Source organism: Ahaetulla prasina, chromosome 4 (genome assembly GCF_028640845.1).
Source record: "Ahaetulla prasina isolate Xishuangbanna chromosome 4, ASM2864084v1, whole genome shotgun sequence".
NCBI classification, from domain to species: domain Eukaryota; kingdom Metazoa; phylum Chordata; class Lepidosauria; order Squamata; family Colubridae; genus Ahaetulla; species Ahaetulla prasina.
In genome coordinates, this window is record NC_080542.1 from 36982683 (window position 1) to 37054771 (window position 72089).

A 72089-nucleotide genomic window follows, 5' to 3' on the forward strand; every position below is an offset into this window, starting at 1 on the left:
CATCTAATTTTTAAATTAAAAACATATTTCTACTAAAGAATAATATACTTTGAGAGTCACGGTTTAAAAAAATCTCTGTACAGTTTTATCACTTGCAATTGTGTACATATACATAGAAAGGCATGCTCAGACAACTGTGAATGAAACAAACAAACCATTCCCTAGTGACGGAAGAACTGATGCATTGCCATAACAGACCACTCCGAAGTAACTTCTGATTTATTCAAGACTCTGCTGTGATTATAATCTACAGTTAAACACATCAAGTATTTAAAGTATAGTTTGCCATTTTATCGGATTGCACTGCACTGCACTGTGTGTGATTTTTATTCTGCTTAGAGACATCAAGATGACAAGTGCAACATACTCCTTCCATTATGAACAGATCTGGGAAGAGTCTAAAAATCATTCTAAGGATTGGAGCCAGAGAATCAGGTTAGTTTTGATAAATATAACAATTAAATATACTAAAGAAAGCCCCAGAAGTAAATAAAAAGTATTTTTCTCTTTTTAAAAATAAATAGAATTATACATTCTTAGGTGTTAAAAATGTTAAGGTTTTGGAAATCCAAATTAGTGTACCACTTCAGTTATTCTTTAACAATATACTTACTATATGCAATAAGATATACATGCAGACATACATACATTTTATGGTGATATTGTACGTACATATATTTATTACGTTTATTTTTCTCTGGTTTTTTCCAGCAAGTTTATTATTCAAATATTTATTAGAAAGTTAGTGTTAACTCACTTGCATCCTATTTTTTTTATTTAAAAGGGTTTAACTTTATGTAGCATGACATAATATATTTGATGGGCTTTAATAGATGTTAACCCCTTTGTGGAAATACAGACATCTCATATAAAGATTTCTTGTATCGTAACTTTCCCTTGAAGTCTGCATACTTACTTACAGCCTGAGCTTTTTAGATTCTAGTTTTAAATAATGTTTTCTTATTCTGCTTGTTCTTATTCTGCTTATATCAGCAGTGACATGATATTCAATAAAGGAGGGTGTTCTTTTGGGTATAGCATTATATTCCAAAATTTAAAGGGAAGCGGTGGATCAGTGGCTAAGACACTGAGCTTGTCGGTCGAAAGGTCAGCAGTGCAGTGGTTCAAATACCTAGTGTCATTTAATGGGGTGAGCTCTTGTTACTTGTCCCAGCTTCTGCCAACCTAGCAGTTCAAAAGCACATAAAAGATGCAAGTAGAAAAATAAGAACCACTTTTGGTGGGAAGGTAACAGCGTTTTGTGCCCCTTTGACGTTTAGTCATGCCAGCCACATGACCACGGAGACATCTTTGGACAGCACTGGCTCTTTGGCTTTGAAACAGAGATGAGCACCCCCTCTAGAGTTGGGAACGACTAGCACATATGTGCTAGGCAGGGGTCTGCAAACTTGGCTCTTTTAAGACTTGTGGACTTCAACTCCCAGAGTTCCTCAGCCAGCTGTAAGCCGCCCTGTAAGCCGCCCTGAGTCTTCGGAGAAGGGCGGGATATAAATGTAAATTAAAAAAAAAAAAAAGAGCCAAGTTTGCAGACCCCTGTGCTAGGGGAACCTTTACCTTTACCTTAAGCTGCAAAAGAAGCTGTATTGAAATAGATGCTTAAAGTTTGGGTGTACACAATGGGTTAAATTCATAATAAATAAATAAATAAATAAATAAATAAATAAATAAATAAATAAATAAATAAATAAATAAATAAATAAATAAAGCAAGCTCCCGTTACTTGTCCCAGCTTCTGCCAACCTAGCAGTTTCGAAAGCACGTAAAAATGCAAGTAGAAAAAATAGGGACCAGCTTTGGTGGGAAGGTAACAGTGTTCCATGCGCCTTTGGCATTGAGTCATGCCAGCCACATTACCACGGAGACGTCTTCGGACAGTACTGGCTCTTCGGCTTTGAAACGGAGATGAGCACCACCCCCTAGAGTCGGCAACGACTAGCACGTATGTGCAAGGGGAACCTTTACCTTTACCTAATTAATAAAGAGATTGAAAGTCAAAAAGTTTTTTCCTTTAAAAGAAGTGGCAGCCCTTCTAACAAAAATATACTTGGAGAAATTGATCCAATTAATAACTGTAGCAAAGGGAGTGCAGGTTATTTCCTTTTCTAAGTTATTTAGTAAATAAATGCTCAGGCTCACAAATTGGTGTATATTAATATTTACAAATGATAGATGAAATTTGCTTTCTTTTTCTGACAGAATGAGGATAGCAGATGAGACACAAAAATATATATTTCACAAAGAGAAACAAGAGTTTGAAGAGTTGGGTGAGAAGCATGTGTCTGAACTTGACTTCTTTCCAGGTGGACTGGAAATGGAGGAAAGTGTACTGGATGCTGCTGATCAAGAAACGGTGATGTGTGAAGAGAACAGCAAAAAAGATTCGTGTTCCAATGCTATTGTCAAGAAAAAAAGGAAGAAAAAGAGGTTAGAAATAACCACTGAAAACTTACAAAGTCTGGTTTTATTTACTAAAAGAAGATAAAAATAGTGAATAAGCATTGAGAAAGAAAATTGTTGAACTAAATAACTTATATTTCACTCTGTGAAGGTGGGTGGTTACTAAATTTTTGTTATATAAATAACAATTTCTAACTTTCCTTTCAATCTCCAATGTTCTCTTAGTGTTTCCAAATGACATATATCTCATTATATCCTAAATGCCTCTCCCCACCCTTTCATTTTTACTCTAAAATAAAAAGGATGAAAGATAGCTGATTGGTCATATGTTAACAATGTGTGGCCTGTTTGATTTTGGTTAGCATAACCAATTCTCTTTCATTGAACAAACCTCCGTTGAACATGCGTGACTGATACCATGTGTGAATTGAATCACTAAGTTTACAGGACTTTCCTCTGAGATTCTTGGCAATTGAACTTAAGAATTTAACCTAAGTAGGGCAGGTTCAGACAAACACCTTCTGCTAGGTTGCAAGCAGAATATGAATACTACAGCCGTCTGTCACTTTGTTCTAGCACCTTCTTTTGATTCTTGAGCCTTTGGTATAGCATAATAACAAATTAGCTGTTTTCATCATTTTTATAAATATAAAACAAATAGAGGCTATTCTGTATGTAAAACAGCATTTCTGTTGTCCCAGGGATTGACAGTTGACAATCCTGCTGCATACCTTTTCAGGCCAAGCAAGTTTTAAAGTCTCTCCCTGTCCATTGAAGCATACTGTTTGTAGTCTGACCCTTCATTTAAAGCTATGAGACTCTGACATTCATTTTTCCTCTTGCTGATTCACAAGCACACATATGTGAAAGTAAAACATTATAGATGGTAAGGGAACCAAGTGATGTTCTACTTGTGCAAGAATGCAGAATCATGGGACAAAAGACTGAAATCTTTTTTTAAGAGCAAAAGCAATATTTTCAGTCTTGAAAAATTTAATTAATTACTTTGGTTTTAAACATCCTGAAGATGCTACACATACTAAAATATCATAGATTTGTGAGGCCTTTCCTGGACTACCATACAACATAAAATGAAAATAAAATTTCTGTATTTGCATAAAACATGGCAAGATCCATATCCAAATGCTGATTTCGTGTTCAATTTGTGTTGGTTAGAATGGAATTTTGGTTATTTTTTCCAAATTTATTATAATGTATTGATACATTATACATTGATACATTTCTGCTAAAGAATCAGAACAAATTCTGATTACAGTTCATTGTAACTCTTACATCTCCCTGTTGGTTCCATCTTACAAATACTCTACTTCCGTGATGGTGAACCTATGGCACAGATGCACAAGTGGCATGTGGAGTCACATCAGTGGGCATGCGAGAGTTGCCCTAGCTCAGCTCCAGTGCGCATGCTTGCACCAGCCAGCTGATTTTCAGAAACGGACCATTTCCAGCCTCTGGAGGGCCTCCGGGGGTGTGGGAAAGGCGGTTTTCACCCTCCCCAGGCTCCAAGAAAGCCTCTGGAGCCTGGGGAGGGTGAAAAACAGGCCTACTGGGGCCACTGTGCCATCATGTGCCAAAAGCAGGGTGAGCACAGCGTGCGCGGGGGGGCAAGACACATTGAATTATGGGTGTGGGCACACATGCATGCAACCCCCATGCACGACCCCCGCTTTTGGCACGCGATAGCAAAAAGGTTAGCCATCACTGCTCTACCTCATCTTTATATTTCTGAGTATAGACTTGGGAAGGTATACTAGCCTTCTTCTAAGTACAATTTTAAAAAGCTTAATTTTTCATACATTAGGTGATAATTAAAACTTATTTGGTAATCATTTTGTTAAAGTTGCATTCTAAGCTGAAACCCAGTCCCTCTGGAAATCCTTAACCAAAGTGGGATTTCACTGAGCTTAGTTTTCTTAATTCACTTAGTTTTCCACAATAATACTTGATCCCAGTGTCCATGGAGACTGTCAAATCATCCAGGTCCAATCCTTACCATTCAGTCAGAACGGAAGAAGCTTCTTGGATGAGAAGCGAAATTTTTTCAAAGAAAAAACCAAGAAAGTCCAGGTGCCTTTTGAAAAGCAACTTTGGGATTGGAGATACAAGATCCAGAAGGTTCTTAAATACTTTGCAGTAAGTTGTGCATTGGTTTTGCCTGTCTGCCTCTGTCTTTTTTCTTCTTTTTATGTTTTCCAGATGACCAGTGATAAATCTGACCAACTGTAAATATGAGAGTGGTAAGTAAAATCTATAATTATGACGCTGAATATATTTCTCACTTGATTCAGTGAGGAAAAAGCCCACAATTTTGATTAAAAAAGATTTCCAAATTAATGAAATTTTGAGCTTTTGTCAAGCTTTTGTTTGAAAAATTAAAAAGGATATTTACACTTAACAATTGAAAGTATTGTTTGGAATCTAACATTCATCTTCAAATATTCACATATTCACCTCATTTTTTTCTTTCTTATAATTCCTAAATTTATATATTTTCTAAAGCTGTCTCATATTGTCCAATGAAAGACTAGCAATTTAAAGATAAGCATGTAGAGGAATTCTAACAAGTTCACCAACTGGAGTTTGGCACAAACCAACAATAATCTGGTATATTTTTCTTTGAAATTAAAATACATAGTTTAGTTATTGCAATTAAGTTATGATGTACCCTCTGAATGGAACTTGTTCTTTCATTTCTTCTCCCTAATATTTCTATATGAAATCGATGTGATTCTGTCTCTTCCTATCACACAGTACGTCGGGCTGCCAAAATGTGTGGGCTTCGGGAAGCAACCGAGACGGATGACTGGACCTTGTACTGGACAGATTATTCTGTGTCTCTGGATCGGGTAATAGAGATGAAAAGTTATCAGGTATTTATTAATATCTGAGATGGAGCTAAAGAATTTATGTTTTTATTTGTGAAAAAGGATGTGAAGGTTTGGATTATACTGAATATTTACCTTTGATCCCATTTTTAGAAAATAAATCATTTCCCTGGAATGACAGAAATCTGTAGGAAGGACCTTCTAGCCAGGAATATGAGCAAAATGTTAAAGCTTTACCCCAAGGAATTCAACTTCGTTCCCAAGACTTGGTGTCTTCCTGCTGAGTGAGTCTTTATAAAACTCATATCCCGTTTTTTTCTTGTTTAGTTTTTCTTTTTCATTATAAAAGTTTAGAAGATGAACATGGGCAAATAAATTTGTCCTAAATAGTTTTATTAAAAAGTATAGAAGTCTCTCTTAAAATTCAAACTGCTCTACTAGGGTCCCAAATTATCACTGAAAATTCTGTCTGTCCCCTCCCCATGGGTCTGACTTTGAGAAGCAGCCTTCCCAACTGAATATTATCCCATATTGGATTTCAGTTCCCATAATTTCCTATCAAGATGTCTAAAGTTTTAGGCTAGCAGTTTGGAGTGTTCTTGGGCCACTGTATATTTTTTAAATAACATGTTTTTCCTTTTCTTTTCATTGGTCTCAGCTATGGTGAATTGCAGGCCTTTGGAAGATCAAAAAAACATAAAACCTACATCTGTAAACCAGACTCTGGTTGTCAAGGCAAAGGCATCTTCATCACAAAAACTGTAAGAGATATCAAACCTGGGGAGGATATGATCTGCCAGCTCTATATCTCAAAGGTGATCCTCTTGTATTGAACCTTCCAAAGGTTCCTGGTATTGCTGCGAGTCTTTCTAGCAGGGGTGAAATGCTCCCGGTTCGGGCCGGATCTGCCAGTCCGGTAGCAATGGTGGCAGGTGGTTCAGAGAACCCATAGCAAAAATCCCTCCCATCGCCCATGCTCAGCTGAGACACACGATTGTCAGAGCCTCTTTTTTTACTTTTAAAAGCATTTTTTTAACAACCTCTTTGGCCGAAGAAGTTGCAAGAAAAAATTCTTTTAAAGGATTAAAACAAGGCTCTGATGATTCCAGCTGAGGTGCCTGATCGTCAGAGGCTTTTTTTTTTAAAGCATTTTTTAAAAGGTAGAAAAGCTGAAGCCTGCTAGGCAAAAAATGGGTGTAGGCAAAAAATGGCGGGGTGGGGGGTTCGTTTGAGAGAGAGAGAGAGAGAGAGAGGGAGGAAAGGAAGGAAGGAGAGAGAGAGAGAGAGAAAGAGAAAGAAAGAAAGTTAGAAAGAAAGAAAGAAGAGGGAGGAAAAAGGAGAGGAAGGAAGGACTACAAACCTGGCACTAGATGCAGCTTCAGAGGATAATCCAGGGCTGGAACGGACCTGGAGGTCATCTAGTCCAACTCTTCTCCAGCAGGCCATTGTTAGTTAGTTTCTGTCTTTTGATTCCCCAGTCACATAGCCATGCCTACCCAGTCACATGACCCCCACAAGCCACGTCCACCAAGCTGCGCCCACAGAACCGGTAGGAAAGAAATTTAGATTTCACCACTGCTTTCTAGCCATTTTAACTAAAACTGGCAGATATTCAAAATCACTCAATATTACTGAGAAGCAAAATCAGTGTGTCAAAAACCATTGATGATCAGTAAATCTTTTCCGTAAGAGAGAATTACATGGATTAAAGTGTGAGAACTCCTAAATAAGTATCTAGAAATGGGAAGAGCTATTTGTGGGAAAGCATCCAGAAATCATGGGAAGGTGGGTGAAGTGGTGGGGAAACTTACTGGGATTAGAGACACAAGAATGAAAATGCCATATTTTTCGGACTATAAGACAGACCTACCTTTTTTGGTGAGGAAAACAAGAAAAAGAAATCTGCTTCTGCCTCTCAGCAATTTTGCTTCATTGCAGCAAACAGCAACAGCCTGCTTTACTTTTCTTTTCATTTTCAGCATAGCTTGATTAGCACAAGAAAAAAAAATCTGCTCCCAGCAATTTACCTCCTTGCAGCAAGCAACAGAGGCTTACACAGCAATAGGCAATGGCAATCCCTGCAGCCTGAAACACCTGAAAGTTGGGGACAATCAACTTGTGCTAATTAGGCTGTGCTGAAGCTGAAATGGGCTGTTTCTTCTTGCTTGCTGCAAGGAGGTAAATTGCTGGGAGTCAGAGGCCAAAGAGTGGGGGCCAGTGGGTGGGAGGGTCTACATTCAGTGTATAAGACGCACCCAAATTTTCACCCCCTTTTAGGTGGGAAAAAGGTGCGTCTTATACTCTGAAAAATACGGTAGCTAAAGTGAACCAGTTGGGCAACAGGTTGAGAGACGTAGAATCCTGGAGCCATGACATTGATTACGAAGTTCCAATATAAATTAACTGGCAGATCATTGAAATACTCTGCATTACAAAGTAAATTTAGAGTTTGTTAGAGATTTTATGCATTTTTTAAAGTTTTTATTGATTTTATTACAACGACACAACACAACACAAACATAGTAACATAAACACATAATATGTGTTTTCTTTTTACGTGATGGTTTCATTCCTTCCTATTTTATACATTCCCTTTTTCCCTTCTTTTTTACTATCTTTGACTTTATTGTCCCTTTGCATCTAGTTTCATTTATTTACAGTAATTTACACATTTGTTATCTTCTCTTCTCCGTCCCTTATTTCTATTTAGTTTTCCTATTTTCCAATCACTCGTACCATTTGGTCCATATTTGATAATATTCTGTCTCTTCCTTTTCCTTTATTTCTTTCGTTAATTTATCCATCTCCGCACAGTCCAGAATTTTCTTGATTGTTTCTTCTTCTGTTGTTATCTTTTTATTTTTCCAGTACCGTGCATAGGCCGGACCTTACCGGACCTTTAAGCGCGAGCTCAAGACTTTCTTTTTTCACCAAGCGGGGCTGGCCTGATCGATTTTAGTATGGGGGTTTTAGTGCGTTTTAATAGGGTTTTACCAAGGTTTTAGTTTTGATAAATTTTAGCTAATATTTTAAGTTACAGCGATTGAATCAGTTTTTTAAATTTGATATTTTATTTTAAATTTGTTGGGATTCTTGTCGTTTTATTGGCTGTACACCGCCCTGAGTCTTCGGAGAAGGGCGGTATAAAAATATGAATTTAAAAAAAAAAAAAAAGGCAATCCTTGCCGCTGTAATTATGTGTAATATCAGATACTGAATGTCTTTGCTTTAAGTTCTGGTTAATATCCCAAATAAGAACGTATCTGGTTTTAAGTCCACCTTATGTCCACTTATCTCTTCTGTCCAGTTTTTGATTCTGGACCATTTCGCCTTAGGACATGTCCACCATAGGTGATAATATGTTCCAGGAGGTTTTTTTGCATCTCTAGCAGTTTGACAAATTATTAGGAAACATTTTAGCTAGCCGAACTGGTGTAAAAGGCCATCTATAAAACATTTTTAGCTGGTTTTCCTTGTAAGCCGTTGATAGTGTCAATTTAATATTTATTTCCCATAATTTTTCCCATTTCTCTAATTCTACATTGTAGCCAAAAAAAATTGCCCATCTACTCATGGTATCCTTAAATTCTTCCATTTTATATCTAAGTAGATATTTATACATATTGCTAATTAATTTTATTTCTGTTCCGTGAATGATTTTATCCAATTCTTGCGGTTCTTTTCATACCTCATACCTTTTTGTATCCTTTATGACTTCAGATTGAATTTGTGTGACTGTCCACCAATCTATCACCCTACCCATATCTTGTTCTAGTTACTGTTTCTTTTTCAACTCTCCCTGATCATTTATCAATTCCTTATAAAGGTAAAGGTTCCCCTCGCACATACGTGCTAATCGTTGCCGACTCTAGGGGGCGGTGCTCATTTCCGTTTCAAAGCCGAAGAGCCAGCGCTGTCCAAAGACATTTCCGTGGTCATGTGGCCGGCATCACTCAACGCCAAAGGCGCATGGAACGCTGTTACCTTTCCACCAACGGTGGTCCCTATATTTTCTACTTGCATTTTTATGTGCTTTCAAAACTGCTAGGTTGGCAGAAGCTGGGACAAGTAACGGGAGCTCACCCTGTTACACGGCAGCACTAGGGATTTGAACCGCCGAGCTGCCAACCTTTCGATCGACAAGCTCAACGTCCTAGCCCCTGGGCCACCGCGTCCCTTAATTCCTTATATATAATTATCTTATTTTTCTCCAGTAAATTTGGATATATCAATGCTTCTTTTAGCAATAACGCCATTGCCAACAGAAGCATTGTTTTTGTTTTATCTTTTTTCAAATTTGTAGCAGTGCATTCCTGATCCAGTGTGTTTGAAAATATTTATGTGTTTTATACTTCTTGTCCCACAGGAATGCATGCCACCCTACTTGTAGATCGTGTCCTTCTATTGTTAGCACACTATTGTTTTTCAGCTCCATCCAGTCTTTTAACCAGACTAGACTCGCCGCTTGATGATAAATTTCCCATTCTGGTAACGCCACACCCCCTCTATCCTTTGTATCTTGGAGTAATTTCATTTTAATCCTTTTTCCTTTGCCATATAAATTTGGAAATTAATTTGTTTAATTATTGAAATAATATTTTTCCTAATTTCAATGGTATCACTTGGAACAGAAATAATATTGTTGGCAATATGTTCATCTTCACTGTTGCTATTCTCCCTAAAAATGAGATTTTCAACTTTTCCCAATTTTCTAAATCTTTTTTTATTTGGTGTATCAATTTGTTGTAGTTGTTCTCCTTAATTGAGGAACGTTTCATGGTAAGCCAAATTCCAAGATAATTTATTTTCATAGTTGTCTTCATTTTTATTTTATCCTCGTTCAATTTCGTGTTCCTTTGTTAAATTTTCTCTAATCAATTTAGATTTATCCTTGTTAATTTTGAGTCCTGCTACCTCTCCAAATTCTTCTATCCTTTGTATCAATTTAGGACCCATTTCCATCGGGTCTTCCAAAATAAATACCATGTCATCCGCAAATGCTTGAGTCTTGTATTCTTCCTTTCTAATTTTTAAGCAGCTTATTTCCTGATCTTCTCTGATTTTTGTTAGAAGCGTTTCCAGTGATAAAATAAATAGAAGAGGAGAAAGAGGACACCCTTGCCTTACCCCTTTGTTATATCGATTCTTCCTGTTAACCCTTCATTTATAACTACCCTTACTGTTTGTTAAGAATATATTTTCCCCACCATTTTTTCAAATCTTTCCCCCAATTCCATATAATATAATCGTGTTGTAAGAAACTTCCAATTCAGATTATCAAACTCCTTTTGGGCATCAAGGAAACCCAGCGCTGCTTGTTTTTCTGAGTGAGACTCATAATATTCACATTCATCACTATCCTCATATTAGTTTTAATTTGCTGCCCTGTCAGAAAGCCATTTTGGTCTTGAAGATGTTTTTATGTATGTTTGTTAAAAAAAAAATTAAAAAAAATTACCACCACCACCACCCCCAAAAAAGAAACCCATTTTGGTCTGGATGTATGTAGTTGTTCAACAGTTCTTTTAGTCTTTCCGCTATTATTGTTGTGAATGTTTTATAATCAGTATTTAGGAGGGAAATTGGCCTATAATTTTGGATTTCTTGTGTCTCAGTGTCCTCCTTGGGAATAAGGGTAATAATTGCCTCAGTCCATGTTACCGAGATTATAGCTGCTTCTATTGCTTCATTGTACGTCTCTAACATTATCCACTGTACTACCTTTAGACTGAATTCATAATCAAGTATAAGTACCACAGTAGTAGATTACAAACTAGAATAACCATGGCTGAATTTGTATTATTTGATATTTTTGGTGCAAGTTAGTCATGGTTGGAATATGCTTATTTGGAATTGGCTGAAATTTTCCTGTTGTTTCCCACAACTATGATCACAGAATGAAGAAAAAGCAGGAGAAACTTCACTGTAATTGACACTTTAACCCTCATGAGCTTCCTGGTTGTTTTATCTGTCAGGGTGATAGCACGTTGTTACTCTGATGGCTCTTGGACCCTGAGGACGTTTTATGAAGTAAAGGCAGAATGGGGCAAGGAATTGTTGGGGATGATTTGAGCACAGTATAGACTGTGGTACGGCAATGAATATATGACCTGGAGGAGTAAATACTTGGAGAGGTCATAAAGGTGCAATTCAAATATCTGTTGCTGTTACCCATAGGGCAGATTTTAATTTAATGGTCTTCAGATACAGGAGATGGACTTTAATGAAACAATACTGTAAGAAATTTCATTCTAACAAAGGCAGATCAACCATGGCAACTTCACTGGAGCAAGGGTGGACAACTTTCTGTTTTAACTGAATGTTAAAACAATCTCTGGGGAATCTAGTAGTCAATTGAAATAAGTGGGTGGAACTCAAGCTAACAATAGCTGAAGACTCATTTCTGTTTCTGGCATGCTATTTTTTTTAATCTGATGCCATTTCCTTTTTCTCCAAGGCAATAGGCTATTGGGAAAGACATGATATGATATTAGGAGAAAAATCTTGCAAATGCTATATGGCTACATGTAATATTATAGCCATGAATCGTCTTCCCTAACTCAGAAGAATGTAGGGTCACTCTTCCTCAAGTTCTTAAATAACTAGTTTAGATAGCCCTCTGTTGGGTATGCAGTTAAAGCTGATTGTGTGTGGCAAGAGGTTTGACTAGATGACTCACAAGGCCTATCCGGATCGATGAATCAATGACAGCCTCCCCACTTTATTTTGCTATTCCTCTAGAAAAAAACTAAAAAGAGCTTTAACCATGATCAACAGATGAAGATTTTATAGTTTAGGAATTCATTGAGAGTGGCCTTACATTGACTTTTTGAGTACATACTTACATGAGTCCCATTACATGAATGAGATTCATATATTAATATATTCTTAGTAATATTAATATATTCTTAGTAATTTCACACAGTAAAGAGCTTTTTGGCCTCTATTTATCAAAAAGTATATCTGAATTGATTTTTATTAGAATATAAGCAGTTAGCAGAAACTCAGAAATATGTATATTGCCCAGTGTGTGATTTTTTTTTAGATGAAACTCTATTTGTAGATATTTAATTGAAAATTATTATTTTTTTCAAGCCATTTATTATTGATGGTTTCAAGTTTGATCTTCGGATTTATGTGTTGGTGACATCATGTGATCCACTACGAGTATTTGTTTATGAGGAGGGACTTGCACGTTTTGCAACATCTACGTATTCAGACCCATCACCAAGTAATTTGGTGAGTCAAAAGGCTGAATTCTGTTGACATAAGTAGTCATACTAAAACATCACCACTTTTTGGGGAGGGATATGTCTCAATATTTCCCCAAAATTAATATTTAAATGTCACTAGAACAGGGGAACCTTTACTACTGAATTATACTGATATATTTCTCACACTGGTGGATTGACAAGTGTTGGCAACGGTCCCCTTAAATATGACTGAGATATTCCTCTAATTTGAATGAAGATTAAATCTGCTGATTTCACACACAAAAACACACTGCAAACTATCATTCCCCCCCCATTCTTATGTAAAGTACTATGTACTATGTATCCAAACATGGGAGTGTCACCTTTTGTTAAATTGTCAGGTGCAATAGGATCATTGAAACTGCCCCTTTCATATGTGTGCAGTACATGTGATGCATGTTTAAAAGGGAGAGGGGCCTGTGCCCACCATTTTATATGCTATTGCTTTGCAAAGGCTTCTGATTCTGTTGTCCTCCATGTATCCTCACCTCCCCACCTGGAATAGCAAGCACTTACTTTATTGTCCAGTGGAGACTCATTGAAAACATCTACTACTTGGTGGTTCCCTCCAACTTGCTTTTACCTGGAAATATTTCTTTTTGTGGTCAAGATGATTATGATTATGTTAATTAGCCAATGTTTAAGGAACAGCAAAGCTGCCCTTCAAAACAGCAAACAAACAGTGGGAAAATTACTGTCAAGCTGTCTCATGAGGACAGGGGAAGCCATAAGAGCCAACAAAAGGAACAAGTTATAAATTCCCATTGATGGGGAGTGCATTTTTCTTGTCTTTCTTTTCAACAGCAACTGAATAGCTAGAAGTCTGCAAAGTCATGGTCACATGCCATGGTGGTGCCAGTATTGAATTAGCACACCCATTGTGTACGTAAAGGCCTATAATTTATTTTACATTTTCTGCTTTTGAGTCCAGATAACTATCTCTGCCTCAGAATTGATTTTTGTAAAGACAAATACTTGGTAGATTCAATCTGGAAAAGTGAAGCAATGCAAGAGAGAAAGCACTTAACCCTTTCTTGCCTGCACTTCTCCACTTCAAATCATTGCCTCCAAACACTTTTAACCCTGCAAGATTACAAATGTTTTTTTAAATAGATGTTTTTATGAGATACAGACTAACATCCCATAACCAAGGTAAGGCTGCAGAATGTATAAATCAGATGTTTTTGTACTACATCTCCCAAAGTCTATTATTGGCCAGGTTGCTAAAAGCTGGCCAATAAATAAAAGCTCCAATATTTGGAGTATTATGCAGAATTAATGAATTATTTTATCTTTATTCATTTTAGTGCAGTCCATGGAATAGTCATCAGCCTTTAAACCAGTATATTTATCTTTAATATATATTTCTTATTTGTTTTAGATGTGCTCTTAGTGTTTCATAAAAGAGCCTAGCTAGATATGGGTTCATTTCAGATCTATGGTTATACAGATGTTGCTTTCTTAAATAATTTATTTTTATCAAGGAATTTAGAACACAAAAGTTTCAGCTTATTGCCTTATACTACAAAAAAATTTTAAAAATATTTTTTTATGTTATTGAAATTCCATTACCAAATAAATTAAGGAAAACTAAGTAAGATAAATATTATTGAACATCTGAAAGGAGATGTAAAGGCCAGATAGTTTAAGCTTCCCACAAAATACGGGTGTTTCACATACTATTCTCTGCCCCTCCAATCCTGAGAGTAGAACATAAATGGAATTAAAATCTCTCTAGTCTAATAACCTGCTTGTTGTTTAATTATTTACAGGACAATGTCTGCATGCACCTGACTAATTATTCAATTAACAAGCACAGCGCTAATTTTGTACGAGATGAAGATTCCGGTAGTAAGAGGTACAGAATGTTTTCCAACATAATCATAGCTGGGGGATGCTGGAGGCTTGCTCTCATGAATCTTTACAGCCATTTCAGACTTGTTTAAGAAACAATTCTCCAAATTCAGCTGGCACATGGCTCATTCTCTGTCATTAGGTGATGTAAATCATTTAAAAAGCTCAGATGAGAAACAGCGGGAGTCTGGAGGAGACGAGAGGAGCATAGATTTATCCCCCCTAAAGGAAGCACAAATGAATTTATTGAAATGGAACTGCTGGGTTGTTGTCCCTTGTTTTATTATTTTTCCCTTTAAATCTTATACAGAATGGTCAGTTTGATCTCATTACTGCCACCTCCATTTTTCTCTCTCCTCCATCTAGGTCACTACCAGAATGCTTGGATTTTCAGTTGATCGCTTGCAACATTTTAGTTTGCTGGCTCCTATTTTTCTGCAGTGTTCTACCCACTGCGGCAAAAACTTGGCTTCCTTTACATAGTTTTCCATAGCATCCTCATGATTTTCCAGGAAATAGGTCAAGTATGAGCAGTGCAGTGCTTGCTTCTGCAGTGCAGTGCTGCTGTCCAAAACCAGAATCTGCAGTGTGCTAGATCAATAAACAAGGAAGAACAGCTATTCCAGTAACTCTAATGCCAAGATATTCAAGAAGTTATTTGATTCTCACTCAGATTAATAATTAGGCCAGAAAGAAGAAGAAAGATCCTGACTTATGAAAAAAGGAATGTTAACAGTGATGTATAAAAGTTTTCAGATCAAAGATATGCAATGTATTTTTAAAGCAATTTCTATTGGATTAGCCTTCATCATGCAATAGTGGAGCAGCATGTTAATGGATCAACTATGCTGGATTTTATATAGTAAGAAAATGTTTCCTGCAATTGTACAAATTGTGAAAGAGAGTAACTGTATGATCCTAGAATTCACTATATTATTCTACATTTCCAAAGAGCTGACATCAATAAGCTAAGGGAAAATTAGGAAGAATTCCATGGATAAAAATCCTAAAAGGAAAAACAAGAAGCTTGGGAAAGGCCAAGACAATAATATTAAACAAATTAAAATGAGAAATGAGACCACTATGATTATGTGAAGAACTTTCTGATAAACTAAAGAAAAATGGACACATTTCTAATATCAAAAGCAAAATATTAGAATTCAGCACAAATCTGTAAGAATGGAATGAGGAAGGTCAAAATTCAGAATGAGCTGAGATTTTTAGTGAATGCTAAAAATAACAATAGGATTATTTGAGTATATGAATAATGAAAGAAAAGACCAAAAAATGGCCTAGTTGTTGGAGAAGGTCACAAAATGAGGACAAGAGGAACTATTAATTGATATTCTGCACCTATCTAGCCATATCTCAAAAGTGGCAGAAGAGAAATGCAGGCAGTGATAAGAAAACACCTAGTTTATTTGATCAATTCAGGTTGCAGAATCAGAATGGATTACATCCCAGCATGCTAAAGGAATTGATATATGGGAATTGATAGATTATAATCTTTTTAATAATAGTTTATTAAAACTAACTACAATAGTAAAAGATAATACAAACTAAAAAGAAAAATAGAGAAAATAAAAGATGCAAGAAAGCTAAAAAAAGAAGAAAAAAGAAAGAAAAAAACCCACAAGAAAACAACTTTGTACCTTTATTGTATATTGAGATGGTTTCACTATTTCTTCACTGCCTCTTAATTAACAGATATAAAACTCTTCATCCCATAGCTCAATTATTAACTATAGACACATCCAGTAAGCAATATCTTTTGCAAACTAGGTGTCAGCAAAAGTATAAACAGAGCCCTAAATAATAACATTAGACTCACCATAGCATATTTCAGCTCTTAACTGTAAGCAAGTTCAATATACAATATCTTACCAGTCCAACAAAATTCTTGTTCATATTGTTTTCCAAAATTTCAGATATTTTGTTTGTTCCATATCCTTTTCTGTCGCAGGTTTTTCTGGGAATAGACTGTTCATAAGAACATAGCTGACATTATTGATTCAAGATGACAATGCCATTCCTCAAAAATATCTATGAACATCATTATAAGTCACTTATCTTAATATGTCTCTAATATCAAAACAGTCTTTGTTTTCCATGAAAATGCATTTATTCTTTAAGATTAATTTCAGAATCTTAATATTCCAAATAAAGTATTCCAAAATTTTCTGAGCCTTTTAATCCGCTTAAAGTTTTCTGTAACCAATACCTTTCTTTTTGCTATTTATTTTGAATTCTTAAACTTATAGAGGTACAATTTCATTTTCTTATATTAAGAATTGAAGGCATCATTGTTTCCAGTTTTGTCATTTTGAAGCTCTTTCAAAGTTCTTTAAGACAGTTAATAGATAATTTCCAAAAGCTATTAGCAAAGGAAGTGTGAACTGAGTATCCTTTAAAGGCTCTAACTGTAGCTTGAGCAAGAATAGCAAATTTCCTCATATCTCAGTTCTTCAGCTTCTGGAGATTGCTGCTTTGCAGTTTCTTCATAAGGAGTAAGAGTATGGAACTCAGTGTGGGCAATTTGGCATCCATACTCCAGAGAGGATTTTATTTATTTATTAATTAGATTTCTAGACCGCCCTTCTCCCGAAGGACTCAGGGCGGTGTACAGCCTTATTAAAACACATAGGTACACAATAAATTTAAAATACATTTAAAATGAAATATTTAACCGGCCAATTTAAAACTAAAAACGGTCAAACGACCGATATAAAACCCTAAACTATAAAATCACCATTAAAAACCCATAACTTAAAAAACTAACCCAGTCCAGCGCAGATAAATAAGTAAGTTTTGAGCTCGCGGCGAAAGGTTCGGAGGTCCGGAAGTTGACGAAGTCCTGGGGGGAGCTCGTTCCAGAGGCGGGAGCCCCACAGAGACGGCCCTCCCCCTGGGTGTCGCCAGCCGACACTGTCGCGCCGACGGCACCCTGAGGAGTCCCTCTCTGTGAGAGCGCACGGGTCGGTGAGAGGTATTCGGTAGCAGCAGGCGGTCCCGTAAGTAACCCGGCCCTATGCCATGGGCGCTTTAAAGGCGTTCACCAACACCTTGAAGCGCACCGGAAGGCCTCAGGTAGCCAGTGCAGCCTGCGCAGGATAGGTGTCACTCGGGAGCCACGAGGGGCTCCCTCTATCACCCGCGCAGCTGCATTCTGGACCAACTGCAGCCTCCGGATGCCCTTCAAGGGGAGCCCCATGTAGAGGGCATTGCAGTAGTCCAGTCGAGGCGTCACAAGGCGTGAGTGACTGTGCACAAGGCATCCCGGTCTAGAAAGGCGCAACTGGCGCACCAGGCGGACCTGGTGGAAAGCTCTCCTGGAGCGGCCGTCAAATGATCTTCAAAAGACAGCCGTGCATCCAGGAGAACGCCCAAATTACGCACCCTTCCATCGGGGCCAATGACTCGCTCCCGACAGTCAGCGCGGACTCAGCTGACTGTACCGGGATGCCGGCATCCACAGCCACTCCGTCTTGGAGGATTGAGCTTGAGCCTGTTTCTCCCCATCCAGACCCGTCGGCTTCCAGACACCGGGACAGCACTTGATAGCTTCATTGGGGTGGCCGGTGTGGAAAAGTACAGCTGGGTGTCATCAGCGTACAGCTGGTACCTCACACGAAGCCACTGATGATCTCACCCAGCGGCTTCATATAGATGTTGAACAGAAGGCGAGAGAATCGACCCTGCGGCACCCACAAGTGAGGCGCCGCGGGTCGACCTCTGCCCCCGTCAACACCGTCTGCGACGGTCGGAGAGATAGGAGGAGAACCACCGATAAGCGGTGCCTCCACTCCCAACCCTCCAACCGGCGCAGCAGGATACCATGGTCGATGGTATCAAAAGCCGCTGAGAGGTCTAATAGGACCAGGGCAGAGGAGTAACCCCTATCCCTGGCCCTCCAGAGATCATCCACCAACGCGACCAAAGCCGTCTCAGTGCTGTAACGGGGTGGGAAGCCGGACTGGACGGGGTCCAGATAGACAGTTTCCTCCAGGTGCAGGGGAAACTGATATGCCACCATACTCTCTACAACCTTCGCCGCGAAGCGAAGGTTGGAGACCGGACGATAATTACCTAAAACAGCCGGGTCCAGGGAAGGCTTCTTGAGGAGGGGCCTCACCACCGCCTCTTTCAAGGCGGCCGGGAAGACTCCCTCCAACAAGGAAGCACTCGTAATCCCCTGGAGCCAGCCTCGTGTCACCTCCTGAGTGGCCAGCACCAGCCAGGAGGGGCACGGGTCCAGTAAACACGTGGTGGCATTCAATCTACCCAGCAACCTGTCCATGTCCTCGGGAGTCACAGGGTCAAACTCATCCCACACAACATCACCAAGACCGCCCTCAGATACCCCGTCTGAATCGCCACAATTTTGGTCCAGACCGTCCCTAAGCTGAACGATTTTATCGTATAGATAACCGTTAAACTCCTCAGCACGTCCCCGCAACGGGTCATCCCGCTCCCCCTGGTGAAGGAGGGGGCGGGTCACCCGAAACAGGGCAGCTGGGCGGTTATCTGCCGGCGCAATGAGGGAGGGGGGGTAGGGACGCCTCGCTTCCCTCAGTGGCACTAGGTAGGTCCTGGTGTAGGATCTAACTAGTGTCCGATCAGCCTCTGAGCGGCTGGACCTCCAGGAACTCTCTAGGCGTCTTCTCCGGCGTTTCATCCCCTCAGCTCCTCGGAGAACCAAGGGCGGTTGGGATCTGCGCCGGGTCAGAGGCCGCAAAGGCACAACACGGTCTAAAGCCCCAGCCGCAGCCCGTTCCCAGGCTGCAGCTAGTTCCTCTGCCGTGCCGTGAGCCAGACCCTCAGGAAGTGGCCCAAGCTCCGTCCGAAACCTCTCTGGGTCCATCAGGCGCCTGGGACGGTACCACCGTAATGGTTCCGTCTCCCTGCGGTGTTGGGTAGCGGTCAGAAAGTCCAGGCGAAGAGAGTGATCTGACCATGACAAAGGTTCAGTGACTATTTCCTTTAAGTCCAGATCTCTCAACCACTGACCAGAGACAAAAATCAGGTCCAGTGTGCCTCCCCCGATGTGAGTGGGGCCATCCACTACTTGAGTCAGGTCCAAGGCCGTCATGGAGGCCAGGAACTCCCGAGCTACCGTCGACGAGCGGCAGATGGCAAGTTAAAGTCCCCATGACTAAAAGTCTGGGTTCTCCACTGCCACCCCGGCAAGCACCTCCAGGAGCTCGGGCAGGGCAGCTGTCACGCAGCAAGGAGCCAGGTACGCGACCAGCAAGCCCATCTGACATCTATGACCCCACCTCACAAAGAGGGATTCACACCCGGCAATCTGAGGTACAGTGGTCTCCCTCGGCTCTAGACTCTCTTTAATAGCAACCGCCACCCCTCCACCCCTACCCTGGGCCCTCGGCTGATGGAATGCACGGAAACCCGGTGGGCACATCTCGACCAGGGGCACACCCCCTTCAGTGCCCAACCAGGTCTCCGTAACGCCTATAATATCCGTGGCACCCCCCTGTATCAGATCATGTATTAGGGGGGCCTTATTGGCCACGGACCGTGCGTTGCATAACATCAGACGAAGGCCCAGGCTCTGAGGGTCTTGACCATCCGGGGAACGGGAGAAGTCAGGGGGATCGGGGCACGCGATCGCCTGCAGACATCGAACGCGTGACCCCCTATGTCGATACGATCCCCCCCTTCCGCCATATCTGCCCCTCCCACTTACCGTGCAAATAGACTCACCCTCACACAAAGGAACACACTCCCCCCCCATAACCTCCGAACCCATTTGATAGTCGCCACGAGCATGCGCTGGAACTGGTTTCCCTCCCGACGGGCTACCCCCCTCATCCGCCCTAACCTCCCACCCCACCCACCCTCCTCCCCCACCAACCCAAGCCCGTCGATTTCCACCCTCCCCGTAAAAGTCCCATTAAAACTCCCCTTAAAAAATCGGTTAAAACAATTAATTAAAAATCCCCTAAGTCTCCTATTCTTGGCATGCCATCTCTCGGGGTTCCAAAACCCGTCCTCAAGATAGGCCCTCGATAACGTAGAGGGCCAGACCCACGAGAGAGGGGAATCTCGTAGGGCAAGAAGGTCCGCCGCTTTCTTGGCAAACAGAGGTCCGCCGCTTTCTTGGCAAACAGAGGGGAATCTCGTAGGGCAAGAAGGATCTAAGCTTTCTTGGCAAACAGTTGTTGACTCCGCTTTTTGCAAAGCCATCTTTGGTCTGCCATTTCTTCCCCAGACATCTGACTTGCTATAATCTTTTTGAATTCTTGGAGCCTAGGGGAAGTGCCATAAGGGTAAAGAAGAACTAATGTTGTGCCAATTTTTTTTTTAAGGGGGAAAAAATGGACTCAGGTAACAGACCAATCAGCTTGACATCAATACCTGGAAAAATCATAGAAAAGATAACCAAACAGTGGGTTTGCAAGTACTTGGGAAAGAAAAAAGTGATTACTGGAAGCCAGTATGGGTTTTAGGTTGTGTCACACAATCTTATTGCTTTTTGGAAAGAGATTAGACTGTTGTGGGAATCCTCTGGATGAAGGATGAAGAATGCTCTGGCTGAAGATATTGAGGCTTCAGAATGGCATCTGATAAATTTGATCCTAGCCTCCTTCTTGATTTATTATTTATTTATTTGTGTCAGAAGCATCATTTTAAGGTTTTTCGCATAGGTATAAATACAAACATAAAAACATAATATTTCAAACATATAAAATCCTAATTTTGGTATGCTTGCCCAGAAGCATGCAACATCAATTGCATTATGTTGCATGGTCATAACGTCCTCAGGAGTACAGTGTGCTGTGCACAGAGGGGAAGTTTACATGTGTGTGATACTGTAGGTCTCTGTATTCACAGTGGGCAAAAGCCACCAAGTGTACATATAACAGTCTATTTAGCAGTTCCCAAACTTGCCAATTTGAAAGATGATAGCATCTTCTAATACTGTCACATCATCCTATCACAGAGAAAAGGATCTGGATCTGTAGTACTTGAGAGTTGGGCAAGAACTAATGGGTAGAAGCTTTACAGAAAGAAATTCAGACTCAAAGAGAACTTTCCAAAGAGACTGTAAGAGTTATTAAACAATGAAGCAGCCTGCCTCATAGAGAAGTTGCATTGCTAGAAATTTTCAAAACAAAGATTTTACAGGTACTGTACTTGTTTGAGATGGTTTAAGGATTCCTGCCCTGAGTAGGGGTTTGGATTAGAAGACCTCCAAGGTCTCTTCTGACTCTATGATTGTATGCTCTGTCTCATCCATCTAGTTGGTAATTTCAGTTGTGGGATTGTTTTATATGCCAGACTCATCCTGAAGTTACACATTGCTCTGAGGTAATGGATTCAGCCAATTGTGAGTTATTCAGGAATCCATGGATAACACAATATGTGAATCAAGTAATTTCTAAGTATTAATTTATATTAGTTATTGTAAGAACTACACTATGGATTGCTTATTGTTCTAATCTAGATTCATGTATTTGAAATAAAAAGGTTCATATGCATTAAGAAGATAGATTTAATTTGAGACGAAATTAAAAAGTGGAAGAGAAGAGTGAATTGCACAAATATATTATGTTCTTATTCCACATCCTTACTTTTTTTTTAAAGGAAGCTGTCCACCTTTAATAAGTACATGGAGCAAAATGGTTATGATACGGGGAAAATATGGAAGGATATTGAAGATGTTGTTATTAAAACATTGATATCAGCTCATCCTGTCCTCAAGCATAATTATCTTACTTGCTTTCCCAATCACACCACGTGGAGTGCTTGTTTTGAGATCCTGGGATTTGATATCTTGCTGGATCGAAAACTCAAACCATGGTTGCTTGAGGTATGTACCTTCTTTTGAAATTAATAGATCTCTGGCTGCTTCCACAGAAAGCTTTTATTAGACAATTGCCTTTCTTATTCGTGAAATCTAAAAACATATTTGCAACTCGCTGTTTTCCCAGCCACTACTTAATATTTCTTATTGTAACTCTGCTGTATTTTTTAATTTGTAGCTCCAAGAATTATTCACTGGAAGGATTCTTGGGTTCAGAATGTTTACCCTTCTTTCTCTCATTTAGAGTTAAGACAACTTCTCTTCCATGTTTTTCTCAAGCTCTACTCTAAATTCTTCCTTTTCTACCTCTGCTTCAACAATGGGTGCCTTGTGGCAGTACTTCCAATCACATGGATTACCAGCAGAGGGCATTAGATAATAGAGAATGTTGCTTTAAAATTAAATAACAATCTTGCGTTTGGGAATTACCAGTTGGGAAGACTCAATTGATTGTATGAAAAAATCTGCTAGAAGAATTAGAGCAATAATTTATCTAGCTAACTATCTTTTTCTCCTCCTCGTAGTGTAACCAGTCACATTCTATGCCAGGCTTGAGGATGATAGTTAATAATTATTTTTAATGCTCTATACATGATAATTTCGGAAGAAAATTATTGCTTAAAATATAAGTTATCCTCTTGGTTGTTTGGATCTATCTAAAAGCAGTGGGATATTCTGAGACTGGTTAAACTTTGTGGACTGAAATACTTCTCTTTAGTTTGAACCCATTGCTTATCAATTTCAGTAGTGTAATACATATTTCTTGTGCTTTATATATTTAGCTTGCTGACCTTTCACAGTAGCAATTAGTATGATATCAGTATTAGAAAGAAATAAAGGCAAGAAAATAATACTATCTATTACACATGCAAATTTATATAATTGTATTGTTAATATTTATAGTAAATAACACTGTGCCATGACTGAGATCAATACCAAACATTTTACATCATGAATTCACATGTAAATCACTATTAGCCTTTCCAAACATATAAATATTTTATTTAGGTTCTGCTTCCAGGTTTTTATATTAAAATTATTATTATTATTTTATTATTATATTAAAATATTATCTTATACCAATGTAAAAATTTAATTATAAAATGATCTACTGGTTCATGAAAGTCCTGCTGTTACATTTCCAGATCAAAATTCTCCTTAACACAGAGGCAGATGAGCATGTCATAAGTAAACTCAACGCTTAAGGAAAATATTTATTAATATCTGAATCTCTTTATGCCCAGAAATGCAATTTGATTGTTATAGATGACAATTGCAAACACTTGGAAGGTGTCACAACCCAGTTGCTGTCATCAACTCCAGAAGCTTTTCTTTCTCCTCTGTCCTTCCCAAAACACGTGCTGCTTTTAATTGCAAAACTGCAGCAGCTAGAAATACATTCAGTTTCTGTGGTTGTAGGTGAATCATTCTCCAAGCTTCAGTACGGATTCATGGCTGGATAAAGAAGTAAAAGACCAACTATTGTACGACACTCTGGTATTGATCAACCTAGGAGCATGCGATAAGCGCAAAATCTTGGAAGTAGAGAAACGGCGAGGGAAAGAAAGGCTTCTCAAGCAATGTCGTAATCGTGAAGCCAGGTCTGAAATTTTTAATCCACTTTCTGGGACAGTGGCAATGAACGTTTACGATCCACTTGCAAAGCATCTCTAAATAGTATAAATTTCCATCACTGTGGCTTTCAGAATTTGAAATTGCTGTATTTACATGCAGTTTTCAAATTAATTGGTAGCCCCTGTCAAACAGATGTTTGATGTTTTAAGATTTAAAAAAATAAAATTCCATTGTGTACACACTATATAGTTTGGTCAGCATGAATTAGCAAGATGATTGTTGCAGCATCAAATAAGATGGAAGGGAATTTAAAGCAAGTTACTTTAATTTGTTTATTTATTTATTTTATTTATTTATTTATTAGATTTTTATATCACCCTTCTCCCGAAGGACTCAGGGCGATGCACAGCCAAGTAAAAACAACATGTACATAGACAAAAATTAAAAAGCGTATTAAAAAACTGATTATAAAATGGCCAATTAAAATTAAAAACTAAAGTAAAACAATCCTAAAACCCCACTTAAAATTTCATCAAGCTAGCCCCGCACGGTGGAATAAGAAAGTCTTGAGCTCGCGTTTAAAAGACCGGAGGTCAGGGAGTTGACACAACCCTGGAGGCAACTCATTCCATAGGGCTGGAGCCCCCACTGAGAAGGCCCTCCCCCTGGGGGCCGCCAGTCGACATTGTTTGACTGACGGCACCATGAGGAGGCCTTCCCTATGGGAGTGCACAGGCCGATGGGAGGCTATAGGTGGCAGTAGGCGGTCCCGTAAGTAACCCGGTCCTGTGCCATGTTTAAAGGATAAATATAAGAAGAAATTTATCCATGTATGTTTTGGGGAGAGTATATTGGTCACATCCTTAACAGGACAGCTAGGCCATAGTTGTTCCTGTGCTTCAGTTTTAGATGAGGTTATAAAATGTACAGGTGTGATTAAAAATAAATTACACATTGCAACTGAAAATATTAGTAATTAAAATTCAAGCAAAATTCTACTGCATTGGAATATGAATAGGTAGGCAGAAATACATCCTTTATTTAGCTGTTCAGACATAAAATTTTACAAACATTGGCCTTTTTTGTGCCTATCATCTCTTTTTTTTTCTTTTTGAGGAACTTTTGCATTACCCATAAAAGTAGAAGTGCAGTCTCTATAGCTGCAGCTTCAATGTGGCCCTTTAATTTCCTGGGAAACATCCCACCTAACTGAGCTTTTAATGTGGCAGAAGAACATGGTTAAGTATGCAGTTAATAATTATGTTAATGGTACTGAATGAAATTAAAATTAAATTGTATTTAGTTTTATTCTGGCCCCACCTTTCTCTAGGCATGCTAAATTATTTTTATTTTTGGTCAAACACAACAGTATATATAAGTATAAGCATGAAATAACCATACAAATTGGATACAATCAAAGGGAACATTAGGACAGGAACGATAGGCACACTGGTGCTCTTATGCACGCCCCTTATAGACCCCTTAGGAATGGGGTGAGGTCAATAGTAGATAGTCTTTGGTTAAAGCTTTGGGGATTTTGGGAAGAGACCACAGAGTCAGGTAGTGCATTCCAGGCATTAACAACTCTGTTACTGAAGTCAGTAAGCTTCCCCTTAGTTCGCTACTCTGTGCTCAGGTGCACCTGAGAAGTGGACCTTGTACATAACAGTGGTGCAAAACCAGAGGAAACTCACTATTTCTCTAAGCTTTGAAGAATTCTGCAGGATTCAAAGTAGCCCAAAACTAGTTTCTATAGAACTGTGCATACTGGAACTCCTTTTATTTATATATTATTTTAATATATGAAAAAAGAAAGAAAAGGAGGATACAGAGAAAAAAAGAAGAAAAAAACAGAAAACAAGCAGATAAGAAAGGACAGAACAAATATATACCGGTACATATATGAAATCATTCAGTGTAATTTTTAAACAATCTTGATCAAACAAAATGCTATTAGTTTTTTCATTATAACAATTAATGGATATTGGTAGTCCAGGTTTTAGCATTGAAAATAATAACTTTTGAAAAGAAATATTTTTTGCTATGTTTGTGCCACAATTGTTCATGTAATCATAAATTACAACTTTCTGAACCTAATTCAGAAGTGTATTTACCCAGTTATACTTTTGATTATTGCAATAATAAATGAGCAAAGCTACATATAATTTTTAAATAAAATAGCAGTAGTGTATCAAGCTTTTATCATAATGGAAAGTGATCCTTGCTCATTTTATACTTCTAAAATAATAGACATGTTTAAATGTACTAAGTCATTCACTAAATTTGTAAAAGGTTTTATTGAATTAACCTTATTTTAAGATTTTAATAAATATATTTACTATACTTTAATAATTTAGCTATTGATTTTTTAATATGGGATATTTAATTCTTTGTTTCAAAGCCCTTAGAGGTAGTAATATTCAGCTTAATGACGCTCCTTAATTATTTAAACTATACTCTTAAAACTATCCAAAGCACATTCTCAAATTATTATCAAATTTGCAGTTTAAAAATTGTTGTGATGATATATTTCAAATGTTATCAATGCATCTGGGCCAAATTATGATATTAGTAAACATTTTAACAGAAATTGACCTGCAGGTTAAATGTTTACTGATAAAGCTAAAAATCTAAGAAATTACACAACCAACCCCATTATATGACAGTCATAATTCCAATAAAGAAAATTTAGGCAATTTCCTTTCCATTAATTCTTAATACCTAATTTTTTTATCAATCATGTATATTTTTAGAAATGTGTACAATCAAATATACATTTACAATCATATTTTTAGCAGTGTGATAAATGTATATATTTATCTGGAATGCACATAAAATATATTTGAGCCCTGTTGGGGCTTCTGTTTTACTAAAAAAGAAAAGATAAAAAATGTTATTTTTTTTTAAAGGTCTCCTTTAAGCTTAAAAAGAAAAATGGAAACAGTTGTGTAAATTTCTGCCACAGACCCAGCAGCATTAAATTTTCCTTTCATCCATGCTACCTTTGGTGTCTTGTGGAGGAACATGTTAAGTTATGCCTTTCCTGGCCTTGTTTTCCCCTGGAAGGGAAAAGGTGGAGAGGGTGAGGCTAACTATCCACCTCTGCAAGCGAGAAATTTCTGTCTAGTAAGCAAAAGCAAAAGGATCAGGAGAAGATATTTTGCATATTTACATGTTTAAAATCTAAGTGAAAAAGGTTTAGTTCAGCATGCATAGAGCTAACTGAATATGACTTGGACAGCAGAAAATTGAAATGGAAAAAACTCCCACTCTGAAGTTTTAACAGGGTTTTTTTGGGTGGTTTTGTCAGAGCCGAGGAATTCAAAAACTGCCAGGCTGTGTGGCTTCAGCAAGCAGAGATCTATGAAGAAAACAACACAGGAGGTTATCGCCGAATATATCCCGATTCTGAGTCTGTCAAATATGATAAGTTTTTCCAACAGAATAGTTCACTTTTCCAGGAAACAGCAGCTTCCAGAGCTCGTGAAGAGTATGCAAGGTAAGAAAGAGCATTTGTTTTTCATATTTTTATATTTTATAATATTTAGTTGTATTAAAAATTACAACTAAAAAATAGAAACTAATGCAAACTAAAAATGAATAAAAATAGAAAGTTCAGAAAAGAAAAAAATAGGAAGAAAATTTGAAATAAAAAGAAAAATAAGACTAGTGCAAAGAAAATATATATATAAGAAAATATATAATGAAATTACTTCATTACAACAAACATGAACAATTTAATAACTTACCACTTTCTCTTAAAATACAACAAATGATTCTTCCAGTACCCCATCTCTTATTTATAAACTAACTTTTAAAACCTTGTTGAATTCTGATCCTCAAAACTCTGTTAAGTATTACCAGAGATAACAACATATCTATTTTAACTTTGATCATATAAATCAACTTTATGTTCTTTCCTTTTACGTTGGATAATCTTGATCTTTAGTCCCTTCAAATAATGACTTTGAGCTTGATTTGTTTTCATTTTTTTCTTTCTTTTTCCTTCTAACAAAATTCTTCAAATTTTAACAAGTCTCATTTATAAATTCAATATAGAGAAGTATCCAAACCACTGTTTTGGTTTGTATTTTGTATATTTCTTATAGTGTTTAGCCAGTTTCATTTGAATGCCCAGTCTCATGTTTTTCCATATCATTTTTGTAGCCTGTCATTTTTAATAAAAATAATCATTTTAATTTTTAAACCTATTTTAGGTCAGTCTCATAAAACCTGTTCTTTTTTCATAACTTACCTTAAATACAGCATCTGTGAAGAGGCAGACACCCTTAAAATTATGAATATGTTGCTCATGAATATCCCTTAATATTCCAATGTTAAAATATCTTGTTCTATTCTGTATTCGTAAACCAAATTTAAGTATTCTTCTCCTGTAATTTTAGTATTTAGTTCCTTCTGATTCCCTCCAGTAGCCAATGTTCAAAGTCCCATTCTGTCAAGGTTTTTTTTAAAAGAGAATTCAAAACAAAAGCATTTTCTTACAAGAAGGATTATTATAGTTAATCCCACAATTAATTTCAAATCCATCTGGACCCTTAGTTTGTTTGCAACTTTCCAAAATCAAAGTTCCAGTCACCCTTTCCCTATTTATTCTGAAAAAAAAATAAAAATGTAAATCCTTAAACTTGTATTTAAAACTCCTTTTGCTAAGGATTGAAGGAAATATTCCTAGTGCTTGCTATAAAATACAACGATCCGAAGGTTCCTAATAGCCGAAAAGCAGTTAACAAACAATTTCCAAAATTTTTAGAATTGTTGATTAGAAAAGGAAGTACACAAACCCAATGTCTTTTTGAAGGTGCCAACTGCAGCTTTAAAAAGATATCTATTCTTTCATCTCCCAGACCTCTAAACCCACCAGAAACCTCTACCTTGCTGTGTGTGTGTGTGTGTGTGTGTGTGTGTGTGTGTGTGTGTGTGTGTAGATGTGTGTGTGTGTGTGTGTGTATGTTTTCTGAGGTTTTCGCGGGTGTTTTATGTAGGTCTTTGGTTATTCGGGTTTTCTCCCGCGTAAAATTAGAAGTATCTTGGCGACGTTTCGACAAAATCCCATTCGTCATCATCAGGCTAGGTGTTTACAGCTTAGTGCTTCTAGAAACATTTCTAGAAGCGCTAAACTGTAAACACCTAGCCTGATGATGACAAATGGGATTTCGTCGAAATGTCGCCAAAACACTTCCAATTTTACGCGGGAGAAAACCCGAATAACCAAAGACCTACATGTGTGTGTGTGTGTGTGTGTGTGTGTGTGTGTTTTGAGGTTTTTGCGGGTGTTTGTATGTAAGTCTTTGGTTATTCAGGTTTTCTCCCGCGTAAAATTGGAAGTGTCTTGGTGACGTTTCGACGAAGTCCCATTCGTCATCTTCAGGCTTCAGCTTCGTGTTTCTGGGAGCAATGTGTGATTGCAGCTGAAGATGACGAATGAGACTTTGTCAAAACGTCGCCAAGACACTTCCAATTTTACGCGGGAGAAAACCCGAATAACCAAAGACCTACGTGTGTGTGTGTGTGTGTGTGTGTGTGTGTGTGTAGGTCTTTGGTTTTATATATATATATATATAAGGAGCAGCCGTCCTCTCTTTATCCATAAAGGGCTGGACTATTCAGCACCTCTTCATTCTACTGAGGGACATCAACTTTGCCATTTCTTCCCTGGAAGTCAAGAAAGAGGATTACTTGATCTATTTTATCTGAAATAAAATTACAGGGACTAATTTTTAACATAAAAATGTTGCTAAATTTCATTTTTTGTTTTGTGTTTTAACAACTGTATGTAAACTGGCAAGAGTCTTTTTGAATGTAGAAGGTATCAGCAAGTATGTGTGAGAGAGAAAGACAACAGGATTTCCCCCCCCTATTCTTTAAATAAATGATTTTTTTAGATGTCTTGGGAGAACAGAATGCTGAAATTTACTTTTTAACAAAATGTTATTTATTTTTTTAAATGTTATCCTATCTTCCTAGTGCCAAGCAAGGAAATTCATGGCAATTTAAAGTCAATAATAAATGTAAATCAGTAAAAGGAAAAAGGGAACTAGGCAGAAAAAGAAATCAAATTAAAGCTGCCAAGTACAGCAGATAATGTATTATAATAGTGTCTGTACTGTTTTTGCAATGTGTATTTCTAAACAGAAAAAATCTTAACCAAACAGCAAAAAAGTATGGAAGTCATGGTGCTGTGAGGCAGGGATTACCATAATTGGTTGGTTCTCAAGAAGGTTCATATTGTTTAAATAATATCTTTGTTTGCTCCCATGAGTCACCATTTTCCACAAACTGTATTGGATACCAGTTGGCTTCCAGGTGCAGTTCAAGCTACTGGTTCTGTGGCAAGATCAGGGATGAAATGCTCCCAGTTCTGATCGGATCTCAGTAGCGATTGTGGCCGGTGGTTCAGCGATCCGGTAGTGATCGCCGAACCACCGGCAACACCCGCTGCCTGGGTGTCATTATTTCCTGGTTTTAACCTGGAAGTAATATGTTTTTTACCTTCTGCACATGCGTGGAAGGTTTTGCGCATGCACAGGCGTGGATTTCCGAGCCAGTAAGGAAGGTAAGTAGATTTCACCCCTGGGCAAGATTATTTGAAAGATCACCTGAAACCAAGGGTTTCTTTCTCCATGCAATAAGATATGAGTTCTATTAGTTAAACAATGTCATCTCGTGGGACCATAGAAGCACACTTTCAGAGCCTGCCCTCTGAAACAACGTTCCCCAAGAGATCCACACAACTCCCACTTTATACATTCTTCATATGTCTTTGAAAATGTGGCTTATCTCCCAGGCCTTGGATTAGGTTATTTGTTGAGGCTCTGGTGGATTGGGGATTTTTAAAAAAAAATATAAGGTGGGTTTTTGTATAGTTGCAGATATTTTTCTGTGAAATTGTTTTTCTTTTAACCATGTAAGCTTTCCTGAATCATTCAGGAGTCAGCCTACTAAATCTACATAAAGAAATAAAACACTTCACCTATATCAGACACACAGAATATAGTTCTGAAAAAATATTTACACCTATATCTGCAATTATTTTGAGTGGGAGAAGAGAAGAAGAATGGGAAAAGTTTGCAAGAAACCAAATTGATAGTATTCATTTATCAAGTAGGCTTGACAGATTTCTGCATTAAATAGCTGGTCTCTGTTTAATCTGCAAGAAATTTCAAATTTGTAAATCTTCTAATGAATAATAAGTTGAGTAACTGCTGAAGTCAGAGACAGCAGGAAACATTCTAGGCTTTAGCACAAATCAAACTGCCAAAATACAATCTAATCCTCAAGCCCCACATTTCCAGCTCCTTCCTCATTCCCCACCACCAGGTCCCTTTCATGGAAATCTCTACAAAGTTTGTCCCTGGAAAAAAAAATTGTAACAGCTTTTGTATAATTGTATTTAACCCATTCTCGAAATTTTAAGAAGAATCTAAAGTTTCTAAACCATGTTGTCTAGTATCTTGTAAAAAGCAGTATTAGAGCTATTTTTGGTCTTCCTGGGTTCTATCTTCTCCTACACAATTTTGTCAAGGAGGGGAAAAAACAAATCAACTCTGCAAAGAATTGTTAGCATGAGTATCTCTTGGAGCAGAAATGATTCTGTGCATGTTGTTTTCTCTGTGTGTGTGCGCACGTGCATCTGCACAATATGTCTTCTTGGTGGTTTGCTGTCTAGGAACATCAGGTTAGCCTTTGAGATAGCTTTTAATGCCACAACTCTGCAAGGAGTGCATTTAGAAAATCTGTTTTCTCTGTGCCTATTACTTCTTTGTCTCTTAGCAATCAGCCTATGAAGAAATAGAGCATCTTCCTCCTCTTAACACATATTCTCCTGCTAGGTAGTGTTATAGAGGAGAGGAAATGGGCTAATGAATGGAGAAATCTCCTCAGAACTCCTCTAAACTTCAAACCAGCATTACTTTTAGTCTTTTACATTACAGATGACTGCCCTTGTTAAATTCTTCACTGTCCCTTTAAATACTTAATAAAATTATTTGTATCCCGCTTTTCAAGTACCGATCATAAAATGTTTTACAGAAAGCCAGTTTGGTGTAATGCTTAAGGCATCAGGCTAGAAACTGGGAGAGTGAGTTCTAGTCCTAGCTTAGACATGCACCAAGGCTTAGGTGACCTTGGGCCAGTCATTTTCTCTCAGCCCTAGGAAGGAGGCAGTGACTTCTGAAAACCCTTATCAAGAAAACTGGAGGGACTTGTCCATACAGTCTCCAAGAAGTGACACGACTAGATGGGGAAAAAATGCCTTACAAGCAATTTAAACAAATGTAAATGAAATTTTGTAACTGGTGCTGAAATATTGACAGGACTATTGGTAGCTATGGACCAGATAGGAGCTGACCATCTCCCCTGTCTCTTCAGGGATGCCCATTGGGCAGTTGACAGTAATGAATTGAAAAAAGAAAAAGGACATATTTAACTAATATAAACTCATATTTGCTTATCTTCCTTTTTCTCTTATTTTGTGTACTAGACCAGAATGAAATTTATGTACAAAGTCAACAGATATATAATAATGATATGTATCATCTAAATCAGGGGTCACCAACTTTTTGGACCTCAGGGACCACTAAATTAATAATTTTAAATCCTGTGGACCACTAATACAAATCCAGCACACTGCTCGCTTAAGCGCCTGGACTCCCTGTGATGGAATGGGGTCCTTCAGGCACTTAGTTGGGAAGCCTGTTTCTGCAACCTTAAACACTCAAAGAGCCATTTGGACCTGTTTCCGACAGAAAACAAAACACTGGTATCTCTCACCTCTTTGACTGGAGGCTAAAACATATGAAGAACGGTTGCAGGAACTGGGTATGTCTAGTTCAATAAAAAGAAGGACTAGGGGAGACATGAAAGCAGTGTTCCAATATCTCAGGGGTTGCCACAAAGAAGAGGGAGTCAAACTATTCTCCATAGTACCTGAGGGTAGAACAAGAAGCAATGGGTGGAAACTGATCAAGGAAAGAAGCAACTTAGAAATAAGGATAAATTTCCTGACAGTTAGAACAATTAATAAGTGGAACGACTTGCCTGCAGAAGTTGTGAATGCTCCAACACTGGAAATTTTAAAGAAAATGTTGGATAATCATTTGTCTGAGATGGTGTAGGGTTTCCTGCCTGGGCAGGGGGTTGGACTAGAAGGCCTCCAAGGTCCCTTCCAACTCTGTTGTTGTTGTTGTTGTTGTTGTTATTATCTGTTTGTTTGTTTGTTTGTTTGTTTGCTTGTTTCTCTCTCTCTCTCTCTCTCTCTCATTTCTTTCTCCCTCTGTCTGTCTGTCTCTCTCGTCTCTCTTTCTCTCCCCCCTTTGTCTGTCTGTCTGTCTCTTTCATCTATCTCTCCCCCTCTCTATCAGTCTCTCTCCCTCATATCGCTCTCTCTCACACACACATCTTTCTCTCCTTCTGTCTTTCTGTCTGTCTCATCTTTCTCTCTCTCCCCTCTCTGTGTGTCTTTCTCTGTCTCTCATCTCTCCCCCCCCCCGTCTGTCTCTGTCTCATCTCTCTCTTTCTCTCATCTCTCTCTCTCCCCTCTCTCTGTGTGTCTGTCTGTCTCTCTCATCTCTCTCCCCCCCTCTCATTTCTCTTTCTCCATCTCTCCCTCCCCTCTTTCTTTCTTTCTGTCTGTCTATCTGTCTGTCTGTCTGTCTCTCTCTCTTATCTCTCTCTCTTTCTCTCTCTCTCATTCTGATTCTCTGGCACTCTCTGGGTCTTGTGGGCACTTCTTCGGCCTTTCCTGGTGCTGGATGCTTGGAGAGACACTTGGAGAGACACACGACCTCCTCTCCACTCCAAGACACTCACCCGACCCAGCTGCAACCGATGCTCCACATCGTAATGGACTTCAGCAGAAGAAATGGACGCTGTCTCCCCCATTGTGAAGTGCGCTAAATTTAACTGCAAGCCATGGAGGTGCCAACAGCAGCGGCAGAGAGAAACGGCCAGGCCGGGCCAGTGTCTCAGAGCTGAGAGGAAGTCACGCGTCTCCCCAAGAGATCGAGGTGAGTGGAGCACCAACAAGGGCCACAAGAAATGTCTCCGAGATCCATCAACAGATGAAGCTTTGCTCCCGCTAAGGAATATGGAGCAAATCTCCACCCCCTGCCCTTCCCTTCTCAGGCCAGGTGAGGAGTGACTGGGAGGGCAAGGGGCGGGACAGCCAGTGGTGGGATCATCTAACAGGAAGCCACAGCAGGGGAAGAAAGAGCCATGGGTTGCCGACACCCGTTGCTTTGGCCTGCCTGCACACCACAACCCCCCTTGCACCATTACCTCGTTCCAGCCAGTGAGGGCTGCGCTACTCCTTGCACATTGCACTTCCTGCAAAGTTTATTTATTTATTGTTTCAATTTCTATACCGCCCTTCTCCCAAAGGACTCGGGGCGGTTTACAGCCAAAGTAAAGACAGTTAGTACAAGTTGCAAGTTGCACATAGCTCCCTCTACAGTGGAGATTTGCAGCCCCACCACGAGCTGACTGGCCGGTCCCATATTCCAGAGCTCTAGTCACAGGACTGGCCATTGGTCATCCCGGAGCAGTTCAGGTGCATTGCGGACCACCAAAATTTTCTCGCAGACCACCAGTGGTCCATGGACCACCAGTTGGTGGCCTCTGATCTAAATCATATTTTACTTTATTATTATTATTGATATTGAGTAGGTGCAGTGGCTCAACAGTTAAAGATACTGAGCTTGTCAGCTGGAAACATGACAGTCCACATTCAAAACCCAAGCATTGCCTGATGTGAGCTTCTGTTCTTGCTCCCGCTCCTGCCAATCAATTCGAAAGCATGCAAGTGCGGATAGATAAATTGGTACCACTTTGGTGGGAAGGTAACAGCATTCCATTTAGCAAAGCATATACTCATGCTGGCCACATGACCACAGAAGCATCTTTAGGCAGCGTTGGCTCCCTCAGTTAAGAAACAGAGATGAGCCCCCCTACCTACAGTTGGATACAATTAGACAGGGGAAACCTTTAACTTTACCTATTATTAAAATTAGATCCCCCACCCCTTGTTTATAGCTATGCAGGCAGTCCTCGAGTTATGACCACAATTGAGCCCAAAATTTATGTTGCTAAGTGAAACATTTGTTAAGTGAGTTTGCCCCATTAACTTTTCTTGTCACAGATGCTAAGTGAATTGTTGCACTTGTTAGTAACATGATTGTTAAGTGAATCTGGATTCCCCATTGACTTTGTTTGTCAGAAGGTCGCAAAAGGTGATCACATGACTCCAGGACACTGCAACTGTCATAAATATGAGTCAGTTGCCAAACATCTGAATTTTGATCATGTGTCCATGGGGATGCTGCACTGGTCATAAGTGTGAAAAATGATCATAAGTCACTTTTCTCAGTGCTCCTGTTCACTAAATGAACTGTTGTAAGTTTAGGACTATGTGTATAATTTAAGATAGCTACGATACCTAGTATTCCTGCCTTTTGTTATCTCACAACAACAACCCTGTGAGAGGGGATGAGAAAGAGTTACTGGCCCAAAGTCAACCCAGTTGGTTTTCAGTCTTAAGGTGGGATTATTTATTTATTTATTTAATTGTTTGTTAACAAGTACAAGGAAACAAGTATCAGTGTAGAACTGTAGACATAGACATCGACATGGACACATGAAAAAAATGGCACAAATAAATGGATATAAATAGGCAAAATTATGTGCCATAAACACATAAAATGATTACATATAAATGGGGATAGTAGGACAGGGACAGTAGGCACGCTGGTGCATTATGCACGCCCCCTTAGGGACCTTTTAAGAAACGTGTAAGGTCCACAGTAGACAGTGATTAGATTAGAATTCACAGTCTTCTGCATTCTAGGCCAGCACCTTCATCACTATACCAAACTGGTCTCTTAGTGCCTCTTAAGATATATCATGCACTATTAAACAAAAATCACAACTGCAAACTGATTCTATTTCAGTTGCCTTCCAGATTTTATCTTTGTGTCTTCCAGGCCAAGGCATATAGTACTGCTCTGCAAATGTTTTCTCTTGGTGTATAAAGTCTGATTATTAAAGGAATATTCTACATATTCTACACTTTATTCAATATATCCTGACATGTTAAAAATCGGACTAAGTGAGGTTGCTTCAAGCTAAAGTCACAGATCCATTGGCCTTCTTGCCCATCATTCTAACCAGTGGTGGGATTCAAGTAATTTAACAACCAGTTCTCTGCCCTAATGATCTTCCAACAACCAGTTTGCCAAACTGCTCGGAAAGTTAACAACCGGTTCTCCCGAAGTGGTGCGAACTGGCTGAATCCCATCACTGATTCTAACTGCTGGAATTTGCCTGCTTATTTTACAATGAAACCATTTATAGTATTCTGACATTACCTGATTTCTTGCAAAGTATTTGCAAATATTTACCCAACATTGCATTAATAAAGGAAATCTGCTGATCTCTGATAATAGGCCAACATGTTTTGGATGTTTGAAAAGTCACCAGTAGACAGATTAATTATCATAAATTAACAGTCAACAGTGTTTGGTATTGAGTCTTCCTACTGTAATTGTTATATAACGTTTTGGTGAATTGATATAAATAGGCATCAGCTGCAGGAGCTGCGTCTCAAACAAGAACAAAAATTTACATTGAAAGAAAAGAAGACTGAATTCCCAGGAGAGTCCAGTGGAGAAAAAACAAAGATTCCTAGGCCAAAGACGGTAAATAGATCAACTATACTGCCAGTCTCGGTTCAGGTATGAATAATAGAGAAACATTTAGCTGATTATTATTTTTTTTGCACAGGAACCTCTGGTAAATGAGAAAGCAAAAAGGCTTTTAATTCTGTGATTTAATTTTTAATAATTTAAGAATTTTGTTCTTCAATGGTCAAGCCAACATCCATGAAGGCGGCTGTGGTAATGGCAACAGTGGCATGTAGACCAACACTATTTCTTATGCTACGCATAGCGACATTTGTTATTTCCAATCTATAGTATTCTGTCTTTTCTTTTGAAGTAGAGGGCACATGTGTTTTGTCTTCATAACTTCCATTACATTCCTCTTCATCTTCACCATCAATCATCTGTCCTTCATTTTCATCATAGGATATAATTACTTCAATTGTCAGTATTGAAATGTCTGGAATACTTCTCTGCTTATATTTAGCTTTGTCTTTCATCGTCTTGCCGCTTTTTCCTTTTGACTAGTCATTTCTGCTCAGGCACATCTGGCAAACCAATCTGGTGTGATCCAAAAGAACCAGTCTTATCTCTTTTAACAAAAGCAAGTTCCTTCAATAGTATCTTCATCTCCTTAGGGCAGGTACAGCTAATGTAAGCTTCTTTTTTGCAGCCAGCAGGGCAGCCAAATTTGGCACATAGAACAATTTGACACTTGCAGTTGAGGGTGTCAAACAGTTCGTCAAGTTTCACATTGAAAGTCTCTTTGACATCTAGCTTTTCTCTACCAGGAGATATGTTTTGGCTTGATCCTAGCTCTCTTGGATCTAGTTCAAGACTGTCATTTCTAAATTTATAATAGGGTTGACAAAAGAACTGTTTGCTCATTTCCACTATTTAAGCACTTTTGGGTATATGTCTCTTGCAAGATTGGCTGCTGGATAATTTCTAGCATCATCATTATTTTGCTCTCTTAATAGTAGGCCCTATCTAGGAATGTCTTGCAGTGTTGGGAGTTCAGATGGCAACAAGTCTCTGCCAGCCCCAATTAAGTTGTTCATATGAGTGAATGTTTTTTTAGAAGCCATTACAGGTCAGTTATCACACTCACAGGAAACGAGGCCAGCGGTATTAACATTCTCAGACAAAATAACGTTTAACAAAAAGAGAAAGACAGCTGAACCTATGAAATGAAACAAACAAAATGTTAAAAAGTTACGATATTTGTGTAGTTACTTACCAAGCACATCTAAATTATATTAAAGCAACCAAAATATCTTTACAATCGCCAAGGCATGTCATAACTTTTGAGCACCCCTAATTTTGGAAATTGAAAGTTGAAAAATTTGACACACCCTAATTTTTATACTTCATCAAATTTTATAAAATGGCCCTTAATTAGAAACATATTTTTCATACTTACATATCCATCACATTACTTACTTTCAGGGTAAGCAGTATTATACAAAAATGCAGAAAAGAGGTAAGAAATAGTAATGAAAAGAAATGGAGATAAGGGGAGGTAAATCTAGTGTATACCATTACCATTCATTATATTTCTCCATAATTTTCTATGATTGCAGCAGTCTTTGTTTTGTATACTGTTTTATATACTGAATTATATACCACCCTGTAAAACATTTCACCTCTATTTTTCAGGATTTCATCAGCTCTACCGGATCACAATTTTTGTGATATTCTCCTTTCTCTTGACCCATTCACTTTTCCATCATATACTTGTTTTGTAACTTGTTTATCTTGTCTATTTAGTCAAACTACCTCAGTGTAATTCCTTTCATTCTGGTCATTCATTTTTATATTCAGTCCACATACATTCATAACCTAATCATTATATAAATTATTTCTGCCTGTTTTGTCACACACAGTACTTTTGTACATCTTAAAAATTCTCATCTATTTGTATCTTTCCCAAATATTCTACCAAAATATACAGCTCTACTTGCTCTATTTTTCTGCATTTATTTATTATTTGAAATTTCACTTTTCTCTAGGAAACATAACTATCTTGATGTTTGATAACAGTAATTTTCAAATTCATGTTTGTCATGTTGGTTCTCGATCCACAATTATAGATTAAAGATTTAAAAATAGTTTTTTCTCTCTATAAGCATTGTAAAATGTATTTTCTCATCTTCCTTTTTTTTCAGCAGTTTTTTTAACATTATCTTTTTTCCTCTCATCCAAGATCTCTTTCAGCTGATAATTATACCATCTGTTTTTTCCCCTCCTTCCAATTAGCATTTCTCCACACAGCTTTTGTCGTACTCCATAAAATAATTGTTAAGGTAAATACTTATTTTTAAACTACATAACTGTATTTGAAGGGGGATGCAGTAGCTTATTGGGTAAGACGCTGAGCTTGTTGATCGAAAGGTCGGCAGTCAGCAGTTCGAATCCCTAGTGCCACGTAACAGGGTGAGTTCCATTACTTGTCCCAGCTTCTGCCAACCTAGCAGTTTGAAAGCATGTAAAAAAAAAATGCAAGTAGAAAAATAGGAATTACCTTTAGTAGGAAGGTAACAGCGTTCCGTGCGCCTTTGATATTGAGTCATGCTGGCCACATGACCATGGAGACGTCTTCTGACAGCGCTGGCTTTTTGGCTTTGAAACGGAGATGAGCACCGCCCCCTAGAGTCGGGAATGACTAGCACGTAAGTGCGAGGGGAACCTTTATCTTTACCTTTAACTGTATTTGAAGTATAGCAGATACTCGTAAAACATCTCCTATTCTTCTTCATTCTGGAGCCCCTGAATGACCCAGTGATATTTTGTATATATTATAGAAATCATATTTAAGCTCCACCAATTTCAGCATAACTCCACCAAGACAAGCATAACTTCGGGGTTTTTTGCTAGGGTCATTTTTTTTCTTCCTTACTTCCTCTTTTACCACTTTGGATGTTGAGAGGGATACAAAGTTCTGGTTCTTGCTCTTCTATGGCCTCAACTATTATAATTTGATGCTATTATAATGTCTTCGATGTTGTGTCTCTATGTTTTTCTGGGTCTGCCTCGTGTTCTTTGATCTCCTCTTTTTGTATATGCTTGGGTACAGTATGGAATCCCAGGACATCCATTCCAGGTGAACAAACCACTTTACTTGCTATTTTTGTTGTAGTTTAAGATTGGTTCTATGCTAATTCTTTCTCTCACTATCTCATTTCTGATTTATCTCTTCTGGTCGCTTTAGCAGCTTTCTTCAAACATCACATTTCCGTGACGACTGACATTCATTTTTGTTTTATTGTAAATGCTCATATTTGGCACTGGTTAACATAGGAATTGAATAGGATTGTATGAGATGCTTCTTTGTACTGATCGGTATTGCCTTAGGTTGTAAGAGTGGAGCTAGCTGTCCCAATACTTGGTTTGCCTTACTGCATTGTATGTTAATCTTACAATGGTCCGTTTTACCATCTTCACTAAATGTTGTTCCTAGATATTTGAACTTTGATACTTGTTTTATGCTTGTACCCTCTATTACTTTGTATAAGGTATGCTTACATGGCACTGAACCAGATTATCTGAGGGACTACCTCTTTTCAGTCCTATCTATCCATCCCATTGGATCTGGTAGGAGGGGCATGCTTCAGATCCCATCACTCAGAGCTGTTGGTTGATGGTCTGCTTTGGCATCCACTGTCAGGTCTTTTTTTTTTATGTATTTAATTTTGTCATAACAGTATACATAAACATTGTCATAAGTAAAAAAATATATCATGAAGAAAATATATATATATATAAGTAAAGAATATGTATTAGCTATATTAATTTGATATAATAAAGGGAACAATAGGACAGGAACGGTAGGCACTTTTGTGCTCTTATGCACGCCCCTTATAGTCCTTTTAGGAATGAGGTGAGGTCAATAGTAGACAGTTTTTGGTTGAAGATTTTGGGATTTTGAGTAGAGATTATGGAGTCAGGTAATGAGTTCCAAGCATTAACAATTCTGTTGCAGAAGTCATATTTTCTGCAATCAAGTTTGAAGCGGTTGACATTAAGCTTGATTCTATTTTTTGCTCTTGTAATATTGCGATTGAAGCTGAAGTAGTCATTTACAGGAAGGATATTGCAATAGATGATTTTGTGTGTCAAACACAGGTCATGTCGAAGTCGAGGGAGTTGTAAGTTTTCTAATGTAAGTCTTCTCAAGAAACTCTTGAAGCAGTTTGCTTTTCAAAGGAAAAACCTTTTACTGAGAGGTAGCGATTGCAGAGAAGTCAGGCAGACTCTGAATTCATGCGCAAAGCAGTAGGCTAACTCTCCCCTTCAACCCCCACCCCTATGTCCTGTGTCCTTCCAAAGCCAATGAAATGCTGCAAAGCTGTTTTGAAAAACTTCAAGACATGATGGTGAGCAAAGGTTGTCTTCGGGGTGGAATCAGCTGAGAAAGTGCAAATGGGTTCCTCCCCCACAAGCTCCCAAGCAGTTACAGCAAAAGTGAAAGCTGAGGAAGGTCCTTACATCCACCCTGTGAAACATCATCTCCCCAGGGATCAGATTGGCCCTGACCTTGTTAGCCTTTCAAAAGACCCTGAAAACATGGTTTAACCAATTGGTATGAGTACTCAGGAATATGGTAGAGCCCTGCACAGTGGTTTTATTGAATATTATTGGTAGATGTGATTACTTCAGCTGTGAATTGTAGGCATTTTATTATGTTTTTATATTATTTTATATTTTTTAAAACAACTCTGGTTGTTTTACCCTGTCTTAATTATTTGTAAGCCATCCAAATTCATATACACAAGATGTGCATCTACATAAACTGGAATAGTAAATGAATAAATAAATCATATTTATGAGAGGTTTTCAAAGCCCTTTCATCTAATTCCCACTCAATCAATCATATCATATAACAGAATAACTTTTTCCACATATTGCATTTATTCAGAGTATTGCGTAGCTCAAAACTCATGCGGGTTCTTTCATTAGGAACATTCATTGGAATAGCATGCAGTTCTCATTAGTATATGAATTCCTATTTTCGTATGCACCCACAGGAAACTAAATGACATTAGCTAATACCTACTGGCATATATTTTATTCTTTTCATTTATGATTAACCTTTTGTTTTCTCCTCTATATATGTATGCATTTATTTCACTCCAAAATATCAGATATAATTCATTCTCATCTTTAATGCATCTTTCCTCTTTCTTTTAAGTTTGCAAAATGTAGTGTATTTTTTTCATATTTCATTTCTGTTCTTTACATTTACTTCTCCAAAGTTACAATAAGCCATGCATAAGCCTGACTATCACCAGTATTGTCTAGAAATATTAACCTCTGACATCAGTCATAACTTTGGTCTGTTATGGTTTTTATCTGGTACTGTGTATTTTGGCAAGATGGAAAAAAAGTCATTGCAATCAACATATAGCATCTCTATATGCAGTGGTGGGATTCAAATTTTTTAACAACTGGCTCTGTGGGCGTGGCTTATTTTGGGGTGTGGCTTGGTGATCATGTGACTGGGTGGGTATGGCTAGCTGTTCATGTGACTGGGTGGGCGTGGCTAACTGTTCATGTGACTGGGTGGGTGAGCCTAGCTGGTCATGTGACCGGGTGGCCATGGCTATGTGCATAGAAACTACTCAGAGGGCTAAAAAAAGTCATTTCTGACCGGTCCTCACACTTTTGACCATCCCCACATTTATATCCGTTGCAGCATTCTTAACAAGCATGTCACTCATTTCACAACTGCTTCTCTTCACCACGGCGCAAAATGTAAAATGTGAAGACAGTCATAAGTGCAAGGACCAGTCAAAAGTGTGAGGACAGGTCAAAAATAACTTTTTCAGCCCTCTGAACAGTCCCTATGCACATAGGGACTACCCAGAGGGCTGAAAAAAGTGATTTCTGACTGGTTCTCACACTTTTGACCGGTCCTCACACTTATGACCGGTCATCATTTATGCCTGTTGCAGCTTTCTTAATAATAATGTCACTCATTGCACAACTGTGGTGCTTCATGTGACCGGGTGGGCGTGGCCAGGTGGTCATGTGATATAGCTTCTTTGCCCTAATGACAGTTTGCTGCAACGTTTGTAAGTGTGAAAAATGGTCATAAGCCACTTTTTCAGTGCCATGCTTGTTAAACCAATTGCCAGAATAAATCCATTCTCCCTCCCTCTCTTTCTCTCCTTCATCTTTCTCCCCCTCTTTCTCTCTTTCATCTGTCTTCCCCCTTTCTCTCCTTCATCTCTTTCTCCCCCCCCTTTCTCCCACTCTTTCTCTCCATCTCTTTCTCTCCATCTTTTTCTCTCCATCTTTTTCTCCCCCTCTTTCTCTCTTTCATCTTTCTCTCCCCTTTCTCTCTTTCACTCTCTTTCTCTCCTTCAACTCCTTCTCCCCTCTTTTTCTCTCCTTCATCTCTCTTTCTCTCCTTTCTCTCTTTCTCCCCCCTTCCTCTCCGTCTCTCTTTCTCTCATCTCTCTTTCATCTCTCTTTCTTCCTCCTTCTCTCCATCTTCCTTCTCCTCTTTCTCTCCTTCATCACTTTCTCCCCCCTCTTTCTCCTCATCACTCTTTCCCCAGATGGGGTAGGATAGGCTGGCCCTGTGTGGGTGAGAGGTGGCCACAGGACACTCCTGCTGGGTTGGCGGCAGGCTGAGGCAATTGACACACACCTCACTGCCCACCTGATCCAAGTGCCTCGCTGGCCACGCGGCCACTGACAGCAGCCTACCCTCATCCAAGCACCTCGCTAGTGGCTGGCAGCCGCGTGGCTAGCGAGGTGCTTGGATGGGGGTAGGCCACAGTTGGCAGCCACGTGGCCAGCAAGGCCACGTGGCCAGCAAGGCGCTTGGATGGGTGGCTAGCAAGGCACTTGGATTGAGGTAGGCTTTGGTCAGCGGCCGCGTGGCCAGCGAGGTGCTTGGATGCAGGTAGGCTGCGGTTCGTGGCCAGTGAAGTGCTTGGATCAGGTGGGTAGCGAGGGACTTGGATGGGGGTAGGCTGTGGTTGCAGCTGCATGGCCAGCAAGGTGCTTGAATGGGGGTAGGTTGTGGTGGGCAGGCGCAGGTCGACCACCTTTCCCAGTCCCGCTTCCCCAGGGGCAGCACTCAGCTGTATTTGCCTGTTCTGCTGCTGGAGAAGTCAGGGCAGTCCGAGGTGGGCAGTCGAGGTGGGGAACAGAGTGGGAGGCCAGAGCAAAGGTAGGAAAGCATGCTGGGCCACGTGGTCGAGGAGCCAAAGAATAGCTACAGCTATGCCTCAGTGTGTCACTAAGGCATGCTGTGCAACACCGTGAGAGAGGCCAATAAATAGTGGTGGGGCGGGACAATGGGCGGGTGAGGCAGCAATTTAACGAACGGTTCGGTGTGCTCCAAGGCAGTTAGTATTGGGGAGGGGAGTGCGAGCCAGCAATTTAACAAATTGTTCATGTGCTGCGAGGCCAGTAAGTAGTGGTGGGGAGGGGCGGGGAAAGGGGAGGGGCAAGCTAGCAATTTAACAAATGGTTTGGCCAAACCGCCTAGAACCGGCAGAATCCCACCACTGTCTATATGTATTTACTAGATATTATTTTGAACATTTTGCTTATATGCTACTTTGTGGAAGCTAGGATTTTCAAATTAAAGACTACTTTGTAAAAGTGTTGCCCCATCTCACCAACTAGGAGTTATATGTGGTTCACTGAGAAATCATCAAGATATAACATAACTTTTTTACATTTTTAAAATAAATGATGAAGTTTATCATCAAAAGGATACAATACCAATGCACATATCAAAGGTCAACAAAGCAGTCAAATAAATTTTTGTGCTTGTACTTTTTCAGTTCTTTCTCCAACTGATGTAAAATACAATATTGCATTTAAATATACATACTTTATTTTATTGTTTTCCTACCTGCCTACAAAATAAAACAAAGCAAAAATACATGCCATTTTTCCATTTAAACTCTTCCTTTCTGTAGCAATATTTACCAGATAGACAGACATGTTATAATCATGAGCTACGAAGTGGTTCAGCAGCAACTATTGGAATGCAAATCATCATTGTTTTATATTTTATTTATTTCAAGTTTGGAATGCTCAAAATAGCTGTTTCATGATAGAATATCAAGGTATATGATTAGTGGTATCGGCCTTTGTTCCACTTAGGAGATAAACCAATCTCACAGGAAATAAACAAAATGATTAAGAACTCAATTGGGAAATCAGAGCAAAGCATCTTTTAAATTTACCCATTAAAATGCAAGTAATCAGCACTGGAAAATATGGATTACTGATTTATTGTAATTTTTTATCTTTCTATTCCATACTCCAGCTGGGTATGAGAACTTTAATCTCTTTGGCATACACTGATGCTAGGGGAATGATGCCAGATGAGGTATCACTTAGAAGATAAGAATACTAAGATATATTCCTGGGGCTAGAGGCCACAGTATGAGGTGAGGCCACAGTATGAGGACCCAAAAGGCCACCCTATGGGCTTGCAGAAGAATTTCATAAGAGCATAGATTTTGAGGAAGACTCTTGGCCCTGAAAATAAATGATACAGTCTGCAATCGAAAATTATATGATCTCCATACCTTCTTGCACTTTTGTATTAGTTAGTATCTTCTAGACATAAAATAAATAATAAATTATAATAGCATTAATAAAACTAATAAAATAATAATAGCATTAAAATTAGATGTGGTAAATTAGTCTGCGGTATGTGTATTAGGGTTTAGGGTATGCTTATTCTATTTTAACCTGTTCTCTACTTGACCTCTTTTGTTTGAACGCAATCTAGCCAATTCATAATAGGGATGAAGTTCATTATATGTTTAAAAGGTTAAGACAATCAGAGAAGCAATGTGATTCTCTGACATATTTTAACAAGAAGGGAAAGCTGTGTGTAGGAAAGCTGCTTAGGAAGTAGCTTGAGATATTGGAAAGGAGATTGAGAGCGAGAGCAAGAGACAAAAGTAGATCGTAGCACAAGGCTAAATGTGTAAAGCTTTCCCTTCACAGTCAGTTAAATCTCCTGAAAAGCTATTGGTTTTTTTCCTGCAAGAACGAGCAAAAGTGGCCCTCCGGATGTGCTTGAATCTGTACCATTGTACCATGTCTATCAATCTGTTCCATTGACCAGATTAGCTAGAGTGAAGCTTCAACAAATAAAGTTAGAGTTTTCACTACTTTTGATTCTCATACTGACCTGGTGAGTGTACCTTCCTTGTACTTGGAGTTCAAGATAGATTTTTTTTTTAAGCAATGAAGAAATTGCTTAAATTTATGTGACAAATTTCTAAAAAAAAGATTTTTCAACCTCCAAATCTAATTAAAGTTATATACCAAGCTTTTAAAAAAATGATCTTCAAGCTTCAAGTTTTTTACAGTAATGAGAACAGAGTGTAAGCAAGCAATTGCATCTTTGCAATTTATTCAGCACTTGTCATATTTTTGAAAAGTCATAATTTTATGGGTTTTTGATGTTGTTTTAATGTATACATTGTGCATATTGTCGAAGTCAATGAAATTAAACCTAACTTAAGCAGGCTTCATCTCCTATACATATATTGTTCTGAATTTACTGACCATCGTTATCATAGTTTAATATTGTTTGGGGCTGCCTTTTCCTTTTTTACACACTCAGATTTCTTCAGAATCAGGACCTGAGACTGTTCTCCTGCTTGAACATTTTTTGGATGAACAAGAGCCCAAGAAAGAAATGATCTGTGAATTTTCAAATATTTCCCCACACAAGAGCCCTGAAACAGATAACCCAGAGTATTCTGCAAAGCATCCAGTGAGGCCTTACAGCTCTGTGCCTAATTTGACCTTGCAAAATTCATCCAGCACTCCAGAACAATTTAATTCCAGGCCAGAACTGCGGAATACTACTAATATTCGCCATTCTGCAACTAATATGAACATTAGAACAAAAGTAAGTAACAAAGCCACAGGCTTTGCAGCATTATTGCAGCACTGTTTCTGAGATTACAACACCACACCAGGCAACAAACACAGAGCAAGCATTTAAACCGAAAATTGTTCAGGGTATTTTTCTTGTCTTGGCTTCATATTGTGAAAGCAATAAAGGTTGGAAATCAAATACAAGGGGGCTATACAAATTTCACTCCAGTTGTAGGCTGTCTGTTTTTTGTTAATACTACCTACTGGAATGAATGAATACTAATATTTAGTAGAATTGTAAGGTTACCTTGATTTCATTACTGAGATAAAAGCTTAGTCTAGGCAGATATTTTTAAGATAAACATGGGCAACTTGCGGACCACATACAGCTTTCAAAAAAGGATGGCATGCTGTTGTTTTGCATCTCTCCATCCGTGATTGTACCATCAAGATTGACTGCCCCAAGGTTAGATTTAAGTAATAATAATAAAATAATGTATCAAGGCTTCATTGCATTTGACATACTTATTTTATTTTAATCCAACATGCATCCCAAGGGATGGGGAAAGTGCCACAAATTTGGGGCTGATTCTGTGATGTTATGTCGTTGCTTTATTGTGATATTATGTCCAAATATTTTGGAGTATCAACCTCCCAAACAGTGTCCCCACTTCCCATCTGAAAAGAAGTTGCCTATACTTAACACAATTTCTGGATCTCTTAACAGCTAGCTTATCAATGAGGGAATAGAATAGAATAGAATAGAATAGAATAGAATAGAATAGAATAGAATAGAATAGAATAGAATAGAATAGAATAGAATTCTTTATTGGCCAAGTGTGATTGGACACACAAGGAATTTGTCTTTCATGTATATGCTCTCAATGTACATAAGGAGAATAAAATATATTCATAGAGAATAAAAAGGTACAACACTTTGTGATAGTCAAGGTTACTAATAAGTTATCAAATCATACTAGGAAACAAAAACAATATAAATTTAAAGATACAAGCAATACATAGTTATAGTGATAAGTGGGAAGAGATAAATACTAGTAAGGAAGAGAAGAATAATAGTAATACAGTAAATTATTTGACAGTGTTGTGGGAATTCGTTGTTTAGCAGAGTGATGGCATTCAGGAAAAAACTGTTCTTTTGTCTAGTTGTTCTGGTGAGCAGAGCTCTATAGTGTCATTTTAAGGGTAGAAGTTGAAACAATTTATGTCCAGGATGTGAGGGGTCTGTAGATATTTTCATAGCCCTTTTTTTGACTCATGCAACATACAGATCCTCAATGGAAGGCAGGTTGGTGAAGCAAACGTATCCCTGATCTTTCTTCTCTTTCTTACCAGCATCCATCTTCAAATGAATTTACAAAAGCATGCAGTAAACAAAACTCGTGTCATCCTGACAAACATTTTCCAGCAATGAACAAACATCGTGTGAGGAGCAAAACTGCAAAAGACAAGGGTGTCTGTGAAACTCCAGCTGTTAAAAATTTCCACCCATTTGGTGAATTGTCTTTCCAGTATGTTGGAGAAAAAGCAGTTTCATCACACTCAGCAGTCAAGGCAATGAGAAAGAACTTTTCTGAGAATGGCAAGGGAAAAGCATCTTTCTTTATTTCAGAATTTTTCAGCAAAAATTTTACAACATCTGAAAAGCAATTAAAACATCTCTGCCAATTCCAGTCTCAACACCCCACCAATCGAGCAAGTGAGAGCCATTTTCTTGGCTGTTGTATTAATCAACTTTGGATCTATAAAAAAAAGGGGGGGAGGGATTGATTTCACCATTTGTATGCATGCTGATCCTAAAATAGAAGCTTTTTCTTGGGCTTTGAGACTAATACTTCTGATTAAATTGTAACTATCACTGTTATCAAGATATGTTAAGTTCTTCAATAGTATTACCCCTTCTAGTCCTCAAGAAGGGATATAGCATAAGACAAAATCATACTGTGGGGTTTTTTGGTCTACAGGTCTTCCAAGAGAACAAACTTTTCTTTCCCTGGTTTCAAGGCCCTAGAAGCAGTTATCACTTAAGCAGTTGAGTTTTGGTCTCTTGTTATGGCCATCAATTAATTCCTTATTAGGGATTGCTCAGATAAAGTATAAAACATATTGAGGCTTAGATTTGCAGGTTTCCTGTCCTTTGCTTTGTCAGAAAAATAAATATTACATTATTTTAAAAAGCCAAGTTGTTTTTCCAGTTGCTTGCACACTATTTAGTGAATTTTCTGAATAAGCTAAAATCAGAAGACAAGATTTTTGAAGTTTAAAGATGTATTCGATTTCTGAAAATATTTACAGGAGGAGATGATTTCCTGAGGTTTGGGGATGAGGAAACTGAAATTATGCATATTCTGACAATGTATTGAGATTCAGCCATTAGTAATTTATTTTATTGTTGGGGGTCTCATCATCATCACATATGATACGAGTGCTATCTAAAAAGATTGTCGATAGCTGCTTTTAAAACATGATTCCAAAATTGGGCAATTCAGATGTTTTGGAATGGATAACAGCTTCCATCATTTTTCACAGCTCGGATGGATGGATGGATGGATGGACAGATGGAGGATGGAGACAGACTCACTCACTGACAGGCAGCATATAAATTTAATAAATAAATAGATGATAAAAGCCATAGCATGACATCTGGTAGCAGGTTTCAGAAAGTTGCTCCAAATCTTTTATTATTATTATTTTTATTAAACCTTTATTAACATTTAAAATCCTAAAATATAAGTAAAAATACATCTATAACAAAAATACATCCTTAATAATTATACAATTCAACATCATTCTGACAGTACATAATTCTTAACTTTGTACATCTACTCCCACATATTCCTACTTAATCAACATATTTAAACACATTTTGTATCTTATTTTATTCTATACATTCCTTATTTTTAATTTCAATCTATTGGTACCAATTCAAATCTTTCTTACCACAGTGGTATTTGAAGGGAGAAGGAGGAGCTTGGCTCATAGACTTCTGGGTTTTTTTAACTTGTTGTTTGCAGTGATATATAATCTCTTTCTTTGAAACAGTGCCGAGATTGAGGAGGCAAATCCAGTGCCAATCTTGCAGCTGACAGTAGGGAGGAAAGGGAAGGAGATAGATTAGTAGTAATAATGCTATATGATGTATATTGATCCTTTCCCCTAGCAGATGAATGATGAAGCATGCAGAACAGAGAGCTTACATGCTTTTAACAGGCCTTCCAATAGCAGCCTCCTTACCTCTTTCCCAGTACGTTCTTCTTGACATTTGCTTGAATCCAAGAAAAGTAGGGTTGGCTTCCTGCTGGAGATGATCTATCACAACATATGCTTTTTTTCCCTTTTTCATAATGTTACACAGAAAGTGCTTCCCTCCCCAGAGAAATCGTAGGGGCCAGAAGTGCTTCTGGCAGGAAGCCAGCAAAATACTATAATATTCACTTCAGCCTGCAGAAGCCAACGATTCAGCAACACAGCTTGCAAGATTTGCTGGTGATCTCACAGATAAACAGCCAGACCGCAAGACCTAATGACCCCAGAGTGAGAAGTAGTCCTTATTCTTAAGGTAAAGGAAGAGCAGGTAAAAAGGATGGCTGCCTTGAAATCTGTGATGGAAATTTAACATTCTATATATTGGGAGGGACTGGAGGTTTAAGAAAAGAGGACCTCATTACATCAATCTTTAGGCTCGGTCCCTGTTGTATTAATTTTAAAAAGTATGCACTAGGGCAAGAATATTGGAATTAAAATATCTTCACCTACTTAGCAATGTTTATTTGTTTCTTCTATCCCCCATGGGGAAGAGGAAAGGCCCTTCCAGCCTTATTAAACTACATCTTCCAGCATTTAATTATCAAGGCAACAGTAAATTCTAGTCCAGAAGCATCTGGAAGGTCACAGGTCTCTGTCCTAGACAAACATTTTGTTCAGTTCTGACTTCTTTGTCACTAATTTCAACTAATATTTTAACATTTTTGGGTACTAAAGAACTGAAGCTTGTGATTTTTTTGAATACAGATAATCCTTGACTTACAACAAACCATTTAGCAATTATTCAAACTTACTTGAGAAAAGAGACTTAAGATGTGGATCCAAAGTTCTGACAGGCAGGCTCCCACCCACCTCAGTGATGTGAGCACACTTCGGGCACTTGGCAAAATAGTCACAATTATTGCCATTTGATTTGCAGCTTATCGCAGTCCCGTGTTTTACCACAGTTTTGCTAAAAAGCAACACCCATAACAAACCACTGGGTTGCTTAACAACTGTCACAAAAAAGTCGTATAATCAGATCAATCATGTGACTAACCCATTTAATAATCATTATGACTTATGACCATAATGATTAGGCTCTATTACAGTCAAATATTGTCTGTAAATTGAGATCATTAGGATGATGAGGTATCTATGCCCTGGATTGTACTTTGGAAGAATTTTTTTATAATGCTAGAATTGAGGCTATTCTCAGGTTTTAACAATTAGGGTAAGTAGACCTGAAATCATATTAGATCTTCATAATCAAATCCAAACAGCTGCTGCATATTCAGAAACTTTCCCAAGAGTACCAGTGCAAATAACCATAGTTATCACAAAGGTTAAGCTTAATTTTGTGAGTTTGTCAAACTTCAGGATGATGATGTCCGAATCATGTCCGACTCTTGACAGGTCTCTCCACATCTTCCTTCTTGGACTACTTCTTTGAGTTTTTCTATGCTCTGGCTGATGTCAACTTTGATGGTGCAAATTTCAAAACAGAGTATACAGTAAATTTAGTAAATAAATAGGATATTTTAAAATAGTTAAATATATAATTTCTTTTTCTTTCAGGGTCTGAATGAATTCTTTGTAAGCATTGGAAAGCGCTGGAGCCCAGAAGAAACAGTTTTCTATTAAAGAGAACCCAGAATTTTTTGAACTATTCAATTATACATTTCCAAGCATAATCCTACTGAAAGAAGCTTCCATGCAGCTAATGAAATTTGAGCTATGAACTGATAGCGTTTTTTTAGACTAAGTGGATCTTGAGATAGCAGAATGTCCTGATTTTTCTGTTTCTTGAAGAAATATGTAGCTATCTATAATTTTATAAATGAGAAAGTCCTCTTCTGTACATTTTTAAGAAAATGAATGCTGCACTGAGTTTCAAATATAGAGATGTGATCTTTTGTACTACTCCCAGTTATGTATTTCTGTACCTCTGCCTTACTCTGTGTACTGCAGACTGACTCCTAAGGATTGAACTTGATCCAACATATAGTGGGGCGGGGGGGTTTCCCTGATTTTATTTTTAAATAAAAAATAATCCTTGGAGGTTTCGGTAGAAAAATGAAGTGCTGTTTAACTATTCCCCTCCAGTTATCTACTCATTCAAACATTTCCCCATTCTATTATTTTACCTATTGTGGAAAACATACAGGACTCAACAGTATCTCCTATCCTGCCTTCTGGTTTCTATTGCAGCTCCCAAAGTTGCTTTTCATTTTAAAAAAAATCAGGGGAAAGAACTATGTGACAATTCATAGATCTAAATAGAGTTTTTAAAATGGCAAAGATACTTATGCAAAGGGATTTTGTGTTTCTCAGTGAAATAAACCTTGAATCTGTATGATTTTGCATCATTTGCTATGATCCTTGTACTTTTTCTTTTTCCAAATAAATTTATTTACTTTTAAAACAATTTTATTAAAGATTACAAATAAAAGGAATAAAAACTACAAAAATTACAAAATATAAGAAAATACAAAAATATAAGAATTGGAAAAAGAAAAAAATAGTGTGAAAAAGAAAACAAAAAAGTACCGTACCCTTTTATCTCAAGTATGAATTAAATAATGTAATTTATTGCTATCTTTTAAATTATACCAAATACTCTGTTCACCCCAAATTTTATCTTTTAACTAAAAACAAAATCCAAAATCCTCATCATTTATTTCTTATCAGCAAAAATCCAATAAAGGATATCAGCTATGATTAATTATCTAACCTTGATCAAATAAGCCAACCCTATATTCCTGCCTATACTTTTAACTATCTTAATTCTTAATCTCTTTAAATAGAGGCCCAGAGCTAGTTTTCTTGTCATCTTTTTTGTCCTTTCTTTAAAAAAAATCTTCTAAAACTTTAATCGGCATCCAACTATCCATCATTTCTAAAAGTTTCAAAGACCCTTTTTCATAAATTCCCCCCCCCATGAGAACTCAGTTACAATATTTTATTTAATTTAATTATACTTCTTGTTATCCTCTAGCTTCTTCCAGTGTTCAACTTTCAAAATCCCATTTTCTTATTTTGATTGAAGAAAATCCAAACAATGATAGTTTCCTATCCAAGTCCATCTAAATCCTTAATCCATTGTTAACTTTTCAAAATCAGTATTCCAAGCATGCTTTAGCTGTTTAATTGAAAAGGTAATATTTTTCAAAAACCTTAAATCATGTATCATTTTTTTTCTCTTAAGGCAATTCACGTGAAGAATGCACTCATTATAACTTGCTTTTCTGAAAGACCCTAATTCTTCAAAGCAACAATAACATGATTCAAATGATTGAAAAAAATGAGAATCTTATGTCCTTAAAAAAGGCTGGTTTCATGACAGTGAGCAAAGATGGTTCTTCCAAAAACTTGCAACTGCTCGACTCATAAACTGACACAAAAAAATTGATTCTGTGGTCCACTCGTAAGGAGCAGATATACAGAGTTCACATGGCAATCTCAAAGATCTCTCCTTAACTTGAAGATAATTTTAGCATGCTGGATTCTGCATCCAGTTGCCAACTCCACTATAATCCTGTCTCATTGCAAGGAGAGATGTTTAGTTCACCGTGGCTCTCAACCAGAAATCTGATCCTTTTGCTTTTTGCACTGTGAGAGATCTTGGAGTTCTCGTGGACAGTCACTTAAATATGAGCCATATCTGGCTATGTGTGGCAGCAGCCAAAACAGCCAGTGGAATCCTAGGCTGCATTAACAGAGGGATAGAATCAAGATCATCTGAAGTACTAGTATTGCTTTATAAAACCTTAGTATGACCATTCTTGGAATACTGCATCCAGTTTGGTCACTATATTATAAAAAGACATTCAGACTCTGGAAAGAGTGTAGAAAAGAGCAACAAAGATGATTAGAGGGCTGAAGAATGGTTGCAAGAATTTGCTATGTCTGGTCTTGTGAAAAGAAGGTCTAGGGGTGATATGATAGCAGTATTCCAATATTTGAGAGGCTGCCAGAAAAAAAAGGGTCAACCTATTTTCCAAAACAGCAGAAAGCAAGACAAGGAACAATAGATGGAAACTAATCATGGAGAGAAGCAACATGGAATTAATTTCCCCAACAGTGAGAACAATTAACTAGTGGAACAGCTTGCCTTTTAAAGTTATGGGTGCTCCATCACTAGAAGCTTTTAAAAAGAGACTGGACAGGCACTTGTATAAGTGATGGCTAACCTTTTCGGCACCGAGTGCAGAAAGCAGACACACACCCATAATGCAATGTGCGCCTGCCCCCCTTTGCGACCCCCCACAGGTGCCCCGCTCCACGTGCATGCACGCCCGAAAGCCCCACAGATGCCCTGGCCCCCACTCATGTGCATGTGACCCCCCCACATGCAAATGCATCTCCTGCATGCACCCCACCCCCACACATGTGCAGCAGAGACCCGCAAAGCAGCTGGCCAGCAGGAGGCACATGCATATTGTGGCAGAGCTGAGCTGGGGCAACAGCTCATGTGCCCGCAGAGAGGGCTCTACGTGCCACCTATGGCACACGTGCCATAAGTTCGCCATCACAGGTATAAGGTCTGCTTGAGTGGGGGATTGGATTAGAAGACTTCAAGGTCCCTTCCAACTCTGTTATTCTGATAAACCAAAAATGAATTTTGCTCCAGAACTGATTGTTCAAACCAAATCAAGTTTGGTTTGATTGAAAGCAAATATATTCTGGTTGTAGACCTAAGTATTCAGATTACGGAAATTACCTTCTACTCCTAAACAGTCTAGATTTGCCAATGTATTTTCAATTCAATTGTAATTATAGGGTAGTTCATATAGTTATCAGTTAATATTTCTAAAAGGATATTGACAGATTAGAATGAGGTGGGCAATGAAGCGAATACAAGGATTTTAGAATATGGCTCAGTTGGCTCAACTAATGTAAAATTTAGAGGAGGACCTCCAAATAAGTATTTAAGCGGACCACATTGATATAGGTACCATAGATTTTGCTGGAAGAAATTTGTTTCTGTTGATTCTCAGCCTGGAGCTATAAAAGAACCAAAGGAAAAAATTATCAAGTTCTTTAATGTATAGTTCAGGTTCCATCAGTCTGGTGTCCTCTAAATGTGTTCAGTTTCAATTCCCATAGTTCCTTTGATCAAGAAACGTGGCTTTTATTGGTGCCCATTTTTGAAGGATATCAGATTGGGGAAGGACAGCATTACTGCATTTATCCAAGCGCAATCATAAGTCATAACATGCTAGGGAATTATGACTTCTGTATTAAATATGTCACCATTAATATAGATAATCTATACAGAAGAAGATGAAGAAAATATCGTTGACTCACTTAGGAAAATGCTGAACTATTCTTAATGCATCTCAGTCAAATTAAGTAATGTATAAGAGTAATAGAATAGGGCAGGGATGAACAACTGCAATAATAACAATGTTATTTGATTAACTTATGAAAGAGGTGTATGATTTTGTAAGGATGTACAGTGTGTTGGACATTAAGAGATCAATTGTAAGGAAGAAAGGAATGCATTTGGCAGAACTACAAGTCATACTAAAAACAAGTCAAAATGTATATAAAAGCACCAGATTTGATAGCACCTTACTAAGCATTACTAATGCTCCAGATATTTTGAATTGATTCTCATGAACACCAATCAGCAATGGCAATGAAAAAGGTTATAGAAGTTGTGGTTCAAAGATTTTCTAGATGCAACCTTGCCTATTGTAGAACATGATGAGTTGCACAAATAAGCTCAACATATAAAATACTCAGTGGCTGTGATTTGATGGGCTGTCTCATTATTCCACCCAAAGGGACATAATGTGATATTGCCATGTGATCACTGAGTTCCAACCTGATAGTATAACACCTAATGCGGCAACAATATAGTCATTGAAGGGTTGATTGTATCATAGGTTTATAGTACATAGGTTTAAAGTTAATAGTTCATAGGTTTAAAGTTGGATAAAAAACGAAACCCTCTCTCAAGGAGCTGAACGACTACAGACTGGTTGCTCTGACATCCATAGTTATGAAAACCTTTGAAAGGCTAGTGCTGGCCCACCTGAAAACTATCACGGATCTGCTATTAATCCCTTGCAATTTGCCTACTGAGTAAATAGATTGGCAGATGATGCTATTAATATGGGTCTCCACTACATCTTACAACATCTTGAATCTCTATGCAAGGGTCCTTTTTGTAGACTTCAGCTCGGCATTCAATACCATCATTCCAGATATTCTTTTCACTAAACTAATTCAGCTAGTTGTTCCTGACCACACTTGTAAGTGGATCATAAGCTTTATAACAGATAGGAAGCAACAGGTGAAGCTGGGCAAAATCACATCAGGTAACTGTACAATTAGCATAGGCTCCTGTACAATTAGCATAACGAGCTGAGCTGGTGCAGTGGTTAGAGTGCAGTACTCTGGCTACTTCAGCTTACTGCTAGCTGCAGTTCGGCACTTCAAATCTCACTGGCTCAAGATTGACTCAGCCTTCCATCCTTCTGAGGTGGGTAAAATGAGGACCCAAATTGTTTGAGGCAATATGCTGACTCTGCTTAGAGGGGGCTGTAAAGCACTGTGAAGCGGTATATAAGTCTAAGTGCTATTGGTATTGCTATAGGTCCCCCACTCCCCGGGCTCTGTGCTGTCTCCATTTCTCTTCTCTCTATATACCAACAACTGAATCTCAAAGGATCACTGTGTTAAACTACTGAAGTTTGCAGATGATACAACAGTGATTGGTCTCATTTAATAGAACAACCAATCTGCATACAGATGGGAAGTTAAACTAACCTGGTGGTATGACCAACTCAATCTTGAACTGAACATCCTCAAAACTGTAAAGATGATAGTAAATTTTAGGAGAGGCCTCTTCTACCATCTCTTACAATACAAGGCAATATAGTATCAACAGTAGAGACCTACAAATTTTTAGATTCTATAATATCTCAAGACTTAAAATGCACACCTAACATTAAAAACGTAATCAAAAAAGCACAACAAAGAATGTTCTTCCTGTGCCAACTCAGAAAGCTTAGACTGCTCAAGGATCTGCTGATACAGTTCTACAAAGGAATTATTGAGTCTGTCGTTTGGATCTCTATAACAATCTGGTTTGGCACTGCAACAAAACAAGATAGACACAGACTTCAAAAAATAGGTAGAACTGCCGAAAAAACAATTGCAACCAGCCTGCCTTCCATTGAGGACTTGTATTCTGCATGAGCCAGAAAGCCAGTTGTAAAAATATCTACAGACCAATGGTGGGCTGCAAATTTTTTAACAACTGGTTCTCTGCCCTAATGACTAGCTGGGTAGGCATGGCTGACTGGCTGGGCATGACTGGGTGGTCATGTGACTGGGTAGGCATGGCCAACTCAAATACAAGTATCACACATCGTGATTCATCACTGGGGATTCAAACAAGCCTGGACACAGACAGCCTAGGTTAGCTGGCATGGACCCTGCTCCCCTCCCTGGAACCATGTGGATATGTGGATTCCTTGCCACAGGAACAGAAGAGCTCTTGCTGGGAAAGCGGGGCTACATTTCACTATGCTGCACAAGATGAGAGGCGACAGTAGCAGCGGAGAGAAGCAGCCACTGTCCTGGAGAGCATGTGGCGGCATCCACATGCTCTCTGTGTCAGTGGCTGCTTCTCTCCATTGTTGCTCTTGCTGGGAGAGCACACAGCACAGTGAACTGTAGCAGCCACTTTCCCCAAAATCCCATTCCCAGAAAGCACTGCCACGAAGAGAAGATGTTGGCTCTGGCCTTCCCTGGGGCCTCCGCCCTCATGCCACCTCTGGCCTCAAACTATGCCCCCCCCCGGGCCAAAGCAATTTATCCAGCCTGCAGTCTGCCATACTCAGCCGAAGGGCTGGGGAGGGCAGTGTGGGTGCAGGGGCCCAGAAGAAGTTTGGGACACTTACCTGTAAGAAGTCCCATGCGGAAAGTGCTGCAGCAGAGAGAAGCAGCTGGGTTCTATCTCCGGCAGAGTCATCGAGTTTCAGCCACTTGTTCCAGCCCTTGGTGTTGCACGAGCCTTGGTCACTCGCAGAATTGCTCCATGTGCTCTCTGGGTCGGTGGATGTTTCTCTCTGCTACTGCTCTTGCTGTAGCTTAAAGCCAGAGGCGGCATGTGGGTGGAGACCCTGAGGAAAGCCAGAGCCCAGGACTGGCACATCCTCTGATCTGAAGTGAATGGTGAGTGGGCTGCATGTGGGCGGAGGCCTGGGGAAGGCCAGAGCCAGGGACTGGCATGTCTCCAGCCAGGCCCAGACCCAAGGCGAAAGATGAGCGGGCGGCATGTGGGTGAAAGGATGGCAAGAGCCAGGCCCGAGAGGTGGCTTATCTTCACAGGCAGCCTGGTGAGCAGAGTGGGTGAGGCATGGCCAGTGTGGTAGGCCATAGTGAAGGCAATCAAGCAGATGAGGTCCGCGAGGCACGGAGATCAGTTGGGCCATGTGGCCAGCGTGATAGGCTGTGGTGAAGGCAGGCAAGTGGGCAAGGTGCAGAGATCAGCATGGTCTGGGCCACTTGGTCTGGGCGAGCGAGCCAGAAAGTAGATGGGCATGGCTGCAGACCTGACTAGCCACTGACCAAGGCGAGCGCAAGATGATATAGGACAGGACGGAGTGTGGTGCGGAGCGTGGAGCGTGGAGTGGAGCGTGGAGTGTGGAGTGAAGCAGGCCAAAGCGGAATGGGATGGGATGGGAGAGGCCAGCCAGTGGTGGGATTAGCCGGTTCACCGAACTGCGCAGAATCATAATAACCAGTTCACCCGAACCAGTCTGAACCGGTAGCAGCCAACCACTGCTACAAAACCCTCATAGCCTGGACATAAACTGTTTCAAAATTTTTCCTCAAGATGATGCTACAGGGCATTGCATACCAAAACAATTAGACACAAGGACAGTTTTCCCCCCTATGCCAGGGGTGTCAAACTCAAGGCCTGCAGGGTGAATCTGGCCCATGACGTGCTTAGATCTGGTCCATGGAGCCATCCTGGAAACAGCGAAGGACCAGCTCACAGAGGGTTTCAGGAGGCTGTTGCAGCCAAAAATGGAGCTCAAGAGCCCATTTTCACTGGCAGAGTGCTCAGGCCACAACAGGGCCCCCTATAGGAATGACCTTGAGCTGGCCATGCCCACCCTGGCTATGTCCACCCCAGCCTCCCGAGGTCAAACACAACCCTGATGCGGCCCTCAATGAAATTGAGTTTGTTACCCTGCGCTATGCCATTAGTCCGCTAAACATCTCATTCTCACAACACTGTTAAACTACCTAATAGGGCTGTATTACTATTATCCTTCTCATTTTTCCTATTACCTATTTCCTTATCTTCTTATGGCTATAATTTTATTGCTTGTATCTTATGATTTATTGATTGTTTTTAGTTAGCATTCTAGTATGATTTATGTTGATTGTTTATTTAGTATCCTATGATTATCACTGAGGATTGTATCTTATTATTTATGATGATTGTATTTTATTATTATGATCATAATTCCTCACTTGTTGCTTGTATGTACACTGAAAGCTTATGCACCAGAGACAAATTCCTTGTGTGTCCAATCACACTTGGCCAATAAAGAATTCTATTCTAATCTAAAATAATGGACCGTCCTTCCTCATGCTTAACATTGAATAATGAAGCAAAATATCAAATGGGGCTTCCTATCTAAATAACTCATCAACTCTTAAATCAATACAGTTTGGGGGGGGGTTGGAAATACAAATAAGAAATGAAGAAATGAAACATTCAAGAAATGAAGGCTGCTGTTTCATTTTTAGAGGATAGAAAATTCTGATCTTCCCCTGGCGCCACATTGCCACAAAATGGAGGAACCATCAAATGCCAAAGTTGCTCCATTTTCAATGTTTTTAACTAGGGGAAAAAAATCTGACATTACTGTCTTGGATCTTTTCTAAGACTTCATGCTGTGATAAACAAAACGACTGTCATCCATTTGTCTTTGATCTGTGAATTTTAAAAGTTTTCTGGCCTAAAGGCTTTCAACGTTTACTTTTATATGACCAATGGCTCTGCTTGCTTGTCAACCAGCCTTTATTCCTATTATGTAGTTGTTTCTAATAACTCCTATTAGATTGTTCTGAACTAAAGGAGGAAATGGAGTGTATCTGTGATGTTTATGTTCTGCAAGAATAGTCCGTCTTATGAGGCAGGTAGGGACAAGCTTGGAATAAACATGTGGATGTTTTCACAAAATGGCTTGCAAGGATGGATGTAAGTGCACATTTACCAGAAAGCAAACTGGTAAGATTGTTCCCCAGCCATCCCTCCCTACTTATGTCTTGTATTTTTGAGCATATGATATCTTTTTAAATGAAATGCTTCAGTTATGATTCTTTTCTTTTCTAAAAATGCAATTCCAAGTACATTTTTGTAAACAGGATATCTGAAGAACTGGTACTTTACAGCTTTATAGCTACACATATACGCAGACACACAGAGAGATACACACAAGCACAAATTCACAAATTCAAAGAAAAAAACTACCGGTAGTTGAAGCAATGCAGGGCTGAGTTACCAAGCAGTTTAAAACTGCCTTCATAGCAATGTCTTTGGCTCTGTTTCTATAATAAAAATGGTGTTTGAGTCATAAATATATTTCAATAAAATTTTGGACAACAGTTCTACTTGGAAATATCTTTGAACTTGGATTCAGAAATAGACATGTTGAGACTTTGGAAGGCAATATGGAAACTCTTCTTTGGCATTGAATGCAGAAGTTCTGAAACTTTTTTTTGCTGACTAGTGGTGTTCTGTAAGCTTCAGAAGTTCATAAACTCTAGAAATCCAAAAAATTCCATGGAGTTCATGCTCTGAAATATAAGCTAAATCCATAAAATCTATTTTATATTTATTATTTAAATCTTATTTGTGTTGCAATTTTGTTTGTATTTTAAGACACACAATACTGTATAATAGTTCATGATTTAATTTAGCTTTCTTTCTGCTAATAGAATAGAATAGAATAGAATAGAATAGAATAGAATAGAATAGAATTTTTTATTGGCCAAGTGTGATTGGACACACAAGGAATTTGTCTTGGTGCATATGCTCTCAGTGTACATAAAAGAAAAGAGTATATTAAGAATTTGGAATAGGCAAGTACACTATTTATATAACATCACTGTCTTATAAATTGTGGCCTATGTTTGAGCATAACTGTTTAGTCCAATCTATCTAAGTAAAATCTGTTTTCTGAAATTTGTTTCTAGTTACAATTTCCTTAACCATGAGAACTGATAAAAAGCCAATTTCCAAATAAATGGGATTTCAATTTTGCATAGATTAATTCTGTACTTCCACTTTTTTATGGTATTGGGGATCTACTTATTCTGCCTGCCCCGTGAATATATTTTGTCTTTAGTTGGTATATGGCCCAGAAAAGAAACTAGTAATTATCTTTATCATGCCTGCACAACATTTATAAAATAGTAAGCAAATTTTGAGTACAACTGACCAAGATTGTTTGATCAAGTGCAGTGACCATAATGTAAGTGTTTGATCAAATAAATGTGGGTGGTGTTCAAATTATATCAACATTAGAGCCAAATTTCCTTGTGTATTTAGCTATGGTACCTTCATTCTTTGATAACAGAAATTTCTCTCTTTGATTTCACAACATTACCTTTGTCCCACAGTCCCAGCAGATCAGGCAGGTTTATGTCATTCATAACTTTAGGATTAACGTTCTAATTTTCCTCTTATTTCTGCATCAACTACTGGCAGTCTTGAGGTATGTTAAGATTTGTTATGCCTTTTTACCCCCATGTTGGGTGAAGAAAGTCAGGTATTTACTGGTTGGGAAATATCAGAAAGGTATCTGTTGGTATTTCACACTCCCTTTTGGTTCTCCAGTCTGCCCCAAACAAAAGACAAAAAAATTAACCAAAAACATGAGGCAAAGTGACAAATTGGAATCATGAATAAAACAGGCTTTGAAAAAAGGTAAAATATTTAGTGGTTACAATGACAAATATGAATTGTATGTTTTATGAAAATCATTATGTCAAAACATGAATGATTTTTAAAAAAAAAATCAAAATGGGATCAGCTACAAACTGTCTTTGATGGGGAAAATAGCTGTAATAAAAATGAAGATATTACCAAGAATGTTATTTCTATTTCAGACAATACTAGTTTTGATTGTCGATGTACCCTGCATATGGACATATCCAGATTTATCTGGAAGGGAAAAATCCAAGAGTTAAATATAAGATCGATGCTAAAGAGAGGGGAGATCTGAAATTATATTTTGCAGATTCTTGCCTTGTTTGGTTAAAAGAATGGGACACAAGATTATTTGGTCTACATAGTCATGACTTGAGATTTGGATGGTATGCATACTTAGGGTGTAATAAAGTTAAAGTTAATGTTGATTTTAGTGATCATTTTATTAGATGAGCCATTTTGAAAATTTGGGATAAATACAAAATGAGATTATGCCCGTAAATATCATTATGGGTTTCCATCCATGAAGCACATTATAGAAAGAAGATGAAGGTGGGGCAAAAATGGTTCAGGTATGCAGATTTATTAGACTACCTCATAGGTGATATTATATTAAAATCCAGAAAAAACCTGGCATTAGGAGGTTTCAATTCAATTGAAATGTTCAATGTTTTTCATATCTACAATTCACAGAAAGATTTAAAACTGATAAAAAAAACTGCACGGTTCTGAACATAATAAAACTACATTTGAAACAAAACCATGTACAATTGATGAACACATTGCTAAAATGTATAAACGTGTTAAAATAGGAAATAGAAGAGAAGCTAAAAATATATATAATGGCCTAGTCAAAAAAAATTCAATATAACATACTAATTGATCAAAAGGAAAATATGTGGATAAAGGGACTAAAATTTGTTTTATATTTTAATCTCAAAGAGAATTTCTATAAAATGATATGCAGATGGTATTTATCCCCAGATAAATTGACTAAAGGTATAAAGTATCCTGAAATAGTTGATGGAAATTTAAGATTGAAATAGGTACCTTTTATCAGTTTTGGTAGACTTGCAAAAGAGTTAAACAATACTGAATCTAAATTAGTAATGATGTAATTCAAAACAATTTGAAAATTAATGTTTAATTTAGATCGGAAACTTTTGTATTTTTATGGATAAAACAGTGGAAAAATCACATGGTGTTTTATTAATATATATGATAACAGCAGTATAACTTCTATATGCTCAGCATTGGAAAAACCCTATGAGGTCCACAAAAGAAGGATGGTTAATAAAGATGGTAAAACTGGCAATAATGGCCAAGGCTCACAGTCCTCATGAGAGAAAAATAACTGAAGAAATTCATCTACAATTGGAAGCCCTTTGCAGGCTTTTTGCAGGAGATAGAGAAAAATCAAAATTTGACATATGGATTTGACGATTTTAAAATTTAAAAAGTGGGAAGGATTTTTTTTTTAATTTTCCCTTTTCTTTTTGGGATAAAATGGAAATTTTGTATAGCCTTAAATTAAGAGTCGAAACTAAGCATTCTTTATATCCTTGTAATAAGTCTAAAATGGTTTTTTATATTTTCCTTTCTTTTTTTATATACTTTTTTACATTTCTATCCCTACTTTCTTTTTTCCTCTCTATCATTGGTCTAGTTTGTTTATATATTTTTTACGTGTATACTTTATAAAATATAATAAAGTTATTTGAAACAGTCTGTTGTTCTACTTCTGTTTGATATTTACTCTCTAAGGAACTGCATGCAAGAGCCAACAAAATGTAGAACAGCAAAAAACTACCTGCTTGGTACATAGTGGTAGCAGGGCCTGAAACAGATAAATAGGGAAATACTGGTATCATGCCTCCTGCACATGATACAGAAGAAGCCATGATCTGCAATGAAGGATTTTACAGAAAAAAAGAAAGGTAGGAATATAATCCAAATAAGTTTCTTGCACAACTGGTGCTAGCAACTCACTTATCTTCAAAATTCATACATATTTTTTCAATCTTTTATTTAACAACATTTTAGAATACTATGTAGGAGAAAGAGCATACTCTTCCTTGGGGAAATACTGTTTGGTAATTATTTGGAACAAGCACAGTAAATCCAAACTAGGTAGCTGTATGGGAGGCAGCAAATTTCATATCACTATGTTTTCTACTGAGCCAAGGATGGGTAAAATGTACATTCAACTCACCATTGGGGGAAAATCCTTGATTGCAGTTGTATGGCTCATCCTCATTCCCCTAAACCAGAACATCACTACATCCAGTTCATCATGTTTATATTCCTTGTGCTTATGACACTGCATTCACCCCATCCTCAAGCCACAACTAAGACAACTTAAAAACATATTCAGATAGTCCAATTTTTTGTCTTTTACTGATGCTCGTTTTGTCTTGGACATAGCGCAATTCATTAATGTTTGGGAGAGCAATAGCTCTGGTTGCTAAACATGGATCAATTGAAACCAGATATGAGATCTGGTTGCACTACAGCCACTGTACTAATGATTGTATTACATTCACATTTTTGCCACTGCTTCTACCATAAGATGTTTTGTGCAGTTTCTCTCCTTATTGTGTTATTACTTTATTTATTGAAAGTGGTGGGGAAATCACCATTTTGCCTACGTGGTGGATTGCTTCCAGGTGCTGTCAGCAATGGCCACTTCTGGTCAGCACCCTCTGCAGCATTTTTCAAGGACAGAGCTTGTTTGTTATCTATTGCCACCTCCCACTTCAGTTTTGTCCCATGCAAGTCAGCCTAACTGACTGGTCAAAGGGCAGAGAAGGGCATGAAGTGAAGTAGGAGACAGCACCCGAATGTTTTGGGATTGTTGTTTTTTTTTGCAAATTCCTCTTCACATCTCTGATATATTGCATTTCTTCTGTTTTATAACCCTCCTTTGTACCTGTGACTTGTCAACGAGGATGTATCTGAACATGGGCTTAATATTTCTTTTCCAAAGAGCCCTAGACTCAGATTCAAAAACAGCAAATTCACAGATAGTAGATGTGGGGCCCCTCTATATCTGTGGCCAGCTAAGAAAGGCAGATCAAAATATTGATGTTGACAAGGGTACTCCTCCAAAAATTAAGGAGAGTGATTGAAAATTGACACTTGGATGAAATAAAACCAAGATAATCCATCAACCATTATTCTTGACCTGATCCAAAGTAAGGGCAGGTTCACTTATCAACTCAAACAGAGTTGTACTCACCCAGTGAGGCAGCATATCTTATAACAGCATAATTTCCTACTAGCTCAAGAGCTGCTGAAATGCCCTTAGATGTAGTTTCCAGATAGGTGTCCTGACCTGTGCATAGGTGGCATTAGCTAGCCTCAGATACTCTACCATGGCTTGTTGGAAGAAGAAATCAGAAAATAATTATTATATTGGAAAATATTCACTTTGGCAAGGTTTTGATAGAACGTGGTTCATAAACAATATTAACAAAGATCATATAGGTTTTGTTTTGCAGCAATGATTCTTGTTTTAATAATCCAGATAAAAAGGAGGAAAATAAAATGTGGAAATCACATCCTTTTGTTTACCTATTAATAAATATAGTCAATGCATCTTAAATTATAGAGACTAGATTTCAATCTTCTAGTATAAATTTAAGGTAGTCAGGATTCAATCTAAATCATCTTATTGTGACTATAGATTGGTGGGGTAACCTCCCTGTATTTGGGACTCATTCCTGATGTCATTTGATATTAATTAAAGGGTCTTTAGGTTGATGGCTGGTGTAAAACTTCCCCTGGTAAAAAAAAAAGCACATTCCCTTCTAGTGAAAGAGTTTTCTTCTATTCTTGTGCCAGCTCCCATTAATCTCTGACACCATTAAAAAGAGCCATTTTAAGATCTTATTTTTTGAGGAACTGGATTTTTGGAGAAGGATTCATGCAAGGGTGCTGGTCTGTTTCCTCTATCTCATCACCTGCTATGGGCTCAGATTTCACACTAGAAGACTGTCTCACATTTTACAAGTACAGGAAAGATAAGCATTTCTCCCCCCTGAAAACCATTTACAACAAGGCATCAAGCCAAATGAAATACCAGCCTAAGTTGTTTGGCTTGGCCAAATGTTCCCAGATTTTTTTTCTCTAAAGTAGAGATTGTTCTGAATTTCAGCATCATCCTGAAACTAGCAGTTAGGTAAAAGCATGCCATGAAATACAAAAGTCACTTTATATAATTAAACTGAATCCATAACAATGAAAGTCTCACCAAGAGGTTCAACCAAAATTGGTAATGAATGTATAACACCCCAAATATATTAAACAACATTTGTGCAAAAGTATATGCTTAATGTGTATGCAGAATCCTGTGAATCTATGAATAAGATAATTCAAATATTCAAGATCCTCACTCCTGAACCTTTAATTACACATGTTTAGTTTTGAGGATTGTGTCTATAAAAGTAACTGATCCTTCTATTGTAAACATTTCTATGAAGCAAAGAAAGGGGATATTTCATACTTCGTTTAATTTTTAAAAAATCAATTTATATTTTAAAAGGATTTCCAATCTCATCTTTCTTTGTGCCAGGTAAATAAACACTACCACTTCTCACACACTTACTCACACACACACACAACAAACACATACACACAAAACATTGTAAGAACTAAATCAAAAGTTACACGAGTTACTATTTAGTAAAATGCCTGAATGTCATTGGAAGTGTGTTTCCCTACAATTTATATTGGAACCACGAACTTAAAAAACAAAGGGTGTTACACTGCAACCCTGCTTTCACTTCAGTCCATTGTGGCGTTTTAAAACGTAGCGAACCATCATTTGCTTCTTAGAAGAGACTCGTTTTGATAAGTCCTGCAAATATATACTACATCTAAATCCCGAACATGAAGCATTTGGGGAAAAGAAGAGAGGGAAAAGTGAGAAATCTTTCATAACGCTCCGCGAATCAGTCCCTGAATAAAACACTTTTTAAAATGTACCTGTTTAAGGCAAATCTGTATTAAATCGAAATTCGTTTCTTTCTTCAAGTTCACGGAATCCTTTACGAATTGTTAAGCATGGCATTAATAATCTGGAGTTCATTTTCATACTAGTCTGATTCAATCTTCTGGAAAGAACACAGATATTACATATGTATGTATTATATATCTTGTTTTATTATGTGTTATATGGTTATATGTTACAATATAATAAAACTTTATAATAAAACTTTATTTATAGTATATACATACACATATATATATACATATACATATACATATACATATACATATATACATACATACATACATATACATATACGTACGTACATACATACATACATACATACATACATACATACATATATACATACACACACACACACACACACACACACACATGATTTATTTAAAACACTATTTAGATGATAAAGTGGTGAGGAAGAGAGTTAAATAGAAGGAACCGCGCCGGATTTCAAGTTTCAGGCGCGGCGGAGAAATGTTCCCGAAAGCATCTGAAAAACCAAGGCTGCTGCCCGGGCGCTGCGGAATTAAAGGATTCCGCAGCGCTCTGCATATTGCCGAGTGAGCAACACGGTGAGGGTACGAATTCTTATCAAAGGATAAGCGCTAAGCAAAAAGAATAAAAAGTCTAACATACATTGTTCATAAGATGTTATGGAAAATACACACTATATTCGCGAACCGTTATAGGAGTGTGATTTAATTGTACTTTAAAGAAATCAAACCCGGCAGCAATAACACTTATTTCTAGAAAGTCAGTGGGAAAGCTTGAACGTGCTAGGTCGAACTGGATTGAAGAAGAAAAAACGATAATTTTCCTTTTTGCCCAGGTCGAATGTTTGCTGGAGAAAAGCAAATCGTTTTAGGATTGTTGTTGTTGTTGTTTTACTTCTATAACGGAGCAAGAGCTCCTTTCCTTCCTTTCTGACGGAACCGGCCCCTTGCAAGAAAAATCATCATCATCATCATTAACAACAACAACCCAAATTGAGAGAAAAATGCAACGACTCGCTCGCAGGAAGAAAAGAAAGGAATTTTCTTTAAAGCCCTGCTGGTAGGTACCTGGGAAACGGCAGCTCTATTTTCTAAAATCACGGTTATGGCAAAACGCCCGGAATTTCTCCTCGCTGTGCAGTAAATACTTGAGACGGGAGTCTGCAGAATGCCGGGAAAGAGTGGGGGGGCGAGCATTTTATTCGCTCAATAGCATTTGCAGTAAGACAAGCCACAACCATCAACCCTTGCATTCCAACCTATTCGAAATAATTTTAAAGGGGCAGCGGTATACAAATATTTTGAACAAAGACAACTAAAGACGTATTTCTCACAGGATCGACCTATAGTCAATTCTTTTAAAAGTTAGGGGTAACAGTGGATGTGATTCATCCGTTTTACGCAGGTGAATTGTTTTTTTTTTTACTCTCGTGAATATGAGTTAGAAGCATAACACTCAAAACACACACCTACATAAAAAGTCAACAGAAAACAGGGATTCTTCCTACCTCTTAATTTATTCTGAGACACTTTTAAAATGAAAAGGCACCTTCCTCAAGGACATTTTTCCTTTTTTTTATTTTCGTAAAAACTCTAAAAAAAATATTTGTTATCCTTGAGTCATTTCTCCCTTGGCGCCTTTATCAAGGACAGTTTGGGATCCAATTTAGAGAACTTATCCTCCATAGGAACCCTGGGAATTAAAGAGGATGGTAAAAGGATTTCAGCTGCATTTCATTTAGGTTCTCCCCACCTTTTATTTATTTATTTATTCATAATCACAAAAATATGATTATAGGTGGTGTACAATAAAAGCAAAAAAAAAATAACTACAATAATATGCTGACATGAAAACATAAATATTATTATTATATTAAAAACCTTTAAAAGGGTAAGGACAACATGGATGTTATTACAATTTAGCCACCTCATTCAATTCCAAACAAGCCAGCTGACTAGAAGATTTTGTCATAATTTATGGATACAACTATTTTTTCTGGCCTTGGGTTTGAATAGAACTTTCTGCTGTGTGCTGCTCCCTGTCTTTCATGGCTAAGTGCATGGTTTGAGCCTGAGATATTTCTGTACGCCAAAATTTCTTAACCTCAGCAATCAGAGAAATTCCAGGAGTTGAAGTCTACACATCTTGAAATTTCTGAAATTGGGAAATACTGATCTAGGCTACAAACCTCTATGAAGATCCTTGGCAATAGAAAAGAAAGCAAAGATGAGAAAAAGAGATGCAAAGATTGTGTCTCTTCAAATGTCAAAATCTTCCACTGTACATATATATAGTCTATAAAAGGAAGTTTCTTCTGAATTAAAAATAACAATAATCTGATAACCAAGCTAGTCTAGATCAGGATCAAAGGACCACAGCTAACAGAACACATCCTGAAATCCATGCCCACTGCTTGCTGGATCCAAGAGTTTCCTATGATCTTTCCCCACATGTACCCAACCATGGCCCAACATATGGTTTATCAACAACTTTTTTTCTGTTGTGTCCCTAGAGCTTGTCTTCATTTCCTCAGCCCAAGTGAGGCAAGTTTTAGTGGCCAGGTTGAGTCACCCATTACTTGGAAGTGAGTTGAAACAGAGGCAACAGTAGCAGAATAGAAGTCAGTGGTGGAAAACTAAATTTCATGCCAACATAGTTGACATTGCAGCTTCCTAATAGACTAAGGCTTATAGGAGCCCATGTGGTTTGTTAGATCCACCAATTTGAGCCAAATGCAGAAAAGTGGGACAGATTAGAGGCTATAAACTAGTTATCAGGAATTTCCCAGGCTGTGGTCAAAAAAGTTAAGATGGCAGCTGTATTGGTGCAATCAAACTACTGCCTGTCTTTATATGTATCATATGTGTGATTCACATAAAAATAGATGGGCCTTCTATCTTAATTTTTTTGGCAGTACCCTGCCTGCACTCAGCCCTGCTAAATATAAATAAAAAGTTTGAAGGTCTGGTCTGCTCAGGAACTTGTGATGAGTCCCACACTCAATTGTTTTTCTATGAAAAGTTTGCAGCTGCGCAGGTGATAGAGGGAGCCCCTCGTGGCTCCCGAGTGACACCTATCCTGCGCAGGCTGCACTGGCTACCTGTGGCCTTCCGGGTGCGCTTCAAGGTGTTGGTGAACGTCTTTAAAGCGCTCCATGGCATAGGGCCGGGTTACTTACAGGACCGCCTGCTGCTACCGAATACCTCTCACCGACCCGTGCGCTCTCACAGAGAGGGACTCCTCAGGGTGCCGTCGGCGCAACAGTGTCGTCTGGCGACGCCCAGGGGAAGGGCCTTCTCTGTGGGGGCTCCCGCCCTCTGGAACGAACTCCCCCCAGGACTCCGTCAACTTCCGGACCTCCGAACCTTTCGCCGTGAGCTTAAAACTCACTTATTTATCTGCGCTGGACTGGGTTAGTTTTTTTTTAAGTTTATGGGTTTTTAATGGGTTTTATTTCTAAATTTTAATTCTGGCCAATTTAATAAGTCTTTTAATAGTATTTTAATTGTATTTATAGTTTATTATGTATTTTTACCTGGCTGTGAACCGCCCTGAGTCCTTCGGGAGAAGGGCGGTATACAAATTTAAATAAATAAATAAATAATAAATTTCTAGCTTCTCATGCTTCCAGATAAACCAAAATGTTCACAAGAAAACTATTTAATTTTATTATCAGTTTTATTGTTGGTATAATCTTGTGCACAACTGTATATGGCTCATCACATTGAATGAAGCTTATTTCCAGGTAAGGTTTTATAAATTTAGTCTTGAATATAATGAACTTTGTTAAAATATCTGTATTGAATTTAAATAGATTTTGAAAGGAGATCGGGATGCCCTCAAATTAAGCTCCTGATGATCTCATGGAGTTTTCTTGGCAGTTTTGAAGAAGAATTTAGCTTCTTTGGAGATACTTTCTTTTACTTCCCATCTAGCCTACAGTTCTGGACTGAGGTATTAATAAGGATAGATCCTTTTGTATGATCATAGTATGCTAGATGTCTCTTGCTAAAACTTTAAATGTCCAGCTAAAATTGGTTGACACCAATTCCACTCTGATATCAATTAAAGCCACAAGATACTTGCTCTTGCAAGAGAATAAACTTCAGATGCTTGGTTAAAGCAACAGGAAACATGGGATATCTATGATGGTCCCACACACTTTTTTCCAGGCTAAAATATTTCTGCAGAATTGATCAGCTTTTTATCTTAAGATTTACAAATAATAAAAATATTGGCGATTCTAAAGCTACTTTCTCTTTTCACTCCTCTTGTCTCTCCACATTATAACAGTGACTAGGGTCATGTATCACACCAACTTAGGGTTCGCTTAATTATGCTTTTTTGAATAAACCTGAATTGATTTGGTGTGTGGACTGGGCCATAAACAAGACTTTTGAAGCTATAATTGCTGGATTTTCTCTAAGGCAGAGGGTGGATTAGAATTAGGATGCTCCCAATTCCCAGTTCATTCTTTCTCCATGAGAATCTACTGGTTGGAAGGTACTACAACCACATCTCCAATCAGCATAAATGCCTGATGGCAATAATTCCCCAACCCAAATGAAGGGCCCAGACTGCGGAAGGTTAGTTTAGTGCAAAACCACAATTGCTACATTTTACATTATTAGCAAAATATAAAACCTGTTTATTTGACAGTAAATCCTGGCATTTAAAGTTTCATTCTTGGTGGGGTATGTCCAGTTGTTATCTAACTGTAGCACATTCTGAGAGAGGGAGGGAGGGAGGAAGGGAGATAGAGAGAGTAAACGTTCACAATAAAACAAGGAAGAGATGCCCTCGATTCAAATTTGATGCTTGGAAATAATGTAGGCACATTCATGCTGTTTTTTGGGTGGGGGAGGTTTAACAATACTAAAAACTGGCTATTACTCTCTTCTGGGATGTTTGTCAACTCCCACCCTAGTCTGCAGGTCTGGGATTCCAGGTGGTCTCTTTTCCAAATATTGAACAAGCCCAGCTCTGCTTCTATTTTGAGACCCAAAAAGAATGGTCTGGTGCTCCACCTGCTGAGACTCTCATTCTAATAGATGCCTCAATGGTAAATATATCACTGACATACAGCACTGTTCATACCTTGATCCAAACTCTTAACTTTATGCTGGAGAAACACTTTTTTTTCTTTTAGTTATTTGTTTCTTTGAATCATTCTATCAATCACATCCCTAAGTTTCTAAGTGTCTGTGTGATGTTTTCTCTGCAATAATTTATCAATTATATTAGAATTTGAATATTGTTTTGTGCATTGATGACATGCTACAGGGGAAAAATGAGACATAAACCTTTCCTCCCATTGTCCTCCTGGCTATACATTCACCATTTTATGGAAGGGACTAAAGAGATAAAATTTCAATCATGCTAGTAAAAGTTAGGCCACCTGGCAATTCTAGGTGAAGATTGCCTTATTTCATCAATAAATAATCACAAACAACTCATTAAGGATTAGAACTAATATTAGCGTGGAGGGCAGTAGTTCCTGGCATGGCTGTGTTTCCCATGTCTTAGAGCAAGGGTCT

At 38.2% G+C, this 72089-nt stretch overlaps 1 protein-coding gene across 4 annotated transcripts; it reads left to right on the top strand.

The window, feature by feature from the left end:
- The first annotated feature begins 222 nt into the window (after positions 1-222).
- TTLL6 (tubulin tyrosine ligase like 6) lies at positions 223-51890 on the top strand. Of its 4 annotated transcripts, XM_058183595.1 has the most exons (16): positions 223-435; positions 2218-2445; positions 4636-4676; positions 5191-5309; positions 5418-5548; positions 5923-6079; positions 12360-12503; positions 14290-14375; positions 21977-22202; positions 23616-23797; positions 27082-27270; positions 36364-36517; positions 46056-46346; positions 47669-48032; positions 49689-49892; positions 51155-51890. In XM_058183595.1, the coding sequence occupies exons 4-15, from the start codon at positions 5208-5210 to the stop codon at positions 49889-49891; spliced, it is 2229 nt and encodes a 742-aa protein (XP_058039578.1). In that variant the 5' UTR covers positions 223-435; positions 2218-2445; positions 4636-4676; positions 5191-5207; the 3' UTR covers position 49892; positions 51155-51890. The 4 variants fall into 4 exon arrangements, with proteins under 4 accessions (XP_058039578.1, XP_058039577.1, XP_058039579.1 ...); XM_058183594.1 differs by having other exon boundaries at positions 2218-4676; XM_058183596.1 differs by lacking the exon at positions 12360-12503 and having other exon boundaries at positions 2218-4676.
- Positions 51891-72089: the final 20199 nt, after the last annotated feature.

Coding starts and splice junctions, on each gene's coding strand:
- TTLL6 (XM_058183594.1), top strand. CDS start 5,208: ATGTGTGGGCTTCGGGAAGCAACCGAGACGGATGACTGGACCTTGTAC. Junction 5,310..5,417: donor TAGAGATGAAAAGTTATCAG/GTATTTATTAAT, acceptor TCCCATTTTTAG/AAAATAAATCATTTCCCTGG. Junction 48,033..49,688: donor ACACCCCACCAATCGAGCAA/GTGAGAGCCATT, acceptor AATGTTACACAG/AAAGTGCTTCCCTCCCCAGA.